A 60,948-nucleotide genomic window follows, 5' to 3' on the forward strand; every position below is an offset into this window, starting at 1 on the left:
CAGAAAAGGAGATAAACTACATTAATCAAGTACTGAGGGCAACCAGTTTGAAGTGATATCATTTCTAAACCATTTACACAGATTCTGGTATCGCTGTGAAATAAAGACAGACCTCAACTCAATCAGTACAACAAATGAACATCTGTATCTGTTAGAGTGGAGAGCGGGCAGGCTCTATTTGGCAAGGCATGCACAGATATTGATTTGTTTGCGTATGCAAGTGTATAGTATGTGTGGTGTGTGCATGTCTCCTGCCAGCTCACATCCCACACTAATCTGAGCTGATGGTTGCCATGGTTCTGGCTCCCACCTCCTTCACAGCAGTATTAATTCAATAGATTTAGATACAGGCTGTACAGCAGCCACAGACTCAGGAGGCAAGATAACAGACCCTAACAATATTTCAAATAATGGCACATTGGAGCCTAAATCATAGGGAATTTGGTGTGACTGCAAAATAAAAGCCCTAGCATGGAAAATCATTTAAGTGGGGTTTTTATTTGCCGAATAATCTTGATGCATAAAGCATTCAATTTCAGCTCATACAAATCCTACAATGTAGGAGAAAATTGTCTCCAGTCGGTAATTTCACACTGCTTTATGAATAAAAATGAATTGGAAACAACTGAAAGCATGCGTCTTTCAGGAGCTATTTTCTCTAATGACAAATCTGTCAATTGTTTTAAGCAGACGTAAAATGTTAAAACAAGGTTGTAAAGGTTCAAAGTCAAGCTGTGTTTCATATTAGTCTTACTCTTTCTGGCATCTACATGTAACGTGAGGGTTCACTAGATGGTTTGGAATCTCTTTACATACATATAGGAGGTATTCATATATCAAAGATGGACCCAATGGAGTAATAGGTCTGGATTTGCATGAATCAATAGTCTGTCTGCATACTAAATACATGGCCAGAGCCAGTTTACTTACCTTTTTAAAAAAAAAAAAAAAAAACATACATAAATAAAATGAACAGGAGAACGGTTCACCTGGCTGTTTCTTAAAAGTTTTCCAGTTCAATTAAACCGGTTGTTGCATACCAGGAGTCTTTACTTCCAAATTTCCACCATGAAAAAAGTGTGTCAAATGCTAGAACAGGCTCTTCAGGTAGTCTACAGCAATCAGCAGCAAATACAGTATATAAGGCAATAACAATTCCAATAAGCTTGAACATAAATATCTGGTCCTTAAACCTCAACGCAGTCTGAACTCCCTTAGACAATATTTTTTGTAATTTATTTAAGTAGTCTTTTTATTTGTTCCCTGTCATGAGAACGTGATCCCACACTGCTTCAATAATGCTGAAGTCTGTGCTCTGAGGAGGCCAATCCATGACTGAGACTCTTCCGCTGTGTATTTGTTTATCCACATAAGCTGTTATTGCATAGGAAATATGGGATCTTTGTCATGCTTAAAAAAACAAAACTGTTCCCACTAATGTGCTTTTCTTATGGTGGATTACAACCTGGAATTTATTTTCTGTAGTCATACTTCAATTAATATTGAGAGAATTTCCAGCACCATTGGCTGAAATGTAACCAAATAGCTTCTTTGAAGATTTTTTTGAAGATTCAAGGAAAAAAAAATTGTATTTTTGTGATAAAGTGCCTAAGGACACGATTTAAAATTGGTTCTTTGCCAAGTTGTCTGTTATGTGTAAACAACACTGGTCCATCCCTTGAGTTAGGTGCATTTTTGTGCATGAATGATTCATAGGTTAGGGTTAAACAGCTTAAGAAAAACAAAAGAACAACAACAAAATAACTCCTCTAAAAATGGTCAGCTACAAAAAAAAAAAAAAAAAAAAAACACCCAAAATCCCCCCTCCCCCCAAAAAAACAACAACTTTTTAACCCTTTCACTTATAGTGGTCACTACAGTGGATAGCTATTCAAAGGCTGTTTTCTTGTATTTGTGTCAGTGTTGATGGTATACTTGGAAATACCAAATTCATAGGTCAAAACATATGTTGTCCACCTAAATGGATGTAAAAGAAACTCTCTGAAAAGTACATGTTAAAAAATGAAGTTCAAAAATAGTTTTGTCATGCCTAAAGATGAATAAAAAAAAAACTTAAGAAAAAAAATCCTGCTTGAGGTTGTCATAATTCATGCATGAAAGGGTTAAAGACCTTCAAAAAGCTCAAGACTAGTTTGAAGAATGAAAATATACAATAAACTATCTCCTTGGAAGCAAAACATAAAGAAATGAGGGGTTGTTCAAGACTGTTGCACAGTGCAATATATATTGATGAGGGCAAACATCGCTCTTCTGGCTGCTGGTCCTGTGAAAGACTGACCAGTGACTTTAATCCTACTGAAGGCTTTGATCCACATGAGCAGCAACTGGATTAGTTGACCTTAAGTGGCAGCAAGTACATTTCACCAACTTTAAGTTTAAACACAAGAAAAGCAAATTTCTAATGCCTCACCACTACTGAAATACAGCTAAAACAATGTCAGAAATTAATGGATAAAGAAACTAACAATTGGATTTTTAAGAAGCATTTAAAAAAAAAAACAAAGTTGTGGTTTTAAAAATATATTTTGGTCGTTCTATATGATCCAAGTGAAACAATCCAGTGAAATGTCATGGTGAAATAAGTAGGTGGTAAAACTGGCACAGTACCGCATATGGGCATCATTTTAAAAACCCACAATCCAAGTGTGGGCTTCAGGGAGGCGATTACTGATAGCAGAAAGCATCAGTATTGCCTCAGAATCAATGCTGCAGCTTTCTTTCTAGTAGTGTGATGGAGGAAACACAGTTTGCTCTTACAGGCTACAGATGGAGAAACTCAATACGGCCACAGGATGACCCAAGACTTGTCACCTCTTTAAAATCAAGTAAATACGGCTCTTTCTTTTCAGCTGTTTGGAATTCTGGTGGCCTTGTGAAAGTAATGGGGCCTGGCACCATTACCAGCATACTATATTTACCCTAGGGTGACTTGACTATGACCAAATCACAGATGGCTTTTTAGTGAAATTTTCTGTTTGTTAGTAGGAAAAAGTTGCAATACAAGTTGAAACTCCTTCACTGAAGACTGGACAACTATTACGGATTTGTGCATATTTGAAATCAATAAAATCAGACAACCACAGTGTCTTCCAGAGCCAGCTTCACTTTGATAGTGTTGCTTTAGAACCAGAAGTGGTCAGAGTTGCACTGAGATCAGGAATCTGCATAAACTGGATGACAAACTGTCATCTGAGCAGTGTGAAGCAACAGGAGGAAGAGCAGAATGGACGATGGTTCTAAATAAAAACAACCACAGGGGACACTGTAAGGAGTGAATTTCTCCCATAAAAATCCCATCTCTATGATCAGTTTCCCAAAAGTAATGAAATGGCCATGTGTGGCCACAGCCAAGACACTTTAAGACACTTTCTGTCTGTCTCTGCACTCTTGACTTGATTCCAAGCCAGAGAATCTGGTGAATCTAAGGCAAAGTGATCCCTGTAGAAACAGCGTGACCATCTGCTAGACAGCTAAAGACCAGCATCATTACTATGTATAGGGCCCTGTCCTGTAGCAGGAGGAGGTAAATGAGGGTTGGGTGGCTGATTCCTCAGCTTTCAAGTGTAGAGCGGGAACTTGACCCTGCCCACACCGAAACCAACCCCACCCGTCCTCTGAATCCTGTGAGTTTGACACATCTCCAATCTAAAGAATACAAAATCGTTTCTTACACTGGTTAGAGATTTCCTTGTATGACCACTGGAACTGTGTTGACTCTCTATCAGACTTGCAGCATTTCCTACACTCTTTTTCTTCTTCTACTTCAATAACTGAACAGCCAGCCTGGCTCAACAGACAGCAACAGGTGGGCGTGTGTGCGCTGCCTGATGCATCCACCAACTGACACCCGAGAACTCCCCATGCTCCAGCATACCAAATAAACTCCCACAACTCGCCCGGCGCTGCCACCAATGTGAACTTGAGAAAAGGTGAATCTGTTCAATCCCTCAGTGTTTCTATTTTGATATGCAGGCTTTGCACACGTTCAGTGGAGATCAACACAGACAGGCTTTGGTGGTTAGAAATGTAAGGAAATCAAGGAAATCCCAGCACATTCGTCTCCTTGTTCACACTGCCTCAGTGGGTAGTCTGTCAAAATTGCCCTGTCTGCTCGGGAGTCATGTTTCTCATAAATGTCAGGCAGGGTGCTAAGTACAGATTGAGCTACGAGTTTTCAGTGAAGCTTAGCTAACAACATGGAGAGCAAAGCAGAAACAGTGTAGATGTGTGAGAACTACAACCTGATAAGCTTGATATACATTGATGTTGATGCCCATCTGATATGGATCTGATATCTAAGTTTCTGATATGGAAAAACAAGATTTTTTCATAAACAACTGCTTTTCAGATCTAAAAATTTCATTCATTCATGACTGATCAGTCAACTCCAAGAACTTCACTATAAGTGAGGATATTTTTCACAATCTCACAACCTTATGTTAATTTTTTTATAACCTTGAAGTGCCTTGGGTAAAAAGAAAATGATAAGAGAAAAGCCTGACAGACTGTAGTAGCAGTGAGAAATAGTACTTGAAGAAGACAGGAGTACTGAAAACCTGATAAATTAGTAATCTGACATTTTACTGTAGCTTTATGAGCATTTTTCAAAAGCCAAGATGCCCCTGAAGGTAGAAATAATCTTCTGCACTGAATGAGAGCTAATGACCCAAGTCAAAGACTCAGTGTTTCTGGTTAATGGGCGAGGTACGTCAGATTAGGCCACAGCCTGTTTTCTGCTCTGCCTCAATTTTTGTTTGAGACAAACTGAACTTTAGCAGAACAGTCAGCTGCAATGTTATATCTGTAGCTTCTCAGTCTTTAGTTGGTCTATCTTAAGGAATAAATGATGAATTGAAGCCCAATTCATTCTTGACTGTCTTGATACTTAAGGTAAAAAAAAAATCTTTAAAATTATATAAATGCTCAAATTACAGTACGCCCAACTCAAACAAAGCAAAAACAAACAAACAAAAAAACAAAACAAAAAAAAAAAAACATGATGGTATAACACCATTCACACCTGAAAAGCTATTTGGCTTTAAGATTCATGAAATCGCTCCATCCTTGAATCTCACACAAGTATAAAACCTGGAATCCAGTTATTGATTTGATCTTACATTTATTTAATCTTTATTCTTGTCATGCAAAACATACTCATTACAATTAAGGTGTTTTGTTAAAAAACAAAACAAAAGACAAATAAATGACAGCATTGTCCAAGAAGGAGAAAGATGTCATTTCATTCCAGATGTTTAATCTTCCACAGAAGTCCACAGCACTCCCTCCTGGAATAACAATTCATCATCTATACAAGTCTGTGTGTGAGCAGCAGTAGCTGTTACACTCCGTCAGTCAATGTTTTGAGTCATTAACAACAAAAGCTAGCCTCCCTTCTCCCTTTACTTATAAATCTCTTAACAAAACACACATTCAGCCTCAGAGCACAAACAAAAATCATTCAGCATAAAAAAAGTACAGAATAATTTATAGTCGCTGAGCAGTAAATTATTAGCTATGTAAATTATTAACATTTCATATTGACAGAAAGCATAATGTGTTTTTCCTAAATATAAGGGAGAAACATTGACCTTTGCAGTCATGCTTCCTGTGTAGTCACTTACTGCTCCAGCCCTCCTGTCAATTCTCAGTCATCTTGTTGTTTGACAGGCAAGTCTTGCTGTAACTCGTCTAATTTCACTTCTCTTGACAATGTGTAGCGGGGCCCTGAACTCAGTCGGTTTTGATTTAACTCTAAGTTTCACCTTTTTCTCCTCTACCATCTACTGGTCTATAAAAAAAAAAAAAAAAAACCCTGGAATTCTCACACTCGACAAATGTGTTGTTTTTCATTTATATTTAACCTTTGTTGCAGGTAGCAGCTATTTTTAAGAAAAGCTGGTCAAGATGGGGTTTCAGTTTTACAGCCCGACACAACATTAGGAAAGAGTTATACTGCACAATAACGAGTCCCAAAGTACAGAAACAAAAATCAGCAAAAACAACCAATCAGCATTCAACTTATTCAAGATAGTTTCCAATTCAATTATACCAGTTTTTAAATAAAATAAAATAAATTTAAATTCTCTTCATAGAAAGCCCAGGTCATTTTTTTAAATTCTTGAATGCATAAGTGCCATATTGGATGTAATTATATAGTTACTTTCAGCTGCTCCCTTATCACAAGGGGTCCACAGCAGGCAGCTCCGCATGTTTGACTCGACAGATGTTTTAGACCAGAGGCCCTTCCTGATGCAAACAAAAACAAAAAGATTTGTTCCCCCACCGCAGGAACCTTTTGTTTGCCAATCAAATGTGTAAACCACTATGAGTATGAGTCATATACAAGATATGAATCAATCTGTCTGTAATAATCTGCTTTAGATCCTCTACCTTTAACGCAACCCTCTCATTAAGCCAACTTTCTTCTGATTGGCTGTCTCTCACAAACCGAGGGTTTAAACAGCAGCTGGGTGGAGCAGCTGTTTACACAGCCAAAGCTGTGTGCCTGTTACTATATCACTAACATGATATAGTAACAGGAGTATAAAAAGCAAAGTCTGAAGCTTGAGTGCTCTATCCATTTTTGGTGTTTTTACATATAATGCTGAGCTTATTGTTTTAAATCTATAATAGTATTCATAGCCGTGAAAAAGAGAAGAAAAACATTATAGTTTATCTGTCAAACACTTCAAGTGGCTGAAGGTGAAAACTTTCCCCCATCTCTCTCTTTCTACTAGAGAAACAACGGATCTGTCTGGATTTAAGACATGACTGGAAGATTAATTTTAATCGCTTCTATAATATCGCTTTTACACTCCGTAAACTACAGAGGAAACTGAAGCACTTTTGTAAAATAATACTCAATTAAACTCATTTAAGCTTCTGTCATTTGTACAAAACAATGAAACGCTGATGTCATGTATAATCAATACATCATTTATTTTGTTCTTGTTGTCGTCATCTATAATTACTGCCATGGGGATTTTCATAAAAAACAAAACAAAAAAAAACTAACCCTTAAGAAAATATCACAAAATATAGTTTGAACTTATCTGACAGTCTTGGAGAATCCTTGAGGAAAGTCTTTTTTTTTTTTTTTTTTTTTTTTTAAATGAAACATGTCTTCAGCACATGTTTAAAAACAAAAAAAACAAAACAGGAATCTCGCAGGCCTCAGGAGCTACACACCGATTTGTCATTGAAGATGCATTTTATATTGTACAGTCACTGTCACGCTTAACTTGGATGTATATTAAAGTCTTTTATATGTGTAGGTGTTCATATGCAAGTTTGTGTGAATACCTGAGATAACATCATGGCTCAAAATGAATAATGCACCACACATCTAAGCTCTATATTTAAAAAGAAAAAGAAAAAGAAATAAAATTCTGCATTCAGGTAGGTTTTGCCCAGCGGTACACTGCCATGGATCACAGACCCCAAGATTTATATGGTGTCCTCATAACAAATTGGATTTTCTTGGCTTAGTTTGTATGCATATTGCTTTAGAGCAGCTTCAAATAATAGAGGCCACCATGCGTGCAAGGCCGAGACGTCCACCTCAGCAGAAGCGCTGAAAAATCGCGCGCGGGGGGGGGCTTGAGATGGAACTGGGGAGTCTCTCGGTCTATCATCCTGTCTGATGAGATAGAGTGGACACAGGCAAAGTGTAGTGGGTTGTGAGAAGATTGTGTATGTGTGTGATCGTGAACTGAGAACCAGACAGGAAGAGAATTGCAGATATCAGGTAAAGAGAAGACTTTCACCTGAGACTGACTTCAGCCTTCTTTTATCCCTCTAAGCACTCAGCTCCTAGCCTATAGCATCAGGTGTATTAGTCCACATGCTGTCAGCGCTGAGTGTGTCAAATTTGATGCAAATTTTAGCTCTGATGCTACTGTAGCCTCACACATGTTAGGGCAAATACAGCTTCTTCAGAACACATTTCACAAAGGTCAAATTTTAATTCCTCTGACAGACTGGACAGCTGTGGCTCAATAGAAGACGTGACAGGATAAAATCATTGAGCATTTAAGCGTTTTGCCATAGATCAGTAGCAGTCTGAGACAAGGTAAACCTCCCTCCGCACAAAGGCTAGACATGAATTCCAAATCCATCCTGCTGCAAGATGTCATTTCTACACTGCACCCGCCATGGCTGGATGCACACAACAAATAGAAGTTCACTGAAAAACCGATGACGAGAGAATTACTAGCGACATGACAAACATAATAATTATTTCTAAAACAGTGGAACATCTAAAAATGCTATTAAATGGTGGGATCAGTAATGTAAACAATACTTCTATTTCTGTTTATTTAAAATGACGTGGAAATGAGTCCTTGAACTTTATTATTACTGTAAAATGCACTTGGCACCCAACTGACTGTATGCCAAGGTGTCCCTGTAAAAATGCTTATATGCTCAGCACACTTAAAGCTCCTATAAAAAGAACTTGCGTCAAATGGCAAAGAGAAAATAATTAACTGCCATCTGAATCTGCAGCTCTGCTCATCTCAAAGGAGTTTTATAGTAAAGTACAGTTTATTGTTTGGTAGATTGGCTTGTTTTAGTTCACTCTTACTACCTTGAGTGCTGCTTCCACTCCAGGCCGAGGGGGGGGGGGGGGCATATAAATCTCTCATGCAAAACAACTAAAACAGTCACTGTATGAAGTGTTCTTGTAGGTTCTTGTAGTTTGGAGAAAAAAGAAAAGGAAAAAAAAATAGAGAAAATACCCTCCTGAAGCCTTAATTAATCCTCTTTTACCTAAAATGCTAACTGGCTCCTGTAGGAAACACCATTGTGGCCAAAGATGTAACAAAAAGCTAAACTGTGCTGCGCTTAACTGAAAATGAACTACGTGACCTAAGAGACACTTAAACTTTAAGAGGCTCGGTGCCTGCACCTTTTGCTGTCCTCTGTTGATTAATGAAGGCAATTATTTAGGTTGAGAGTCCGCTCACGCTGCTGCTGCGCCTACTGGGATTCGCATGCTGACTCTACCTGGACCCCCACAGCAACTTGCTGCACAACGTCTGAAGCTGAAACTGAACAGTCTATCCAAGACACAGACTACATTTGCTTGGATTCCTGGTTGGGATATGAAACTCAAGGCATGTAGGTTGAAATTATGTTGCTCTATAAAGTGACTTTAGAGATAATTATTGATTATGACTGCATAATGTTTGCTCATTTAACTGGTTACATCTTATGGGGACAGCATTTTTGTGGGATAGCAAAACAAGGCATAGCTGTTTTAAAAGCAAAAACAAAATATGAAACTTTTACATGCAGCTTTTTGGGAATGAACACTTACATAAGGTCTCCAGGTGAAGGCATACCCAAAAGCCTCACACTGGGTTAAGAGACAAGAGCCTTTCCCTCCCTCCTTCATGTTTTATGGGCATTACATAAGCTGTTCAACACTAGTTAAAATGGCTGGAAACTGAATAATGAGAAGATTAGGTATCACTAGCTTTAGCAAACAGAAGAACAATGAAAGACAGACATTTTCCTGCTAATGCAACTCCACATGAGCTTATATCTATATCATCTTGTGTGACCAATTCATTTATTGTTCAGTTAAACAGCCCTAGTTTTGCATGTAGAAATCTAAAGCATGGAGAAGAGTTAGTGCACGACCATTACATCAAGGTTGTGTAAATGGCGAGGATGGCAGCAGCCTCGCTGTCCTTCAGTTCTGATGACTGTAAAGAACTGGACCTGCCAGAGAACACGCAGTTGCTTTGCCATCACAGCGTGTTCAATCAATACAGAGGAAATCCTTCTTATTCAATTTAGATCAAGCTCAGGGAGGTTCACCTGAGGCTACAGGACAACACTCCATATCTTATTAGAGAGACAAACTTTGCAAGGGCGCCAACTAGTGCAACATGGAACATGCTCCATCCTTCAATCAGGCTGCAGTGCCACTTATTCTGTTGTGTATGAGTAGACAGACCTGTTATATTTCTTTGAAGCCCGCTTGAAGTGGATAGTTCATGCATTGTAGTGCTTTGTCTCTATGGACACATCCCGAGCGGTCACAAAAAATTGGCAGGCGCACAGATGTCTGCATGAAGTCTTGCTCTCACACGCTCAGTGGATCCTTGCAGAATCATGATATGGAAATTTTAACATGCCCATTACTTTTCAGTATTGCTGGCTATGCTAGATTTAGTCGTCTGCTATAAATGCAAAGCTGCCTCTGTGAAATTATTCATTATTAGTTATGGGGACAAGCAAGACAGAATATGTGGTCTCATTTTTCTCCAGTTTAGTTTGTGAGTAGCTCGAAATCAGCGTTGAACGGCATTACACTTCATTTACTGTCAGATATGGAAGCCATGCAGGACCATAATAAACAAAAAAAGAAAATGAAATGCCACACCTGTATTTCCACATTAACGTGTGTTATTTAAAAAAAAGAAAATGCAATAATCGCCATTATTCTGTATCCATATTACATGAAACAGGAGAAGCTGTTTACACTTTATTTTCAAATAGTTTTAGAAACGATATTCAAATATTAAAATGGAAAGTTAAATGGTATACATACACACAATGCAATTTATTAAACATTCAGCAAGCATTTCCATAGTGAAACAGTTAGAAACTGCATCTGCTTGCAAAAAAGGTGAATGAAATTGCACCATTGTATTTTAATTTCTTTTTAAATTGACAAAACATCTGAATATTTCCCAAAGTATGGCAGCTTATAACTTCAAAGATTATACCTTTTTAACTTTAAGATACATAAAATATTCATAAAGAGGTGTGAAAATTAAACACGCAAATTATATTGTTGCATTTTCATCTTTGCTGAGCACTAAAATGACATTTTCAAGAATACAGGATTTAATTTTAACGTTGCCTGAAACAGATTTTCATATTCAAATACCTAACCTTAAAGAGTCGATGCAAAACCACTCTAGAAAAAAAAAAAGAATAAATGTTATGTGCACTCTACCCCACTCATTAAGCACCACAAACAGTTACCCTTACTCTACATGAAGAGATCCTCCAAGATGTAATCTGGTAATTATTTACTCACTTTAAGTTGGATTAAACCTAGTTTTAGACTATTTTTCCCCTTTGAGGAATTTAGCTTTAAGTCTTGGACTAAGATCAGTGCATATTTTCTGCAAACCTACTCAAAATGTTTCAACCAGCACCTACCAACACGTTTGATTTGAAACCTGAAAGAACAGTGACACTGTCCATTACTTTGACACACTAAGCTTCAGAAATAGCTGTATATTACTATGTGGTTTAAGCATTTGATTTCTAAATGCTACTTTATCCCCATAAAAATGGTGTTAAAGTGCCATTGGTGTTGTGCGTCCCCGGCTGAAGCACTGACCCTGGTGTGGTTTAGTTTAGTGCCAGGCGAGCAAAGCTATATGTGCTGTGGAAGCATCATCTTTAAAAAGGCTAAATTTAAGCCCCTCAAGTCCTCGCCTTGGTATGCAGAAGGCTGCCAGAACAACATAAACTCCAAATAAGCCCAGAGGAGCTACTGGTGGACTGCAAGCCTTGAACACCTGGCTTAAAAAGTGCAACAGCAGCTCACCTGGACAACACAGGTTTTATTATTTATTTATTTTTAAAGTGTGTATAGTGCAAACATACCAATAATACTTCTACAAAGAAAGCCGCAGCTGAACAGGTTAAACCCAACCCAACTGATACTGTAGCTATTCCTGTCAAGCTTTCTCATGTGACACTGCTGCATTTTACAGAGATAATGTTGGAAATTTTAATCAGATTGGAAGCAAAACAAACCAGGCTTCTTGTTTTCAGCCACTGGCTGAACAAATAATGTTCTCTGGCAGATTTTGTTGTTTAATTATTCCAACTTATTTATTTTTCAGGCAAAAACTCCACTAAATGTTCTTACGGTAGTATGAATTTGAAGACTATAAACATGATTGTGGTAAAAGACCCAGGAAAAAAAGGAACCTACTTTTATTAGACCTGGGTCATTATTCTTTCATCCTAAAATACATCCTTAATTTATCAAGCTTGCATACTTACTATGTTTTTAAAACTATGGCTTTTAGGAGAATGATTAGCTTATAATGTGTCTGGTCATTTACTACAAACACTGCTTGTAACTCTCTCTGCTCTCAGGAGAAACGAAATGCATAAATCAGTGCCTAAATACTCCTTTTTTGTATTTCCAGTGGCCAGAGTTTAATAATGATTAACTGACATATGTTAACAGAGGAGTGTCAATGAATAAACCTTAATCCGATCCAAGTCATGAACTCAATGACTTTTATTCTAAATGAAACGCTCAAAGAAAGCCTGGTCTCAATCAATGAATACATCATTTCATTGTATCATAAGGTGGAGTATTAATCATCTCCCTGAATCAAAGCAGAGAGTAAGCTTCGGTGGTACAATATTAAGTTTCAGAAGCAACTGCTGTCTTCACCTTTGACAGAGAAACTCTCATGACTGCCAGCTTTCTCAAAGTTACACATCAGCAGCGTTGATGCTTAAAGCAAATCACAATGTCTGGGCCTCTGTTACCATCTGACAAGATGAATCCAAAGCTGGACACTTTGCACATTTGGCCATTTAATTACATTGTTTCTTATGTTTTGTTTTTCCTTAAAATAGCAGCTGCAATTACCAAATATTTGGTCGGGTAATTATTTTCCTTCCATATCCATAACAAAAGCCATACTACAATGTCACTTGTTGGCAACAATCATTTAAAAACTTTTGACCGCTACCTTCACAAAAGACACACCACTCGTGCAAAGGCTTATCCCTAAATGTTCAACAGTTTGTAATGGGGTGTATTTCAATTAGCGCTCTTATTTTAAGGCTTCCTGTGGGGGCACATTTCTCTCACCACAGAGGTTTGATAACAAGCCCCCCCCCCTCACAAATCGCTGTTGTCATCAAATAACTGGGATGCCATTGTGACAGTAGAATCTGAGAGGCATGTGTCAGCATATCACAGGCTTCACAAATAGTGGGAGCTGTTAAGAACAAGGTCCCGCCTACTGCTCACAATCAGACAGACCTCTGACATATAGATCAGAGGTCATTTATATATCACCATCTCTGGGGCATCGAACTTAAACACTTAAACTCAATGCGACTTAAAAGATCTTACTAGCTATGAAAGCTGCATAATCCAAATATTTGTGGCTCTGGATGAAGTCTCAAAACAAGCCCTCAGTTTCAGCACAATCCTTGACTGTCTAGATTCTAAAAGATCCAAAGAGGGTCTAATGAAAATGACTACAAGTTCCTTCTTTGAAAATAAGAGTCTAGAGGTGTGAGTGATTATTATAGCGGCTAAACTTCCTGGATAGATGCAGTTATAACCAATTTGTCTCCAACAACACATCTAACATTATGGAAGAATTACATTACAATGGCTGGAGGGGTATTTCTACAGAGGCTTCACTTTCTCTGACATCCTGTTGCTTTCCTTTAATTTGTGTATAAAATTAAAATCTATCAGCAGACGTCTGAAACTTGCCTGACTTATGAAATACGTCACAGCTAACAAGCATTAACTTGCTAAATATAGCAGCTCATTCTGCAATTCACTGCAACTTTGATGTCAATCTACGAATTATTAACAGTGACGAATTACAGAAGAATGGAAATCAGTGGCTGCTTGAGCAAAAACATGTACTGTAAATCATTTTGGTACCACTTCAAAAACAGTTAATTTTTATGTCAAGTAAGAGTATTTCTGATCTTTATAATCTCATTAAATTTCTCATTTAGACAACAGATTAACAATAACTAGAAAATTGGCCAATTACAATATATCCAACAACTGAAAAACTCTTTCCAATGTGCAAATCAGCAAAAAGTCATCTAAATGCCTCCTGAGATTCAAACATAAATAAAAAATAAAGCTTCATAAAGAAGTATAAAAAAAATTGTAGCCATCGCTTCTGTCCATGTTGTGGGAGTCATATTATTGCTCACGCAACACCAGGGTCACAAAGCTTCAACAGATAATAAGAATACGAGCGCGGTCAAACCGCTACGATAGCTTTTCCCACCACACCAACATACAAGCTGTCATATCATTTACAAGGATATCTGCTGTGCATAACCACGCAGAGCAGCTACACCGTAAGCAATCTGCGTCAAACAACTAAAATAGTAATCGCAGAGGGTGGATTGCGTGTGAGCACAACTTATTGAAACTCTTCTCCCCCAGGCAAAAGAATATAACCATACAAAGTCAAAACAGCAGCGACTGATTGTGTGCGTTGGCCGAGGGGGGGTGGGCAATGTTTCTCGAGAAATCCAAAAAGGGATGATGGGTGGATGAAAATGAGCAGGGAATGCGTTATTAAACGACATGATGGTGTTCACCTTTTTTTTTTTTTTTGCCCTTGCACCTGCAGACGGGTCTCATTGAGATTCGCCTCATAAAGAGTCACGTCGACAGGTGCGCCGTGGCCGCGGGGTGCAGCGTGCAACCTGCGGCAACTTCCACAATCATTAATCATGCATATGCGAAAGCAAAGTTAACCACCGGCAATGCGTTAACAAAAACTTCCCTGATAATTCCCCTCGGATAAGAGATTTCTTTAATTCACGAGCCGTCTGCTGCCTCTGAATGCGTTAATTGGCGACAGGAGACTGTGAAGTGTATGATGTGAATTGGTTCTATCTGTCCGCACCGAGGAAATTTTCTTTACTTACAGTTCTCAAGAACTGGATCTCATCTTCCCCTTCTCCGCCCTCAGCCATGGCTGTGAAGGAGCCTGCTTAGACTCTGGAAGCCACCACTGACTGCTGGCAGAAACGCGATGCTGTGCCTCTCAAGCCGATATTAGCAGAGAGCACATCCACAGCCATATAGGGCAGCCCGGCCGAGCCCCCCTCCACTCCTCTCCTTCCTACTCCTCATCCACTCTTCCTCCTCCTTTCCCTCCCCTCTCCGCGCCCCGACGCCTAGCAGCAGCAGTGCGGATCAGCGGACGGACGGGGCATCAGGGGACGAGCTCCCGGTGGTGCTAGTGGTGATGATGATGATGGCAGCTGATGCTCTGGTGCGTACGAGGATGGGTCCTTGTGCTAAAATAGTATTACTTTTAAAATGTTTGCGGTTTGGTCTCACTCCCTGTCTGATAATGACGCATGCTGGTCTTGACTGGCAGCAGTGGAGCTGAATGCAAAGTTCTGAACGTCCCCGTCTCTCTGTCTGCACCACCATCCTCCCCCCGTCTCCGACACTTAGCAGTTTTTTCAAAAATCTGGAGACTGGTGTAAATTTAGTTTCGAGAAATGCTCTGCAATGTATAACTTAAAAGTGTAAAAAAGTATAAAGAAAAATATAAAGTTATGTTTTCACAACGTGGAATCAGTGTAGAGACTTTTAAAAAAAACTTTTTTTACTTGTTTCATGTTGAACATACCTAAAGTGTATATATATATATATATATATATATATATATATATTGTGCTTAAATGTAGTCAGGTTTTCAGAAAGAAATATCAAATTCGATTATAACATATTTATTGCATAAAAGTTGTCTGGGTGTGAAATATTTCACTCACAGTATAACTTGATGCAGTGCAGATTAAATGCAAAAAAAAAAAATAAAATCAAATAACTTGATATAAAAATTAAGGATTACTGCTCGTGATTCAAAATATTGTGCATGACCAAACTGGTATCTAACTGGGATTTGACTTCGAAGCATTTAACATCCGTCTCTATGCTAAGTAAAGCATTTACAGCATTAGTCAGGTGTCAGTCATGTGGGTTTGAAAAAAAAAAAACTGATCATGAGAAAACGCACTCCACATCATGTCAAGACATGACTGACATCTAGTGGTCATCTTGTGAGGTCCCGGTACATTTTATCACGCATGATCTGTTTAGTTGTTTTCACATTATGGCCACAACAAAAGAATAAATGTCAGTATCATCCAGGAAATTCTGCTCTTTCTTCATACAGTTTAACTAAACTCTCAGTCACTTTTACTGACTCTTTGTACAAGTTGCAACACTATTTACACATTTTCCCATTTTTTCCAATTATGCAATCCTTCTAACGTCTGGTAATTTCGTGGCCTGTTTGACTGTCTTTGACTTGCTTATCTGCTCCAGTGTCTTTATAAAAGGGATATGGTACTCTAATGGTAAAGAATACTCTTTACCATTAGAGTATTCTTTTTTTTTTTCCTGTTTTGGGAAGTGTACAGTGGCCAGGTCTGAAGAGATAGCAGCACTGGCTTGCATGTGCATACATTAATATCACATAATAGGAGATTAAAATCACTTCACAACAACTGTTGTTCCGCATTAAATTTGACACCCTGTTATGCCATTTTTGCATAATCAGATTCATAAGCATCCATCTTCTTTGTCACAGGTATTATTTTTTGTAAAGTTAGTAGCAGTATGAATAGCAGTTTGCTTTCTGTAAATGTTTCTGTGACCCATCAAAGACAGCTGGCCAGTAGTCAGATTAGCCTGACCAGTGTCCAGCTTGGCATGGAAAACAGTTGGCCTAAATACAGTCTCTGATCACTGGACTTCTGCAAGGGCAGATGTGAGTTAAATAATGCAAGTTAAAACTGAGATAAATCAGAACATTTGACAGCAGAATTTCTCTGAGTTTATTCTGAGGTGATGAAACGTAAATAAATACTGAACAATGGGATGTTAGGACTGGAGTGAAAATGGTGTAAAACAGCATGAACCAATATTGAACAACTATGCAATTCATGGTTTGTTTGTTTAATTTATAATATCAAACACCTTTTTGTTTTTATACAACATTATTATTAATTTTACTTCAATTTAAATCATATCATATATTGTCCTGTGGAGCATAGCTGTCTGTTTCACAAGGTTTAGTCAATACACCAATTTTTAACCCTAAAGTGATAGCCTAGTACAGAGATAAAGCATAAATATACTCCTGCAAAACTCTGTGATAACTATTTTGTCTTTCTTTCAGTATAGTTTGAATTCAAGAAGATTACAATAAGTCTAAATCCCCACCGGGCCTGCCGTCTGTTAGTTTTTCTGCTTCTGTCAGTACCTGTCAGGCATCAGGGAATTAGTGGTAGTGATCTTTAGGTGATCAGCCAATAGAATTTGTCAGAATTTTCAGCTTGCACCAGTGATTGGCTGATCCTGTTGTATCAGTGGGCGTGGAGTTGTCAGTTACCTCAATGTCACAGTAAGTGCAGCTGAGTGCAACAGAGGGGTGACCTGGTGCTTCAAGGAGAGACACTACTGTTCGCTACGAGTAAGTGGACATTTATCCATTTATTTTCATCCTTTTATCCTTTTTTTTTAGGTTTGCAATCATTAATTAGTCATTTAAAAAATATATTTAAAAAATGAGCAAAACATAATTAACTTATTGTTAGAGTGTGTAACTGTAAGTCTACACAAGTTCAAGTACTTTTTTAAATGGTCTGAAATAAATGTTTCTCTGTTTCTTTTTGTAGCAGGCCCAGTGGTTGGTCACTGATCGTCTGTGATAATTAAATAAAACCATGCAGAGGACTTATAGCAACTTACACCTCTATAGACCCATCAAAGAGAGGAGCTGCGTGAGTCCATCCCTCTCCCCTTGCAGGAGTCTATCGTCCCCCTCCAAAACCCCCGCCAGCTTCCAACAAAAACTGTTTTCTAAGCGCTGGGAGGAGGGTCCAGCTGAAACAGCAATGCTTGGCCACGCAGACAAATCTGGCCTCACAGACTTTAAAGAAACCCTCAGAGCATTGGATGACTCATCTGAGAGCTGCTGGCTTACAGAATTGTTACCGTTGTGTTCAGATTGCCAGGCTTTCATGAGCATGGGCAACCAACTGGGAACCAAACCTAAGCCAAATTGTCACAGTTACACAGAAACTTGGGATGCTTTATCAAACTCCCCCAGAGTCCAGATATCTTGGAAGAGAAGAAGAAGAGCTGAAGGGCATGTTTACACCAGTGACCTTCAGGATAACCTCAAGATGGTGTCCGGGACTCCACGGGCACCTCTGAAGGCAAGGAGACTGAGGAAGCTCCAGAGGTTGAGGTCTTCTTCCTTTGAGGAGTGGGATTTTGAAGAAGAGAGACCTATCATTTGCACTCCCACAGTAAGAAGGAAGAAAATTATTAGGAGAGAAAGAGATGATATAAATACTTTAACGCACGAGTTAAAGCCACTCTGGAGAGTAAAGTTGCCTAATACTTCTTCTGCAAGCTTATCTAGATCAAAGAGCGAAACAGTCCATCTCTCTCCCAGACAGAATATGTCTGAAGAGGAAAAATATACTCCTACTGACTCGGACACTGACCTTTCTGAATATGACAATGAGATGTACTCAATGTTTTTCTCCAACACTAGTATGGAGGCAAAGAGTAACAAGACTGCAAGCCAAAAACAAGATGAAGAGAAGGCAGACATAAAGTCCTCTCAGCAGAGGCTTGAGGTGATGGGGCAGAGAGCTGCAGCTCGGCGAGTAATGGGCAAGATTGAGGAGGTGGAAGGAAGAATACGCCGGGTGAGTCTCACCAGTTTGGACTGGATCAAGGAATGTCATAAAGGAGAAGAAGAACCTTACTTTCTCTCAGATGGATGGAAGACACAGGTGTCACTGCAGAAAAGTCGCAGAGCTGAAATCAGTACTCAGTCCCCACTGGAGGACCAGAACAGGGAGTCCAGTGGGGACAAGCCTCTGTTTGTTGAGGAGCTTTGTGCTCTGGGTGACGCTCTGAGACGGAGTCTGCAGCAGGCCCTGAGGATGGAGGGATCAAAAGCAGAGAGTGAAGGCTTTAAAGAGCCCGAGGAGACTTTTTGTGAGCAGAGCCACACAACAGAAGGGTCTCTGAATCCACAATCACCTCCTTACCTCATCAACTCTGTTGTGCCAAACAATGCCTCATCACATCGTCTTTTAGCAGGTGGAAAAATCTCTCCTACGCCCTCTCTGTCTGAAAACCTGGAGGTTTCTCCAATTAAATCAAGCAGCTTAGAAAGACTGTCCCCCATGCTGCCGCCTATGCTCATATCCAGACTGAGCACAGATGATCAGCAAGCAGAAACATCACACAGAGTTTGGACTGAACCACTTGAAGACACCGCAATTATTTGTGGGGCTCGAGACGGTGAACGTGCCAGAGAAAGTGATCACAGGGACACTCAGGAGCAGTTTACAGAGAAGGATTATCTGCTCTCTTCAGGTAAAAATGTTAACAAAAAACAACAATTTAGATGGATGGAGGCTGTCAAGTGGTAGGTCATTGTAGTGATATGATAGTCTTACCCAAAACTCTAATTTCCAGAATAACTGGTGGAAGCACATTAGAATTAAAACAATGGTAGACGGTGGAATTATGACTATTTCGTGGTATTTATATCTTGACTCTGATAAAAAAACAAAAAAAACATAAACTCTGTGCCATAGAATACACTGTTTTATTGGTAGTACAACATATTTTATGTAGCATAAAAACTCCTTAAAAACAACTGAAATGTATTGAAAGAGCTATATGAAGCTATGCTGTTGGATGCCAACTTGCTGTGCACAAATCAGACTTTCATTTCTCATGTTACCCATTCCTTTGGAAGTGTTGTTATGAATTGAATGAGTAATGGGAACAGTTGTTATATGTAGCTGAGTGCTGGCTGGAGCTGATAGGTAAACAGGACCATAGCTGGGCTTTATCCAGGAAAATTAAATGGTGGAAAGCTGGGTGAGGAAACTGTTACGCTGACAAAGATGTTATGGAGATATTCGTGAGACATAAAAATAAAGAATTACTTAGATATCAAAAGATAAAGCAAGCAGCGTAGTCTATAACTTGAGGCTGTTAATAGATATTATCCATAGTGTTACTGCAGTGTATAATATGAAGAGACGAGCCAGGTTTTTAATACTTTGGCACAGTAATATTCAATCACAGTCCCAACTATTTTACTGCTAACTGCAGAGGTGGGTGTGGGGCAGAGGAGTTAAAGCTTTGATGTATCGCAGTTTATCCTCAAAAGCATATTTTCTGTAGTTTCCATGAATCCTGTCAAGTAGAAAGTGAAAGGTGTAATGAACTATTTTAAAAAGGTCATACCATAGATGTCACACTGGGCTCTCTCTCAGATAATCTTTCGTGGTCATTAAACATAAAGTGGACTAAGCTGAATAAAATACCTTCAGAAGGTTCTCAGCAGGAGTAAAGTGTGTGTGTGTGTGTGTGTGTGTAAGAGCTCAGTTTAACTATTAGTAGTTGATTAGTGAAGTGAACATTAGAGGAAGAGCAGATGGTGTTAGAAGTGGTACATGGTGAGGCCTGACTGTCAGATTTAAACATTGATTAAAACACTGATACAAATGCTCTAAACGAAGTCTTTGTGCAATCTCATCCACTGCTGTAGTCTTCTCTGGGTTGTTAAACACACACGCACATCAGATCTAACGGATGTGTGGCAGTCCGTGAATAATGACCCCTTGCTGCTCTGACATACCATCATAACTGAGTACGCGTGTGTTCATTCAGGCACAAAGTACCGGAGAGCACCTGATTTGGACACACTTGTAATCACAGATCTGTTCTGACTGAAATGTGCCATAAAACAGCTCGTGCACACCAGTTCAGAGTCAGTATCAAACCTTTGCCATCCTTCTAGTCCACCGGGTTTAAAATAAGTATTCAGTGATAAAAAATGTGAATTAAAAAAAATATGTAGCCTCGTTTAAAACAGAAAGAAAACAAGGAGGGGAAATATTAAAATCAAAACACAAGGTAGCCTAGTCAGGAAGGAAATATATAAAGTCAAGTGAATAAGAACGTGTAGTTTCTTGGAGCATGACTCTAATCTTAGGGTGATTTTGCTGTCCTCTCCTGGGAAGCTTGAAGCGGTCATTAAAATTTTTCAACTGTTAATAATCTTCTTCATCATGGAACGATTGATGTCAAACTGTTTGAAAATGTTCTTATAACTCTTCTGAGTATAGCAGCAATTGCTGGTATGTTTCCTGTGTGGCATTGTGTTAACACACCTAAATGCTCGAGAGGAACCTGCCAAATCTGCTGTGACACAGGTGGACACACTTGCTGATGATTAGTAAACCAAGTGCATGTTAATGCATCAGCAGTACCTGCAAAATAAAACAATTAATAAATAAACATCAGCTAACAATCCATCTATTCATCCATCTGTCCGTCTGTTCATTCATACATTTTTTTTTAATCTACTTAAGCAATTTATAAGCTAGAGCAGGGGTGAGGAACTCCAGGCCTCAAGGGCCGGTGTTCTTGTGTCCTTGATCCAGCAAAGCTGATTCAAATGGCCAGATTACCTCCTCAACATGTCTTGAAGTTCTCCAGAGGTCTGGTAATGAACTAATCATTCAGGTGTGTTGACTCAGGGTGACATCTAAAACCTGCAGGGCACCGGCTCTTGAGGCCTGAAGTTGGACACCCCTGAGCCAGAGCCTCTCCAAACCGACAATGAGTGAAATGTTGGCTACACACTCAACAGGTCTCTAGTCTCTCACAGATCATAATTCTGTATGACATTTTATAAGCTACAAATTATTTGGCCACAAAATCAAAATTTGAATGTTGTGAAAAAAAAACCCATTTTTAAATACCGAAACATTATCAACAATAGTTTTATAACTTTTAATCCGAGTGTGCACTCAAACCCATCAAACGTCTTTGATGTTTATAGGGAGAGAGATGAAGATGGTATGATGATGGAGTATTTTCAGAATTTGGGATCAGTTCAACTGATTCCAAATTCTTTAATCCTTTTTCAGTAAATGATTAATAGCAGGAAACTGCTGGTCTTTTCACTTTGAAGTCAAACTGTGCAGCCAAATGGGCTTCAAGCCTGTTTTTAAAAACTAACAACTCTTTTACTGTGCGGTGTCCATATACAGACAGTGTAGATTTAAATTATTTTATTTAAATATAAAATAATTTAAATTAACTCTTTAGGGAAATACAAAGGGAACGCTTGAACTCATTTGTACATGGAAATACTTGTTAATAAATGCATGTTTAGCAGAGTCGAGCATTCCCTCAGATCAGCACAGACTCTGTTGTCTCGCTTCATTTTTGTAGCAATAAAACTCTGTTCAGACCAGGCAGCAGGGCTGCTAGCTGAACAAATAGGATTAATTCTCTAAGCTTTGTGAAATACAACCAATGTGTGGAGGACGGCGATTAGTGAGAGGAGAAGAAAGATATTCAGAGCCTTCTGGGGGTTATCTTCATAAATCCAGTTTTCTGTTCAGTGTGGTCAAACTCGGGGCGATAGCACATTTCTATAAGCGGTTTAATGTTCTGGAACGGTTATGTGTCCTCTGAAAGTGACACAAGTGTTTCTGATAGCATTTTATCTGAAAGTATACTCACACATTTACTACAGTCAAGCTATCATTAATGCATTTACTTAGGATCTGTGTTTAAATACACTGTTGAGATATTTGCCCTGTGCATTACTGTTTTGCTTTGTTTTCTACCTAATGTTTTACTTTCATTTCCACTAAATTGTATGTTTTATCACTTTACAGGTTGAGATTTTTGCAAACAGAACATATAAAAAAATATAAAACTATAATAACAGCAATACATTTTATAATAATAATTAGAGTTATATATAATAATTGATATAAAAAATCAGCCCCACCTAAACTAAGTACAAACTGTAAAATTATATTTTCCATTAATACATCAGACAATGTATGTCTGTGTTTTTCGGCACTGAGCACTCCCACATTTTTTAACTTTAGGTACATTTGATTGATTATTTTCTAATAAAATTTTAAATCTTGGTTTTTATTTGTAATTTTTCACTGTCATGGCTCAGTATTTGAATACTTCCTTAATCACTGGCTTAATCGTCACCTTTGAGGGAGGAAATTAATGTAAACACACACACAGCTGCCTTTTACTGAATCTGGTATTTTTCCTTTCCTGACCTTTCCTGAAGTCTGTGAGAACCATTATTATATGGACCAATGTGGGATTAAAACAGTTCAGAGTGGCAGTCTTGGCTATATACTGATAAGCATTCATCATGTTGTGGAAACTCTGGAACATCTTTAAATTTAAATTCAAATTATGAAGCTGCATAAAACCTTCTCTTCCTCTCTAGACTACTTTTAATGGTTGTTGAATTTGCTCATTTGCATAAAGAATCAATCAGCGCTTAATTCCTCATAGAGCAGGAGTGAAATTTTGTCTTGTTTATGAAATGCTAAAGATTAATGTAAGATTTCTTAGCTGAAGTTCTTTGTTACATCCTCATGGTGACACTAAAGCTTAACATGCAGCATTTGCCAGTGGTGTGCAAAATTAGTTGGGCTTCAAAGTTTAAAATCAGCTCTCTACCTGTGATATTAAAAGACCTACAATAAACTAAGACAGCCTAATTTGCTTCCAAAACTAATACAAGGTATCTTTTCTCCAGATGAAGCTCTGCAGAGGCAGGAGGAGATCTGGCAGCAGGAGATCGAGGAGTCTCTCTCTATCTGCAGGTCACTTTCCGATCCATCCAGACCCAAACACATTGATTTCCTGCGCATCACTGCCCCCGATGATGACATCACTGACACACCCACACCTGTGCCCCAGGATTTGAGGGTGAGTAGAATGAAAAGTATGTGCTCTGAGCTCATCTCAACACAGCACAGAGTTTTAGAGTCTAAAGGTGGATGATGATGATGATGATGATGATGATGATGGAGCAGTTGAAAACAGCAGCCACTTTTGCAAAGTATTAATGGCACTGGTATGTCAGTTGTAGGATCAAGAGGCTGTGTTCTCTATATGGCATTAGGAGAGTGAGGCATGTAAGCATGGAGCTCTACTAGCTCAGAATCAGACTCAGAAAACTTTATTACTTGCAGTCTGTGCTCTATATTTAAGAGCAAAAATAAATCAGTGGGAAAATATTTTTAATTCAGTTGCATTGAGAGTGCAGTTAACTGCTGCGATTAACGGCTCACTGTGCAAGAATACGAAAGCTGTTTTTCCCAGAACGTAATTTAATTTCAACATACTGCACACACTCTTCATTCTGCATGTGTGAAAAGTTACAAAGAGTCTAAGTGCCGTTATTGTGATGCCTTAATCTAATTTCAGTGCCGTTGTTCTCTGTAAACCTTCCTGAAATAAATCCCCGTCTGCATCAGTCAGTGCTGCATCACTATGGCAATGAACTTGTCCTTGCTTTACAACTGTGTAAATCCCAGCCTCATGAGCCAGTCCAGGGCTACAAAGAGCTCTGTGTTCCCTGTAGTTGCATAATAGAAGGGATTTAACGCAACTCTGTAAGTGCATTGTAGGAGAGACGATAAGCACTAATAAATTCAATACTTCCTTCCTTCTGTGTGCGTGCATGACTAACTTTGCTGAAAATATTTGAAGTTTTGTTTAATTGTTTTGGCATTTTGAATCTTTATTTGACAGTATGAAGAGAAAAGAGTAAAGCAGAGAGAAACAGGCAGGAAATCATCTGGGACAGACAGGTGTTCTGTTTAAGATTAAAAGAAAAGATTACCGAACAGAATATGAAGAATTGAAAATATCACTGAAGTTAGCATGTGGTTACTTCTGTAATGGGGTATTGTACATATTACACATGTTGTTCCCACCACATGTGTCACAAAGAACTTTCCATCTATTCCCCCCAATGCCCCCAAACTGTTCACACTGAAGGTGCTATAATACTTTGAAGATGTAATTTACATGGGATGAAAAACAAATGCACATGTTCAGCAACAATATGCAGTAATATATAGCTGTCACTGCCACTTGCAAGCAGGCCAATAGTCTGTTTATTGATGTGCTCTTCTTATACCCTTTATCTGGGACTTATCCAACTGCAGAGTCACTAATGTCACTGTGTGTGTAACCCAAGTGGCTGATTTTAAGTGGCTCACCATTTTCAGTGAGATTTGTGCATCCATTTGAAAGCGGAAACTGAGTCTATTTTATACATTTAGAGGACTACAATGCAATCATTTAATTTAAGCTTTAAATATTTTGTTTAGTTGTGTGATTGAAGCTAATTTCCCCTTGTGGGACTAATAAAGGTATCTTATCTTATCTTATCTTATCTTATCTTATCTATTCCTTCTGTTGTGGACGCAGTGAACTGTAGCAGTCAGTACAGTCCTAATTTATATTACAGCCTGGAGATTTATAATCCAGCACACACTGTAGTTGTTCAGCATGAAGCTAGATGATTTTTAATCTCACAGGATTTTATGGATGCATTCCTGTTTCATAAACATACAAACTCACATAAAGGCCACAGTGTCCCTCACCAAATGAATGCAAAAAACCACCTTATTAGTATTCATAAGCTTTAGTATAGCCCTATTAAGAACTCATTGCAGGGTGTGTAGGCATGCATCAAACATATGGAGTACGATATCTATTAGAGAAATGTACACAGTGTAATTTGATACAGTAAAGATGTTATCACAGATGAGGTTTGTCACTAACCTGTTGCCTCTGATAACATTCAAAGTAAATAAGGGTGGATCCCAAGAGCTAAGAATAACTCAAACACAAAGGAGGAAGTTTGGACTCTTATTTTGATATTTTGTGTTAAGCAATCTACCCAGTACTAATAGTAGTGAAGATATTAGTATGAAGATAGTGGTCATTAACTCTACTACCTAATTTTTCATTTTATTTAGGATAATTAGTTGTTTTTGCTTTTTTTAAACATATATTTTAACAGCATATTTGTTTGCTGATTTAATTATGGCCATTTGGTGACTTTCCCTGCTTATTACCTTGTTTTGTTTGGATCTGTGTCACCAACTTGAATGTTATTTCAAACCTACTTACTATTCTCTGCTTATTTATTCAATTTATGCAACTATTTTATTTATAGATCAAGTTTCAGAATACTCTAACTAAAACATTCAAGTGAAAACTGTCACTATTTTCACTTTTCGTTTCCCGAAACTTTAAACAAACCTTCTCTGTCGATTGATCCTGTATGCAAGTTTCAATATGAGCTGATTAACAGTGCCGTGTAGGTGGGGTTAGACCCGCTGGGATGCCCAGATTAGCCAAGCATTGCTGTGTACCTGCAGGGGAATTGAGAGACCTCCCTGTAACTGTGGATTTACAGGCCAAGCATTTAGCAAGTGATCCCTGGCAGTCCTATTTACCCTCCTTCAGCTCTGGGTGTGGTGCTCCTCCATCTGTTCTGCGTGGCTTCCTTTGCCATACGGCTCACGGATGTCAGGGTGTTGTCGGAAACAACGGCTGGACACACCATCTGTTTCCAATTACTCTGTGACAATCCACAGGATGATGTCCAAGGTGCTGCTCTGTAAACTACTATAGCAGGTACAGAAGAGCCGGAGGGAAAAAGGAGCTGGAACTTAACTTCAAATGTGGCTGAGCTGAGTCACTCCACCACACAGAGCCATGGAGCTGAGCTTGGAAACCTTTTTTTTTCCATGACTGGATTTCTCTCTTGCCATTGGTCAGTCTGAGTGACTAACAACTACTTCCAGTTTTAGGTTTGGAAAATTTGCACTTTGGAAAGGCAAAAAGGCACTGTTAAAACACAGCGTGGATATGCTTGTTTCTTTTCGACAAACAGGGGCACAAAAACAGGTTGGATTTTCAGGAATAAGACTTTAATTAACTCAAACATTGCTTGCATTTGTTTATTGATTATAATCTGACGCTGCATGATACCGGAACCACGTAAAGAAGTGCTGCATGCTAAACGGAAGTCTAACTATGAGCAGTCGAGTTTCTCTAGCACTTCCTACTCACTATATTCTGGATAACTTCACCTGTGACTTGCAGTAAATGGAGCAGCCCGAAGCCACCCTGGAAATTTTTAGGAACCTCTCTGGGGGAGAAACTGAAGACATGATGCAGGAAGATATCAGTGGTGATCTGAAGAAAAATGGGGATGTGGACTTTACAGATGCTCTCGAGCATTCTAGTGATTTTTTGTCATATGTTATATTGCGTCATGCAGAGGAAAAGACCTCTAACTCACTGGGAAATTCAAGCTTGAGGGAAAAAGGAAATGACTCAGACATAACAGAGGAGGAGAGGAGTCATTATAAAGTAACCGAGCAGCAAAGCGTGGCTGTAAATACTGAAAAAGGCCTCGAGAAACAGAGCTTTGCAACAAATCATGACCAGAATAACCTGTCAGATGAACACAAAGTTAATGGCTGCAGCAAAGAGGGTTGTCACATATCACAGAATCCACTGGATGAAAGGGCCTTAAATGAATCTCTGCAGACAAGTTGTCAACACATTTCAATTGACTGCATGGATACGGATGGTGATTGTGTTGTATCCATCAGTGCCACGGAGGATACTGAAAACAGCAATGAAAATGCTCAAAGGGAACACTGCCAGGAAGATTCTGACACAATTACTTCCACTTCAGACATGAATTTTGATCCACAGATATGTGGAAACACTGGGCCATTGAAAAGTAAACATGTAGTGATAACTGTGACTCGAACAGGACCCGCGCTTGAAGAGCTGGAACAGATCTTGGATGAAGCTGAAGAGGAGGAGTCAAAAGATGCAAATTCAGAGACTCCCAACTCACCCCCCCATCTTCCCAGCCTAAAGGATAATTTGCCAGAGATGACAATAAAATCTGCAACTAATAATCCTCCACCTGACTCCACCTTCAGCAGAGCCACCTTCTCCCCGAGCTCCCCCGCAGACAAGCAGATCCAGGTCCCGGCTCTCTTCAGCGGCCTTAGGGTCCTAAGGAAGGGGGTCACTGGACCAGAGCATGACACCATGGCCCACATTAAGCCATCTCCTGTGGGAGGACAAGGGGCAGATTTCACAGAGAAGCAGAAGGACACCAAAGTTCCAGGGAGCATCTTAGACCAGATCTCTCATTTTCTGAGTCGGGAAAAGAGAGGAGATGAGAAGGAGGTGTTGGAGGCTGAGGGAGACCGGAATGAAACAAGGGTGAATGGAAGTGAAGATAGCCAAGAGGAGGAGAAGAAAGAACCAGAAACAAATAAAAATACAGAGGTTTCAGAATCATGTGAACTTACAAAACCTTCCATGTCCAGTGCAGAGGCAGCTTTTGATGCCTTCAAGGCCTTCTTCACACCAAAGCCTTTAAAAAAGGACCCAGGAGATAAAGTTGTCCTGGAGGCATTGAGGAAGAAGATAAGAAATGATAAAGATGTACTTAAAACACTTTTTGAGAGAACCTCAAGTAAGACTCCTGAGAAGGACCCACCTGATGACAAAGTAGGAATTAGTCCTCTCTGTGATTTTTGTTACTTTTTAAGATTAAATCAGGCTAAAAATAAAAAAACAAAGCAATTCTGAGCGTTGTGCGTGTTTTTAATCACAATTCATCAGTCATTTTTACAATGTAGCTGCAACTTCTGTTATTAATTCTGTCATTAATAATATCTGCTGTCAATTTTCTCACTCATAGTCAGAGACATCGAGCCCAGGTGAAGGAGAGGAACGAACTCCTGGTCGCCTACAAGCTGTGTGGCCACCTCTTAAGGAAGAAAAAGTTGGGCTGAAGTACACAGAAGCAGGTACAGACTAATGTATGCATGTCATAACTTGGCATGAAAACATTACTCCACATAAATCAACCCAGGACATTAACATTACACCTCTCCAAGTTCTACTTTCTAAGTTTATTCTTCAGTTTATCAGTGTCATACGGTTTGCTAATGCTGCTGAAGAAAGTAACTCCATCAATATGTACTATGAATAACTTCATATTAATCGTGCTGCCAATAAGTTATTCAGCAGTATGTGTCAAACAAAATTAAACAGAAGGAACAAAAATAAAACTCGATTCCTCACTTTTTTTTTTTTTTACAATTTGTGTATACAGGTCACATTTTGACAGCATTTAAAATTTGCTTGAATTCAAATATGTACAAAAACACATCTTAAGGGAATTTTGGAAATGTGGTAACAGTTTAAAGGCTTTTTAAAAAAATAGAAGTATGATTAATTCTTTTTTCATGTTGAATGATGTGAACTTTAGTGTCAAAAGAAGAAGCAGCAGTTAAAGGTAATGGTTCTGAAATGGATTTAATGAAGTGAATATTATGGATTGGTTTATAGTGCTACTCCTGTTCGGCTGGGGCCTTTCCATGTGCAGTTTGCATGTTCTCCTCTGCCTGTGTGGGTTTTCTTCAAGGACTCTACTTTCCTCCCACAGAAACAATGCATGTTGGAATAACTGGTGTTTTTCACTGGGCTTTGTAAAAGTTTGTGGTTGTCAGGGTGAGCGTACCCCCTCTTTGCTATGGAATAGACAGACTTTAGCCTCCTGTGACCGTACGCTGGTTAGACTGTTAAGGAAAGGTATTCACCTCACAGTAAAAAGAGAATAAAATCTAAATAGAAATACTATTATTATGTGAAATTCTACACATTGAATATGCATGACAGAGAAGCAGTGTCTAGCTACTTTACAGTGTGGTGGATGTAATATCAAGCTCGATTGCAAAGGTAAACTGAACTCCACCCGCAAATGTGTAAACATCTACAGTCTGACTCCATCTGTAAAAGCAGTTCTTTAATCACACACTGTACTCTCACCGTAGTCTTTTGGGGGGGGGCTAAAATTGCTGAATAGTTTGTGATTATAAATCACAGTTTACTTGCATTTTAAAGGCATAATCTACTCCTGCTTGCTTTTGTATTTTAATGGATGAGTTGATAAAATTTCTTTGTTAATTGTTATCCACTTCACAGTAATCAGTAAGATTATCGAACACTGTTTGAACAGGGACAAAACCATGTGTACACGCCCATATCCCTTGACATACACTCCCTGTAGACACAGTGAGGAAGCCTACAGTAAATATACTTTCTAACTGCCCTTTTACTATCTCAGTCATCTAACAGCAGATGCTGTAAATGTTTGCTTAGACAGATGCCAGCCTCTATAATCTGCGAGCCTGTACTAGTTTACAGTTGGGACTCTGCTGCCATCATGTGGTAACAGGTTGCATTGTTTTCATCTTTTGTGGGTTGTAAGCAGCCACTAGTCTGACTTATGTTCACAGGAATAAAAATACTCTTACAAACTAGGCTTGTGATGATTAACAACTTTTTTTTCTTTTACTAGAAAAAGCATTAAAATCATAAAGCTTTCTAAAAAAGACAGACTTTTTGATGATGTTTGGATCTGTTTTTCTCAGAGCACCAGGCTGCTCTCCTGCAGCTGAAGAGAGAATGCAAAGAGGAGCTGGAGAAGTTAAAGGTCAGTAAGGATGAGGGATTGTACGGTAATTTCCATGACTGCATGAAGAAAAACAGAAAAAGTCTTTCATTGCAGTATTACCACCACACTCATTGCCTGGTTCAGTCCCAGTTTGGGCTGAGTCATAGATACACACTTGTTTTTCAACATTTTAAAAGATACTTCAGTTTTTACATCTTGGAAAAATATGTATAAATAATGTTTTCTTTTATTCTGTTAAAAGTGAGAGAGTATATATATCATAGACTCAAATGCACATTTGTTTTTAATTAAATGATGGTAGCTACAAAATCCTTTCAATGTTTGTCAGCAACCCTGTAAATGTGTGAACCATCACAAAAACATATTGCGATCTGAGGCCATATGACTGATAAGATTTTTGTATTTTCAGTGAAATATGTAAACAAATTTTAGTTGGAGTCTCATAAATCTTGGTGATGATGGTAAATGACCTAAACAGGTTTCTCTGAATTTTGCTTCAGAGACTGATGATCCCTCATGTATGTTATGGAACGGCTGTGTGCAGGCAGGAAAAGGACCCAAAGTGCAGACTCCAGAGACAGACGTGAACTCAAAAAAACAAACTTCCAAAGTACAAACATTAACGCAGGCAGGAAACCCACACCGCATAAGTGAGCGTAGATAAGCATAGATCACAACACTGACAGACTGAAACACAGGGCTTAAATACACAGAGGGAGTAATCAGGGAATGGGCAACAGGAGGGAGACACAGCTGGGGCAAATCAGGCCTAACGAGACAAGGGGAAGCAAAACCAGACACATTAACATGAGACATGGACTTTCAAAGTAAAACAGGAAACATAACACAGACTCACAGGCAAGCACTATAACAAAGGGAACAGAGACGTGGGACCAGGGCAGACACAGACACTGACTGGACGTGGGGATTCTGCAGACAGGGGAGACAGCAACTATGGAACACAGACAGAAAACCAGAACACTAAAACTCTAACCAAACCCCAGAGAACCTAAACTAAGAATAATCCTAAAACCCATAAAGCAAAGCTAGAATATAATGAAATAACAAAATCAAAGAACCAAAAACACAAAACACTGGGTCGACGACCCAAGGACCCTAACAATGTATGCTGAAGTTCAGCCTTGCAGAGCTGGCTTTAGATTTAGCAATGTGAATGATATCATTATGATCATCACTAAGATTTATTAATTAATAATTGGACAACATTATTTATTTCAGGAGGACTATGATCAGGAACTCTTCAGACTGAGGTTGGACAAGGATGAAAATGTTGCACGTCTGGAGTTCAGTCTTGCTGAGCTGCAGAACAAACTCTCCCAGGTTGGGACCCACTGTAAAGGGGAACTTAAAGATATGGCTGTGTCTACAGCAGATGACTTTTTGCACAAATCATTTCGCACCGTCTGCATTCAAACCGACCGGGAGACATTTGTCAAAACTGCTCAGGATGAAGAAGGTTCCGGGAGAACCTGTACATGCTCTCAGCAGCAGAAGGTGGCCCCCAAAAAGTTGGACCTTGCTTCCATCAGCTTCGCCGGCAAGATCGAAGGCACACTGTCCTCCTCCTCTTCACTTGTAACTCCTTGTAGCTCAAAACAACCACCAGCTCCTTCTCAGACAGCATCACCAGCTAAATCAGATGTTTTTCCTTCTCCTCCTCCTCCTCCTCCACCTCCACTACCTCCACCATGTTCGTCTCCACCTATTAACTACATGCAGCCATCAAATGACCTGCCACTACCCCCACCTCCACCTCCTCCACCCACGCCAGGGTTATCGCTCCCTCCACCTCCTCCAGCATTGGGTCTTGGAGTTGATAAACCTCCCAGGAAACCGGCAGTGGAGCCTTCCCGACCCATGAAGCCTCTTTACTGGAACAGAATCCAGATCCAGGACAACGAGTAGGTCCACTCAAGAAGTGTGTAAGAGCATATTGAAAGTCTGTACTCCTTAAACATTTACGACAGGCTGCCTGCCACCTGAAATGTGTGGCACCAATTTCACCCACAATAGTTCTGGCACAAAAATCCCTCTATATACAGAATATGGCAGAACTGCAAATCTTATGGCAGCCCAAGTTCCCAGGACAACTCGCCCCACATCTAACTGGTCCACCCCGGCAACTTTACAAGCAGGTAGCTCAGTGAGCTTACGCAGTAAGCAAAACACTGTAGGAAGACTATTCAGGAGAAACCCCCATACACAAAACTCCGTGGCCAACTTTTATAGACAAGACCATCCAGGCAAAACAGCAGTTCTGAGAACAGGCCATGAGTTTTATGTCATAATCAGCCCACAGAGCTGATCTGCACAGTCCCTGAGCAGTCTGAAACTGATACGTTTTACTGCCGTTTCCTCCTCACGGCTGGAAATTATTGGCCGGCCACGTTATAAACGGAATTGTGGGTGAGGTACGATCAAGGGGACATCCAGCCTGTCTGTAGCTGCTGTAAAACACGATCAAATTACCTGGGTTGACTCCACAAGTTGCAAACAGCCAGAATCATTATGTTCTGGAGATTACATCATTTTATTGTCTAACTGCAGTTGTCGAGAGAAAGAGCCGTCCTGAAACTCATCACCCTTCGATAGCTCAGTTGGTAGAGCGGAGGACTGTAGGTGTATCTAGTGGAGATCCTTAGGTCGCTGGTTCGAATCCGGCTCGAAGGAGTGTTGTGTTTTCACCAAATAAAAGGAAGCGCGCTCGTGCGCAAACAGCTATTCCACTACACCTCTTAATAGGACCTCATAAATACTGACTGGATTTTTATATTGAATCATAATAAATTAATGAATCCTGCTTTATTGCTTAGATGGCCTCATATCAGCAACTTGATGTTTTTGTTGTTTTTTTCTTCGTTTTTTAAACAGACTGTTTTGCTCTCTCCCGCAGTAACAACACATTATGGAATATTCTGGAAGAGCCAAACTTAATTGATGCCAGTGAGTTTGAAGATCTCTTTGCTAAAACCACCACACAGACAAAGAGGAAACCGCTGTCAGAGACTTATGAGAAAAAAGCAAAGCCTAAGAAGGTAAGAAATTAACGTCTGTCATCATGTTATCATTTATTCATCTTGTGAATCCCTTAGCTATTGCTAAAGAAAATGTAGGCTGCAATACTTAATGGCATGTGTCCACTAGAGGGGGGTAATGCATCATGGTTTACAGACTCCTCCACATCATGGCTCTTAATACTATGATTTTAAAGCAAGAGGAAAGTACAAACCAAGTGACATTAGTAAAATATAAGAAGGAAGTGAAGCATTTAAACAAGAGAAAATGGAAACGCTGGTATGAAATGCTAGGCTCTCTATTCAGGACTCACTAATGGTTTCTACTGGTAAGGTGGTCATGGTAACCATGTTTGTGTGTGTTTTAGATCATTAAACTGTTGGATGGTAAACGCTCTCAGGCTGTGGGCATCCTCATATCAAGCCTCCACCTTGAGATGAAAGATATTCAGCAAGGTGAGGTCATTTCACTCCTTCATTGTACTGCAAGGAAACAACGTTTTGTTTCTACACTGATAACAGGCAAAACTGGACTCTATCATGATCCAATTAAAAAAAAAAAGGTGAATTGAATTTCATTGTTTTTAACAGAATCGTCATGCTCATGAACTTGCAATGCCAACTGCAAAGCATCTGATTGGTAATGGTTTCATGTTCAGCATGACAATGATCCCAAGCAAACTGCCAGTGCAGTAAAAGTATAACTGAATAGAAGCACACAATACAGCACTATCAGTCATGGATTGGCCTCCTCAGAGCCCGGACTGGCCATCCACGCATTGTCCCACCAGTGACATTGCCTGCCAGCTATCAATGGGAATTCTTGTCAGAGAATCGCTGCACCTATTTTTCACATTTTCTGAGCCAAATATAAAGAAATGAAGGGTGACTCAAGACTTTTACGCAGAACTGTAAAATAACAATAAAATCAAAACAGTTTTCTAGTAAAATATAAAAGATGGCAAAATGCAATAACCAGTCAAAATGTAAAACATGTAACAGGCATATTATTTAAAGTATATTTTGCTTATAAAGGATAGGTGCTTACACACATTGGTGCTGCTGCCTGTCTTGAACAATCTTGCATAAGGGATTTTAAATTTCACAAGTCCTTTCTCTGAGATAAATAAAGGTTAACAAAATAAATAAATATATCTTCAAATTTTTACCGTCTTGTGGTGGAAACCCTCTGGAACAGCGTTTAGATTCTCATCTCTGTTAAATCCTCAAAGTGCATGTAATCATCTTTTCCATCACATGAGAGATAGATTACAGTAGGTCACTAAACTAGCTGGGTTTCCCAGCCAGTCTGAGAATTTGAACCTGCAGTAAACATTCAGGTAACCACAGCTCCCTGAACATAAACCTTGGTTGGACTTTAATCGCGGCGTCACAGAGAATGTACCCTGTATTTCACTCTGAATATGAGCTGGGGGTGAATTTGAAGCAGGATTAGTGGCCCAAACGCTCACCACAATGTCAGCAAGACGGGCAATATGCATTTCTAATCCAAAACTGAAAAATCTTTGGAGCAAACAGTAGACTGTCTTTCAGGAAGAGGAGCATGAAAGCCAATTTTTGTCAATGCATTTTATTTATTTATTTTTTTGTATTTCCATGGATACGTTTATGATATCATATGTATTGATTATCCATCATTGATACAGAAGAGCAACTTTAGAAAAGCATTGTCACTTCCCTTCGCAATCTTTAGAATTTGTCTGGTTGAGTGTGTTAAAATGTGAGTACTATGATAAATTTCTCTACTCTTGCCCGCTGAACTTTGACATAAGTCAAAATGCGCGATCACTATTGTTTCAGCAATAAATGATCAATACTAGGAGGAATATTGTGAATGAAGCCTAGTAAGCATTTCTTCCTTTGCAGTATACTGTCTTCTGATCAGTTTCTAACCATATAGACATGTTATTTCTATTTTACTGCTAGTGGAAGGTGTGTGTATATATATATATATATATATATATATATATATATATATATATATATATATATATATATATATATATATATATATATATATATATATATATATATATATGTTCTGAGTTGGATCTGACAATATATGAATCACAGCTTTTTTTAAATCTCTCTCCCTTCTCTGTGTATTTTTACTTCTAGCTGTACTGACAGTGGATCACTCTGTGGTGGACCTGGAGACCATTGAAGCGCTGTATGAAAATGTACGCATTTAGGCACGTAATTGTGTGAGACAATTGTGTACAACGATGAACCTTTAATTTAGAAGTTGCTATCAATTTGGCAGAGAGCACTGCCGGAGGAGCTGGAGAGGATCAGGAAACACTACGAGACGTCAGAAGAAGAGGATGTTAAGCTGCTGGACAAACCTGAGCAGTGAGTGCCTCAGCAGATGTTTAGAGAGCACAGCAGTAATTGATTGTATTTGTGGACTAAATAGACAAATACCAGACCTTCTGATTTGACAGTTCTAACAGGGATGGGTAATGTCATTGCATTGTGGACTCTCAGTGTTTATGTGATTGTGCTCCAGGTTCCTGTATGAACTATCTCAGATTCCAGACTTCGCAGGCAGAGCTCGCTGTGTCATCTTCCAGTCAGCCTTCATCGATGGGATCACCTCAATTCAACGCAAGCTCAACACTGTCTTCCATGTCTGTAAGGTGAGCTAAGCACGTGACGTTCATTGAAGGTGGCCAGTAAATAATGTGACATGGAGTGGCGTGAACCCCAGTCTTGAAAAAAACTGTTGATTATCTAGGCTCTGCTGGAGAGCGACAGTGTCAGCAAGGTGATGGGACTGGTGTTGGCTCTTGGGAACCACATGAATGGAGGAAGCAGGATTAGAGGTCAGGCTGACGGCTTTGGCCTGGAAATCCTTCCAAAACTCAAAGATGTAAAGAGCAGGGTAAGGCCTTGATACCTACGGAGTCACTGTGGCTCTTTTGCCTGCCTTTCAGAACAGAGCACAGGAAGTGTGCCAAGTGTTTGGCCTGAGATTGTAATCTAACACGAGGATGAGGGAAAGTAGGTGTGAAATACATCATAATAAAGAACCTGCAGTGGTATAGGTGGAGGGGAAAGTAGAATAGTCAGACTTGATTCGATAAAGTGCCGTTATTATCGTCTATCACAGTGATAAGTGTGATAAGGATTTGGCTTCAAAAGCCAGTGAAATCAGGGTGTGTGAAAAACAATACTTATTACTGAAAGAAATTTAAATTAAGAGTAATAGAAATTTGTTTGTTGCATTTACTGAAACCCCAACTCCTGATACCTTTTAAAAAGGTGTGCTCTGTTGCCATATTTGTGTATGTGTTCAGATAAAGCATCTGTTCCTGGGAGAATATTTGGTATTGTACTTAAAAGAACAGAACAAAGAAGAAGATTTGAACTCATAAGCTTAACCTCAGCAGCATCTGCCAATGACAAAACTAGAATGTGTAGCTTGAGACCAAACTCTAGGTAAAAGAGTCCATTACATTCATCGTTCATCCAGCTTTCATGTTGTCCTTCCATTTCTTCTCAGGACAATCGCATCAGCCTGGTGGATTACGTGGTGTCATATTACTTGCACAATGTGGACAAGGTACTTTAAAAAAAATATGCAATTGAAAAAATAAATGTAGTAGCCTAAATGAGCACTCAAAGCACACCACACACACATTCATACAGTGCTAAGGGTTCAGTATCTTGCCCATGGGTGCTTCAGCATGCATGACCTTCCAGCTGGTGGATGACCTCCTCTATCTCCTGAGCCACAGCTGCCCTTATTGTAGATTAGCATGCTTAAAATGGAACTACCTTCATAGAAATTGATGTGTTTGTGTTGTATTCTTATGAAAATTGGCTATATTAGACAATAAAACACAGGTTTGGACTCGTCCTTCAGCTGGGAATCACCTAACTCAGCATCACACACACTGCATCCACAGATGTAATGCATTTCTAAAATGTTTTCACCTTCCAGAATGCAGGCACAGAGAAGAGTATGTTCCCTCTTCCTGAACCGCAGGACATCTTCCTGGCAGCGCAGGTCAAGTTTGTTGACCTCGACAGAGATCTGAGACATCTTGGACGAGATCTGACAAGTACGTGACGTTACCATACCATCTCCTGTTCTCTGAGTTTTTGAAAAGAAGAATAACAAACAGACTCAGTCCCCTTTTCTCGGTTAATATTATTAGATGGTTGCACACATTCCAGACAGATGGCAAGCTTCCATGTGACTGGGGTGACCAGGAGTATTCTCAACTTGTGGTCATTTTGTTGTGTGCTTTTGTTTGAAAAAATCAGCCAGTGTAACTCTGTCAGTGTGATTTTCTGATACTTTCCAGAGGTTCCCACAGACCAAACTTTGGCTCAGTCTGGCATCGTTTTTCCACAGACATCCCCCTCCCACCTTCACTACCCTGGTTTCCCATCACTGGCCCCAGCCATTGAGTAGCTGTTTATACTTAAGGCCAACGGCTTTCCTCTGTGAGCAAACTCATGTTAGTGAAAGCTCAAGAACAAAAGACTTCCTCTTGTCTTTCTAATCCTTTTTTGCGTGTTCTTTTCACTGCCTAAGTGTGCGCATATGACGCCATTCAGCCTGCCGCTCAGTTAAAAGTCATTCTGAGGACAATGCTTACTGTGCATGAGTATGATTATGAGTGAGTTCATTGTTGTGTCCCTACGTATGCATGTGATTTTGCATGCATTTTGTTGAATGCGTGTTTATGTGCATGTATTCTGAGACTAGCAGGAGTCTTGCTGCTGATACTGGCCTGGCGCCTTTCAGATCCAGCTTCTAATCCTTAGCCCATCAGATCTCCCATCGTTGTTGCTTTGTGCCCCTGTCGCCAGTGCAGGGAGACCGTAGCTTCCCACTTATGTAATCTCCAGACCCCTAGTATCTCTGGTATCTTTGCAGAAATGCACGGATCCTTAACCTGTATCACCTGGGCTCCAGTGTGGCCCCCAGATGTGTGCCACAGATAGCTTTCTTTACCTCTCAACACAGCTTTGTCTTATCGCACTGTCTACCCAAACCACCGTGCAATCTGGTTTGCCTGTCGCAGGTTCCTTTTGTTCTGCCTGTTTGAACTGCCCTCATGCCTGGTTTGAGGCTTTGCTTTTGTCATTCGTCACTCTCCCTCTGTTTTCTGTTTGGCTGGTATGAAATCTTTCTGTTTGTTGTGGTTAAACTTCTCTTAAGTCATCCATGTTGAGACTATATTGCATTTACATGGGTTATTCATTGGGAAGTTCATTCAAATTATTAATAAAGCTAACTAGCTATGCAGATTTGGATTTATATCTGTAGTTGGGTTTTTAAAACTACACATTGTGTACCCTTCTTGGGCCTTAAATTTTCTTGTGTCTGTTACAGTGGCAATAAAAGTAGTTTATTGAGCCACAGAGTTGCAAAAGGGTTTTTTTTTTTGTTTAGTTGTTTTTTATTGTATATCAGTCATGGTTTCAGCCATGCTAGCAGTCTGTGTCTGTGCTGGTCCATGCTATTTCACCTACAGGTAGATGCATATATTTTTGCACAAGCATTCATGGTCCTAAGTGATTTCTCGACTCTGGTGATTTCTTGGTTTTCCTTAATAACAACTCAACAACTGTCCGATTGGTTATTGCTGTATTTGGTACACCTTTTTATATTCTCCACACAGTTTATTATATCAAATTACAATTTTTTTATTTTTTTATTTTTGGCTTAGTGCTTATATACTTGTATATGCCATGCACACAGTGATCAAGAGCTATCCATGATGTTTCACATGATACAACCACTGCCTGCGAGGGGGAAAAGAATATTCCCGGACTGGTTGCTGTAGGTTGCTGGCAGTTGTTTTGTGAAATCTGTCATAAAGAGGCTGCTGCACCAACAAATGCATGTGCCACTTTTATTTTGAAAGTAAATGTTCTCGGTTTCCACTTTTCACAGTTTCACTGCTGCTTGGAGAGCTGGTGAGTGTTTGAAGGTAAATTGCAAACTCTGGGCAACCAATCACGGCAGATGTCTGCTCGGGTTTTCTTCCTGTGAAATAGGAGTTTTTCCTTCCCACTGTTGCCAATTGCCTGCTCCTAGAGGGTCATTTGATTGTAGGCATTTTTTTCTATATTACTGTAGGGTCTTTACTTTACAATATAAAAGCTGATGTTCTAATGTGGTGTGATACTTTTTAAAATCCCTATAAACCTTGAGCGGACAAACAATAGAAATTAAACTCTTTAAATAATAAATACATTTTTTTTTAAAAAGACGGAGACTCTACAGTACGCAGCGGTAGCATCTCTTCCACAATGTAGCCTGCAATAATGTTTTTAAGCTCACCTTCAGACGCTTTCTGTGCTGCTGAAGTAAAATCACCTTTTGCCTGCTTAGCAGGAGTTGCCGCGGTGTTATCCATGGATGATGAACAAGAATCACTCAGAAGTGTTCGTCTATGCTCTCGTGTCAGGCGCTTCAGTAGATTACTCCTGCTATTAACAGCGGCCGATAGTTTTTTCTCCCCAGCTTACATATTACTGTAATATTCTTGTCTGCTTGTTTCAGAAAAGTGAAGAGATGGGAATATTTCCATTTCATAAAGCAGCCACTCGCTTCAGCCGAGTCCGACATCTTCCGCTTTAGAATACAACTATGCAGCAAACTGGTGGGAAATGACGTACAGCTGCACTACAGCGATGTTAAAGCGGCAGAATTTACTTTTACGTTTAGAAGATAAATTATTGAAATTAAATAATGATATTCAGCGAGTTTAATTATTTTACAATGTAATGCAAGTACATTGTAAGTAACTGTAATTAAAATACCTAAAAATGAACAGTATTTAGTTACTCTACTTTTTCAGTGGAAAAGTAATTTAATTACAGTAACGTGTTACTTAGTAACGCATTACACCCAACACTGCTAGCAACCAAAACTATCTAAAGAAGGTTTTTGCCTCGGACAGGAAATACACACTCAGTGAAACGTGTTGCCAGAAGGTCACTGACTGGTCTGTGGGTCTTTTTTACTGGGTCTTTAGCAAACAATTTCCAGGCTAGTGCCATCAGCCTCCAGCAACCACTTGCCAACCGGTCAAGGATTTTCCGCTCATTACCAGTAGCCTGTGTGACTGTGGCTATATTCACCAGTGACTTGTCCAGAATTGTGGAGAAAAGATAAAATCATGTGGTTAGTAGTCATGTGTTTGCAAAACTTCAATACATCTAGCACTAAGTATTCACAAAGCTGTAGGTGTAGCTACTAGTGTTGTCTTGTTTTGTGAGCAATGGCAGTGGAGCCATCACTTTAAGACCTTAGCTCAAATAAATAAGAAAAAAGGAAGGATAAAACAAGGACAATGTTCAAATTTCATATTTGCTTGTCTTGTTCCAAAGTAAAGAACACTGTTAAAAATGTCACTTGAACCAGTCCTATATAAACTACCCCCCTACAGAAGTAATGGTGTAATTTGAGAGATGAATAATTCTAGCATATCATCACAAAATACTGTCAACCTCCTTAAGAAAGCATTTATCCCTCACTATGAATCAAAATCATTGTTTCAGTGCAGTTTGTGTAATTGCAGTCTCACATTTGAAGTCAGCTATATTTACATGAAGGTCCATAACTCTCTTCAGTCTGAAATAAGCAAACGTCTGTCAGGCCCAAAAGGCAGACAGAAGAAAGAAAGGCTCCCCACACAATGCAAAGAGAGGGAGATACGTGCCTCTACAGTTTACACAAACCCGAATGAAAACAGTATTCTTTTGTAATCTTATCTGAAAGATGTTGATCGAGCATCGGGGTGGGGGTGGGGTTGGTTCAGCCTATATTATGACTGGCTCCACAGACTGGCTCCTGTGATCCACTGATTGGACACAGCAACGTGGAGCCGCAGACTGGAAGGGGAAAAGGGAGAGAGAGAGGAGCAGTCGCCATCTCTGGACGAATCTCAACTAGTGATATCTGAAGAGGAAGCGGCGTAGATAACCTCACGCTGGGGTACAGGTGGACCTAGTTCAACCCAGAGCTCGTCCTTCTCTATGTGAATCTGCACGTCTGACAGAGACCTTATAAAGAAAAGACATGACACTTGAAGAATCCTTCATTTAAATCTGTGGGAGAATTGAGCAATAGCCGAGGTTGTTGTAGATGTTGGGGTAAAAAAGGCATTTTATCAGATTTAACTGCTGGTTCTATAAATCCATTTTATGTCTTTGTAAAGTATTCTGTTATTGATTATTGACCATGTCAAATAATTGTAGCACTGAGAATTTTCTTACATACAGCTAAAACAGTAATGACACAAAATGAGGTGGAAAAGTCAATGAAGTCATATAATTATACATAAATGAAGAACCCCGGAGAACCCTATTGAAAGGTCTTAATTACTTATTTTGTAGTATTAAAAACATCATTAAAACTGACAAAACCCAATACTAGCTTTACAATACTGCCAATTCAGACGAGTGTGTCCAATATTTAAACTTGGAAACAAATAAACAAATATAGGATAGTTTTTTAAGGCAGAAATTACAAATCTGGAATGCATCTGAGCATCTTCTGGTTTCAGACAAAAGATGGTGGCATAAAGGTCACCTTTAAACGTGTTTGTTGTCTTATTCTCTTCTTATGGTTATTTTAAACAAGCCGTAAATTGTTACAAAGAGAAGAAGAAAGAAATGTTCTTCATAGCTTCAATCTTCTCCAGGCTCTTATCTGAAATTTTGTCTAAATATTGAAAGTGTAATGCTTCCTGAATTTTGTCATCATTGTGTTCTTTTCAGGGTGCGAGAAAGACGTACAGAAGGTTTGCTCTGACTCTCCTGAAGAATACCTGCAGCCATTTAAAGACAAGATGGAGGCTTTTGTGCTCAGTGGTGAGGAGTTACCATTCATTTAATGTGTTATGTAAAAACATCAATGAGATACAGTCATATTAAAAAAAGAGTGCGCCCACAGTGCTTCCACAGGAACTAAGAGGGTATTTAGCAGCCAGATACAGCGAATAAAATATGGTTGATTAATTGATCCCTATAAAAGTCGAGGTTCTGGTAGTTTCCTCGACTGGGTCATTCAGGCGTGTTGACACAATGCTATAATCTTCCCAGGTTTGGGCAAAACCCAAGACCTCTGGAACAATGTCCTTTAGACAGATGAGACCAAAGTGGAGATGTTTGGTCACAATGCACAGTGCAGCATGTGGCAGAAAGCAAAGACAGCACAAACAGCAGTCACATCAGCTGCAAGAGAAAACGAGACACATTCATATAAACAAATGCCCACAAGGCTCAATCAACAGAAACAGTGTTGTAAAGAAGTGTGGGCCAGAATTCCTCTATATGACTTTATCATTAAGAGAATGAGACCTGTAGTTACTGTTGCTAAAGGTGGTGCTACAAGCTATTGAATTATGGAGTCTACTTAGTTTTTGTTTCCCATGACATTTTTTGTAATGATTATTCCAGCAAGGAAATTAAATGTTGCGCACATCTTTTGAAATATGATTGAGAAGTACGGTCACATACACGCTGAATATTTGACATTATGAGCTCAGTTTTAAAAGCGTTAAAATCTTTTGAAAGACAGATTTTTGTTGTTTTGAATATCCTCCAAGCTCCGTGCAGCTTCTACTGCAATTAACATGTAATTGCCTGCTTGCACTTAAAAAACTGACTGCTCTTCTTCACATTCTTAATTATCCTCAATTATTTCCCCATAACCCCTACTCATGAGCAGATTATTAGATAGCCATACTGTCGACAGACATGTAAAAGTCCCCCCAGCCCTCATAGAAAAGCAAGAGTCATTGCTTCAAAGAGATATCTTTGTACCTGTTTTCTGTTTGCTGTTGATTCTTTTCTTTTTTTTAAAGTAATTTGTCATTCAATCAAGACATGTCTTTCCTTGCCTCTTATAAATGTAGTCTTTGTGTCTTTAGTAGCCTGAAAATTACCAATGGAGTGTCTTTGGTATTTGTATGTGAGGGAGACAGAATGAATTCAGAGTACAGCCTAGACACTCAGATAGGGATCAGACAGATTTGGCAATGGCTGAGACACACAGGCACTGGGCCTTCTATGGAGCTCTTTCACTGCAAAAAAAGTTAACTCTTATGAGCTGAGGAATTCCATGTTGTGTAAAATGTTTATAGTGACCCATTTCACATTTGAGTATTCAGTGAATACTTAATAATTCTTCTTGTGAGCGTCATCTTTTTTCCTCTCCACCCAGTAACAAAGGTATCACAATCAAGCTTCAAAATCAGTGTCTTTAAGAGAGCCGCCTATTCAGATCATCATCTTTTGTCTATTGTCTCCCATTTGTTTTATTTGTTCTAAAACTACACCAGACAATTGGACTGCATGCAGGATCTTTTTCCAAGACTTTATCTTTTGTTCTAAGATTTGAAGTTTATCCTCCTGCATTCTCTTCCTCTTAGATAAATATAGATGTGAATTAAACCACAAGAGTTTAAAAAAAGTCTTCAAACAAGAACTGGAATTTGGGTTTTATGAGAGGGTGTGTCTTTATTTACAAATTTCATTAGTGGGTAATTTCTGTAGCTTTTTAAAATTGATTTTTTTTTATTGTTCTGGGTCTGAAGGAGACTTCCAAAACATTACAGAGAGACAGACACAGATAACAAGTAGCCTACCTGTTATTTGACATAATGGCATAATAGCAAGAATGGCTCCATTGACTGCATAATTGGTGTTTTAAGACCAAATGGTTGTCTGGCTCCATTAGACAAGGTCATCATCATACAAGAGGATCTTATTGTGTAACTATGAATAATTAGATTCACAGACTTTCCATAAAGTTTAAAATTAATCTGGTTTTTTTTTTTTTTGGAAAGTCTTGCAAAAACTAAACTTTTTACCGGCACACTTTTTTAACAGCACGAAAAGAGCACGCTGAAGCTTCTTATCAGATGATGACTGTACGAAAAAGGTAGGAAAATTAAGTTGTTCATTCATGTGCAGCATGCAGGTCTCTATCTGAATTTGGCTCCTAGAGCTATTTGCAGTTCATCCATTCATAATATTGTGTCTATTTTTATCACTTTCCCATTTTCCCTCCCTTTTTTTCTTTTTATTATCTTGCAACTCTTTTTTTTTTGCCATTTTAGTTATTCCCGTTGTTTTCCATTTCTTTTAGCTACGTTGTGACTCTTTGTTATCATATCTCTTTTTGTCTTTTTTTCATGTCTATAAATATTTTCGTAGTAACAGGCCAAACATCATACCAACTAAATGGTAAAAGTCTGTTAAAGTTATAGAAGTGTAATAACAGGTATTACTGAAACAAAGTGCTGAGGAGGACAAAGCAGAGGACCTGGGTTATGTTTTTAGATGAGAGGAGACACAAACACTAAGATAAAATAAAATTTTGATCTTGATTTTTTTAAATACTTGTTTTCAGTTTCGAGGACTTGATCCTGTACTTTGGGGTAATGCCTAAGACGGGGGAGACGGAGGTGACAGCTGGCTATTTCTTCATGCTCTGGTTTGAGTTTTCTGCCGACTTCAAGACCAGGTGGAAAAGGGAGAACAAGAATATCTCTAAAGAGAGGTAAGTAATAGCTGTGTGTGTGTATGTGTGTGTGTCACCCTTTGTAAACAGGTTCACAAAAACCACCTCAAGGGGAATCACTAAATTAAAAACTAAAGAAATATAATCCTCTAATAAAGACCTTACCGATACCCTGTGTGGGAAAACAATGTGTTTGTCTTCACTTAATTATTGCAACATAAGAATGAAACATAACAATTATATCTAATATTAGAAAACTGTTATGAATCCTTTTAGCTCTTTATTAGTCTTTTTTAACATTTAACCAATCCAACATTAATCTGACACAAAAGGCAAATATCTCTCAGTGACATCAGTAAAGGTGATATTGTTTATATATTAGCTGGCATCAGTGTTTATCCAACGTATAGGTGCATCTGTAACTGCTGGCTTAAAGAGTATTTTGCACATTTCTATTTCTCTACTTTACGTTTTGCTGCATATTTATAGAATAGCTTGGCCTCATTGTGGTTCTCTGGAGTGTTTTCATTTACTAAATGCTTCACTTTGCAGGTTAAAAGAGGCTCAGCAGTCAGTGAAGAGGATTACCGGAGAGAAGAAGGTGGAGACGAGAAAGACCAACCCCAGCAGCCTGGTAAGACTGGAATCAGTTGATTTACTGAGGAAGCAAAAAGATTTGCCTTAGATGACATTTGTGGAATTAGGCCTTAAATGTGAAAAACAGATCAACTCATACCAACTCAGGAATTCTCTTGCAAAGTTACTTTTTTAGCATTGCTGCTTTTATCGACTTAATAGAAAATCTTTTTGGAAATTTCTTCTTTTCTCAGTCCAGTCTAAATTTGCTCCCAACAGAAAGAGCGACTGCGTCAGAAAGAAGCCAGCATATCTTCAACTTAAAGAAACCAAAAAAAATTGTTTATATCCAAATCATTCTAACCACCGGATTATGTCCTCACAAAGCTGGATCCAACAGGATGTGAGCAAGGGTACCAAACATGCATGGTCCTTGAAAAATGTAGTTTATTTATTTACTTGTATTTACTTGTATTTGTTAAGTGGAAGATTTATATTATAACCATATTATAACTTGTCATCTAACATATATTTAAGTTTTAAATATTAAAAAAAATCTTCTGTGCAATATTTAGACATAAGTAACAGCTTCAACTGTGTATAGACAGATACATTTTTGCATCAAATCTAAACTGTAAAATCAAATCTTTTACAATATTTTTCCACAAATAAAATCATTGCTCATAGAAAACTGTGATGCAATAGCTTGAATGCAGTTTTATTTACAAGTGCCATTACAATGAATGATACACAAATTATGCACAGCCATGAAATCAAGTGGCTTTTAGCAGTGCATGTATAAAAGTGTATGTCTCTAAAACCTTCAGCTCCATGTCCCACACAGTGGAAACAATGCAACCTCTGAAGTCATCTTATATTTTTGCACATCCATTAACTTGTTGGGTTTTTTTTGTTTGTTTGTTTGTTTGGACAAATTTTGTCACTGGACTGCCGCAAACCAGCCTGCACCTCAACGGTTCGCATTGGCCTAAAACTTCCTGTCTGCAAGTGCATGTGCCAACACATCCAAGTCTGTTTACACTCACAAAACTGCAAGCGGCGACTGATAATTGGCAGATGTTTGGTCATTGTGTGGTAAAGTTGTATTTGCAGGTCAAATTATCACCTTATACAGAACGTGACACATGAATCTCCCACTTAGCAGTGTGTACTGTCTTTTAGCAGATTTAGTGGTCAACTGTCTCTCCCCCCCAAGCATGTTCCTCACTTTTCTATTCCAACTTATGCGCCTTTTAAGCAAAATAGACTCTCCCTTCTATATTTTTCACAGAAGACAATATTACTGGCCAGCATGTTTTAGTTTGTGGCTAATCCATATCGATAGTAGTGCAGCGGCACAGCTTTACGCGCTGGACTCGTTTCCTCTTAGTGCTGGGCGTCTGTCCCGGACAGAGGAGGGTGTATGTGACGGTGCTGAAGGCTTTGGGTTTGCAGGCCGAACAGGAGCGAAAGGCGTTTCCGTCCTGGTACTTGTTCCGCGGGATGTAAAAGGAGTTGCACTGTCCGTAGCAAAACCTGTTAATGATGGTGCGGCGAAGGCAGCCCTCCTCCTCTATGGTCTGCTTGAGCGGCTGTGTCTTACACCAGTCCAGCCGCAGGTATCTACGCTCAGTGACGTGCAGCGCTTCCTGGCTGGACTCCGGCACTTCGTATGTTGAGGTTACTGGCCCCGTTGCGCGAGAAATTAATCCAATAAGAGGGGGCTGTACACACGTCGACGATTCATTCGGGCTGTGTTTGTTTGGCTGTGGAAACGCGCTTTGAAAGCTCTGAGCTTTCGTATTATTCAGCGGGGTGAGTAGCAGTGCCAAAACGACTGCAAAGCTCTGCACTGAATGTGTCTGCATCGTTGAACCTGAAAGGAAAACGGAACAAAAGTTAAGTCCTCGATGGAAAGGAATTTACGCACAACTTTTACGCACACATAAAGCACCATAGAAGCAAGCAGTGGATAATTTTATACACAAGTTATATATATATTATACACATTTCAGAACCAATATCTGTTAAGTGGAGTTACCTGTTTTTTTTGGTTTGTTTTTTTTTTTAAACTCCTAGCGTGAAAACAATTATCCAGTCAGCATGCGTGTCTTCTAGAGGTCCGCCGTCCTCAGTTGTGGTTTTATGGATTACACAGTGAGGAGATATCCAATTTTGAGTTTCTCCAGAACACGCCCCCAAACCCATATCCACTCCATCCTGCCTGTCTGTGAATGCAAATCAAAATCCTCTTCCAAACTTTGTTGATGCAGATAAACAGTTTATTTGATTTAACAGAACACAACCATTTAGACAAGATGAAGCAACCCAGTGAATAAATACTGAACATGCTATAGTGAAGTATTGCACCATCATCCTTTGAATGGCAAAGTAAGACTTTTACCAGAATTACTGGCAAGTATTTGATTGGAAATAGAAATACACTTCTTACACAAGACACCAAAGTAATTCGTCACATACAAAATGAATTTGTATTAATAAACCAATCTCTGTACATCCAAGAAAAACTTTGATATAACATTCGTTCAGATCAATATATATTTATACAAAGTATTGTTATGATAGAGGGATAGATATACTGTACACTGTCAGATCAGTATTTACCAGCATATATTCTATTATTTTGGGGTTGATTTAGGGTTAATTCTCTGGCAATGTGGTAGTGTGTTACATCTCTTAAAAATAAGAAAAGAAGCAAACAGTTGGTATAAATGAACTGAGATCTCCTTTTCCCCCTATAAAGAGCCCAGATCTTCAGTGTTTTAATAAATACAGTATGACAGATATCATGGCAGGCTGATCTTTTTTCATTCCTATATCTCACTTGTGAGTATTTCTGCTAAGAGACAGAGTTGTTTCAGGGAAAACCTATTTTATTGCCAAGGCAAGATTTCAAACTACCAACCAAAAATAGCTTTTCAATCTTTAAAAAAAGAAAAGAACAAGGTCCATTGTAATTGCTGTTTGCAAAGCTCTGAGATCAAGAAATAAACATTTTTTTTAAAACCAAAAGACAACTTGACAGATCCCATGTTTTTGCAATACAATCAAACAAAGCATTTACAAAACACACACAAAGACCCACTGACTGTTAACCAAAATGCTTAAATTATTAAAACCTTTTATCTGACAGTATGTTGTAATATTGCAGTGGGTATTGCAGGAGTTTAGGTTGTGGATTTGCTGGCAGCGGGGACAGAAGGTCCGTCTTCCTCCTCTTCCTCTGAGAAGTGAGGAACTGATTTTTTGGCAACGACATTGTCCAACCTCTGGCCCAATAAATATGGGTTGACACTCTGTGGACACAAGCATAAAACTGTTTGTACACAAACTTATAAACATGTCTATAAGTTGCATGCATCTGATTAAATTCAACAGAAATTCAAAGTGTGACTCTTGGCTTAACTCCCACCAGGGGTTAAACTCAGTGCAGAGTGCTCAGTTTTGTGATTTCTCAGACACAATCCCACACAGGAAAAGCAAAAAGACAACCAAGAAATAGTATACCCGTTTTCTTCTCTTTGGTCCACCCTTCAGTTTTTGGTACAAAAGTTCCTTGTTCTGAAAACAAAAGAATAAAAAAGCAGATTTCAGATCTAAAATCATGTATTCATTTGTTACGCTCAACAAATTGTTTGAATGCTCCTTTTAGGGAATAAAAACAGTGTTCTTAGTGGGTAACTTCCTCAGACCAGACATATCAGAGGACAAACTGGGAAATGGATCCATGCTAATTACAAGAAACTTTTATCTGATCTTTCAAATAACAGAAGTCTTGACTTTTTGTTTCTGCGGTTAGAAATGCAGCAGAACCCCAGAATCCACAAGTATGAGTACTGTTGCAATGTTGCCATCTCCGATGGCAAAAAATGGCTTATATAAGCCTCTTTTGGCAAACAGCTGACACTGATGGCCTTTTTCTGACCTTGGAAAATTGACATGAACCTCAAATGGTAAAAAAGCAAATATGGTCCAAATACCTCAAATTAATTAGAAGCCATGTTTGGCAGGTAAGATGATGCAGTTGGCAATCTGTAGTCTGTACTTTACCTTAAAGTGGCCCATGTGGTTAATAGTGAATAACACCCAAATATGTGAAGCAATATGGAAAAAGCTGACTGAGAATTCCAGCTGCGCACAAAGAAATGCCAAGTGATGATTCAATCAAGAGGGCTTTCCATTATTTCCAATCTTTGTTATTTTAACGTAACTGTCTGCAGTATCTACCAAAACTAAAACTGGGAAAATATTTGATTTTGCAAGTTTGCACCTTACAAAGAAATGAATAGCTTCTCGTTTTTATGGTAGTTTGATTTTAATGCATCCAACCTGGCCCGTGGAGATGTGGATTGCGATCGATTAATGATTGCTTGAAAACCTCGAGGGGTTTCTCTGTATTGTTGTACCGTCTTGACCTTACAATATAAAGCACCTTGAGGCAACTGTTGTTGTGATTTGCTCCTGATCATGATGACTCTGGTGTTCCAAATGCACATTTATTTGATCTCCTGCTGAAAAATATTTATGCAGTATTACTACTTTGTTGCTTTACTCTCTTTCATTTCATTATGAGGTAAATCTTTCTGTGTTCTGGACTTCTTCTGGCTATCAAATAATCTGAGACTCTGGGCAGTAGAATAAATTAAAATCAATAAATCAAAATAAACCAAGTAATTAGTCCATAATTAAATTAATCGATTCCTGAGGTCCTGTTTTGTACTCACCCACTTTGCCAGGGCAGGGTAATCATGTTCTGGGTCAAACAGGTGCTGGTGTTTTTGAAACTCTCTGCTGAACTCAGCTGTGTCAGGAGCATTTTCCAAACATCCATCTGCTGCTGTGTATGCAATAAATAGGTAGCAGAGAGGGAGTCACTTTTTTCTGTTCATTAGGCAAGCCATGTGTGTTCTGGAAAAGGCTAGCAGTGAATCAGAAAGCGATTAATGCACTTATTTATGTCATTACTTCCTTAAAGGCCAAAAAGAAGATGGAAAAACTATGCATATTCTTAAAAACAGCATTAATAGCAACATTTTCCATTAGCCCCATAAAAGGCCTGTGTTGATTCTGCAGAAATGAGTGTTTTTTTAAAAATACTCTGCACAGGGGAAGAATTCCTACCTGTCTTTCCCAGGGGACAGGGGTTTGGTGGGTCTGGGTAGCTGTGGTCATCACTGAAATCTTTGGGAACATTGTCCCCTGTGAGCTCTGCCACAATGTTGGGGATGTTTCCATAGGGGCCTAGATGCTGCAGTCCCTCATGGGCACCACCTGGTGGGGAAATCAGACACTACAGTCTCCACAAAATCATAAATGCAGCGTTACATGTCTTCCAAGTCCAAATAGCTTTGTTTACCAGGGGGGCAGCACAGAACTGTGGTCCCCCTTCCTTTCATGATCCAAATCTTTCGTACATTTTTGATTGCTTTTGAATGAATAACTGAGCTGTCATCACGATAGCAGGCAAGGAACTGTTCATATAATGTTGTATTATCAACTCTTGTATTATTCTAGGGTCTATACCTTACACAATAAAGTGCCTTGAGGGAACAGTTGTTGTGATTTGGCACCATATAAATAAAATTGAATTGAACTGAATAAGATTGTTAATAAAAATCTATGATGTGCCTGTAAGTCTGCACAGTTTGAAATCTCCACACATTTTAAACATTTATTTCTCAACATACGGTAGTCTTTATCGCATCATCTTGCTCAGTGTCTGCTACACAGAATGAAGCATACAGGATCAAGATTAGCCTCTTAACTTGCTTGCAGCCTAATACTGTTCTTAGTCTTTTTAGTACTCAACTATATCAGAGGTCAGAGGTCAAGGCAAACCATAATAACTGTAAATGTGATTATACTGATAACTGTGAGAAATTATAAACATAAAGCAAGTTTACAATTAACCTTATATGATATTATGGCCATTTTTTGTTAGTGTTCTTTTAATGTCATCAGAAAGAAAAGACTGATGGTTTTGCAGATTGTTTTTTTAATTGTGCTAAGTTGTGGTGGGTTATTTCATAGACACAGAGTCACATCTGACACCACTTTACTGCCTTAAACAACTACTGATAGCTAAACCATTCATAGACTCGTCTCTCTTTTTGTTAACAGCTCACTGAGTGCGTGTCCTCTCCCTCTCCACTTCTTCCTTCTTGTCCATTAGCTACCACTTTGATAGAATAAATTAGCTGTAGAGTATGGTGTGGACTAAACCACTTGGCTTCATTTGTAAAGGGTGAAAAACTGCAAATAAAAACAAACTTTTAATTTTAGGCTTTGCAAGGATCCCTCCTGCCACTTTTCCAGCTATGATGGCCCTAATGTTTATATCCGTTGGGTTTAAGCATTCAGTATTTTTCTGGTCTCAAGGGGATATGAAAATCTGTTACCCATTTTACCCATCCATAAGTCAATATTTCAGGTTATCTGAAAATTTCAAGATTTCCTCAAGTTTAGATTTTATTAGATTTTATCCACAAGATGAAAATTTGAAGAAAAAAATAAAAAATACAAAGTTAAGACAGATGAAGTGGTGGGGAATATTGCCTCCAATATTCTTAAACTAGAAGATCCTTCATAAATCTCTATAACATACCCTGTATGCTCTGAGGCCCAACAATGTTGGTAGCCTGGTGTGCAGGATACTCCACCCTGGGCCGAGCAATTCCGAGCTGCTCCATGACACCGTGCAGGAGGCGCTGGATGTCGGCCTCAGACACCTGGTCAGCCGTACGGGGACTGCGGGCTGGAGCTCTGCCGAGCTGTAGGCACAGCAGGAGGCTGAGTAACGATAACCGCACCGCCGAGCCCATTTTCGTTATCTACAGGGAGAAACACACACACACACACACACACACACACAGTAGCTCACAGATGTTTATTCGTGTGCAAACACGGATGAATTTCCTGTTATAAACATATACGCAATTATTTGTGGATAAAGATCCATAATACGACAAAATCGCCTGAATTGAATGTCATTGTGGGCAAAACAAACAAAAACAAGGCATCATGTGGTCCGTAAAATGAATAAATCTTTGATGCGCCACTTACTCTGTAAACAGAGTCATTAAGGCCGTTGTGAAAAGCCTATAAATAGCTCCCCATCAACCAAAAACGGCTTCACTTATAATGAAACTCAATATAAACATGTAATTACATAGATTTTTATTTATTGTTGTTACAAAGGAATCGCGAAGGATCAAAAATCAGATTTCTGCATTTTCCCCTTACCTTGTTTGCGTTTAAGGAGGGAGACCTGCTGAGGGAGACCTCCGTCAAGTCGTCCACAAAGAAAACGCACATTTCCGGATCTTCAAAATAAAGCTTTACAAACGCGGAGGAACAAAAAGCCAAACACAGATTTTCGTCTAAATTCACTCTGTCCCAAGTTGATTCACCAGCATTCTGCGCATTATTCGTTTATGGGCCGCGTTTGGTGAAAATTTTTTATTTTCCGTCTCGTTTTGTTTTGAAGAGTTGATTTCTGATGTCTTCATACGTGTACATTTTACAACCTTGCATCCGTCTCGTTTCACGGTTCAGATGCAGTTGCCAGGAAACAGCAAATCCACTTTTCCCATTGGCTATGACAAAGTGCCATTTACTCTTCGGGAGCGCTACACTGACGCTACAAATCCGAGCCCAAATGCATTTTTCCCCATTTAGTAGTGGCTACTCCGTTTTCCATGTTCTTATATTTCAGAATAATTTCTTTTTTAACAATAAAGAAAGGAAATGGGACTCCTCAAAACTGGGTTTGGCTATAATACACAGAAAATTTAATAAAATTGACTTTAGGAAAGGAGAGAGACTAAAAATATATCTTTATTTAATGAAAAATGTATGGGAAAGCCGTACATACATTGTTCAGTCTCTTGTTACATAAATACAGTTAAAAAAAACTAAAACAAATCATAAAACATAGCTCCCCCCCCCCCCCAAACCACTCTTGTCAACCTCCTGGTTGATCAGAGGTCTTGACTTTAGGGAAACAAGCATGAATTATAGTGACGAGCGTCTTCTCCAAAGCATGAGCTTTAGTTTTCCTGCAGGAGAGCCATCGACACCTCTGGTGAACCTGATGATGATCCATATGTAAAGCACAGAGGCACATTGAACAAATACACAGCAGACAGTGCGCATTTGGCCAAAGCTGATAAGCACCATGGTTTATTCTACAGTTAACATTTGCTTTACTTGAAGCGGCTCCTTGAAACCAAATGCTGAAACCAAGTAGCATCAACTCTAAGCCTTAGCTCTCTAATTTGTCACTGATGTTAGAGTGAACACTGAAGTTAAATTTATAAACCTTTACCGTTTACCTTTTTAGACCATCTTGTGGCATCTTGTTTAACTTTTTTTCAGCTGCAATGACATCATCCAACAAAGCTGCTGCAGGCCTGAAGCTTTGATCTAGAAACGGTTTTTAGATTAGACTGCACAAATAAAATATTCTCACACATTCCAGTCTGATTCTTTCGCCATATAATTACCTGCTGAAGGCATGTAGGTCCTGAACAAAAGGATGTTGGGGAAAGAATCCAGGCCAAGGGTTCTCCTCAGCGTTGGTCTGTCTCCTGATGTGGACCCGTGGCTCTGCTCTGGTGGCCTGAGCTTCGACCCTCCCTGAATCAAGGGCACCGTCTTTACAGAGCGCATTCCTGCATGTGTTTGAGAAATTTAAGCTCGAGAATTCAAATAGTAAAAACTGGTTAAACATAATTTGAACGGAGTGATTTGCTCAGTAACTTCTGTGGTCTTTTTACCTTTGAAACTGTGCCGCTTTTTACTTCTACTTTTGGAGCCAACATCTTTCACAAAATGGAAGTTCATCAGATATTCCATACTATCGATTACAGTTTTGGGAATCACACCTATTGTCATACAGATTAAAACATTGCATATAAAGCATTGCATATAAAGCCACTTGAAATTTTTTTTATCAACACCAAATAACTGGTCTTTTACCAAATAAATGAGGATTTTCAATGAAGGTGCGCAGAACAAGAACTCTGAGCTCAAGCCGTCCTTCAGACATCTCTGTCGTGTTTGGTGGGGGTAATAGACATGGAGCGAAGACTATAGCCAGGTTGGAGCTGGTCATCAAGTTCTCGCTGCATCTGACAGCAGTACATACAGTGAAAAAAAACAATATCAGGTCTCCTGAACTATCATGTTGTTTCCATCTGAAGCACACAACCTGGGGCAGAACCAGCTTTGACAGAAACACTTGTTTCCTAGACAAAAATTACTTTAAATCGGCACTTTGTGTATGCGACTAATTTCTGCTAACGTTTAATTAAAAAAAAAAAAATCCTTTCATACCGCTGGGAAACTTTTGCCAAGTAGTCGAACATGTAATGCAGACAGGAGGCGTTTCTTGCAGGAAGGAGACAGGACAGCAGCTGGAGGGCTGCCATCCTGTCCTGTAGGTTGGGCAGAGACTGAGCTTTGAGCATAGCTGCATGAAGCTCCGAGGGAAACAGCGGCTCTGGCAGCTCCCTGCAAAACTGTTTGATCAGAGTGGCCACATCATAGGGGAGGGCAGTGGACAGACAACTCTCTCCTCGATTCAGTTTGGCCTAAACCAGACACAACAAGAGCAAAAAAAAAAAAAAGAGCATATCTGCATGTAGTGTTGTTGTAGTAGTTTGTCTAGCTATAACCAGATTAAACTGTTTAATAGATATAATTAACATTAGAAACACCCATTCAGTTTCAACAAACATCCTTTTTGAAGGATTCGTAAAACTATTTTATTTGCCTGCATTTGTACCCTACAAACATGTGGCAACTACTGCAAATGTAGAAGTGTAGGTGACAGGTCAGTAAAGTGACTTAAACCACTAGATGGCACTATTGCTCCAGAAAATATTGTGGAACTAAGACTTAAAACAAACAAACATTGAGACTCTTACCCTGAGAGTCTTAATACGAGCAAGACAGCCTGGTTTTCTGAAAAGGCCCACAGTCCCACCACGCTCCAGAAGGAAAGAACAAGCGTCCACCAAAAAGCTGGGACACAAATTATTAAGCAAAGTTTTAGAAGTGTTCCTCCCAAGTTACATTTAATGATTTCCCTTTCCCACTCACCAAGGTACAAGCCCAAATTCAGGAATGTAACACCTGGGCAAATTTTCCAGAGGAACACCAAAGATCTTTGAACCGCTGATCATCAGTCTCTCCCTTTTCTTCTCAAGACTCTTGATAGAGATCCCATAAAGGACTTGAAGGTGGAACCGAATGACATTGCTGTCTGTAAGCTTCATGATTTGACCGGAAGCAAAGAAAAACCTAAGCACATTAACGGCCTTTCACCGTGGTACCACAATCTCTGCAAACTCAGTAATGAGTAAAGGAGGTGGGCTTTATTATTCTAATCCGTATCACCTGCCACACAGGAAGTGAGCGCTGAAGGGAAAGTGATGCATTCAGGAGTGGTGTAAAACGTGAGTCACTTTAGATTGCTATTGAAACACTTTTACAGTAATTCTTTTTTTCCGGAAGTGGGTGTTTCAGTTTCACAACATCTTTATATCAGCAGTGTTTCAGCAGTATTTCCCCACATGTACGACAAACATTTGTAGAAGTGCAGAAGACTGTAAAGTTGTAGCCAAATACTGTTTGAGATCTTTCAGTATTGATCGCAGTGATACTAATAAATGCTAGTGTGAATGCACTTGTTTGAACATACTTGAGTGCCAGCTCCCAAATCTAGAACTGATTAGATGCATTTTTACTGAAAACATACCAGCACTGGGGCCGATTAAGTCATCACCACAAAATTACTGCCTAAATGTTGGAACCGCTGACATCAGTGGCTGTGCAAGACATTTATGATTATTCACAGATGTAGCCTACAAATTCCTCATTCCCAGAATTTTCTTTTGCTGGAAATTATACCACCTTATACTACATAATGTGGGTTTGGCTCTTAAAAGGCCAGTAGCTTAACAGAAGCAGCATACTGATGGCGTTGTAGCCAAGATGTTATTTAGTTGGTGGGTTGTGGGAGTGCAACTAACAAAAAAAGTGATTCGAAAGCATTAATGTTTGTCGTTAAAGGGTTCAAACTCCCACTATCATCTTTCTGAAGTATGCTGCAATTAGACTGAAGCTTTTTAGGGCCCGAGCACTGAGAGTGCGAAGGCCCTATTGTATCTGCTCCGTTTCTTCTTCTTCTTCTTCTTCTTCTTCTTCTTCTTCTTCTTCTTATTATTATTATTATTATTATTATTATTATTATTTTTTTTTTTTTTTTTTTTTTTTGTCTTATTCTTATTCTTATTCTTATTATTATTATTCTTATTCTTATTCTTATTCTTATTCTTATTCTTATTCTTAATATTATTATTATTATTATTCAGGCAAAACAAGGGCCTTGTTGAGGGCCTAAACATGCTCAAAAACTCATGAAATTTTGCACACATGCCAGGTCTGGTGAAAAATTTTGTATTTTAATGGTTTTACATATGGGCATGTGAAAATGGCTCTGTATTCGCCACCTATGCCTTGTAAAATACAGCCCTATGACCACATCGTTTGAGCTACATGTATGAAATCTGGCACACATGTGTACCATGCCAAGACAAACAAAAAAGTCTGTGGGCCCATTGAGGCAAACCCAACAGGAAGTCCGCAATTTAGAAGTGAAGGTGACATTTTGACTCTAATTTTGCCATTTCCATGCCTCAAACTTTTTCAAATTCCTCCTTGGGATTTGGTCGTATAAGCTTCATCTTTGGTCAGTGTCAACTACACACCTGGGCCATGTTAAATTGCAGAGCCACGGCGAATTTCGATGACTCGCCATGAAAATCGTATTGCCTCTCATTCTGTCATACATTGTCCAATCTGGGCCAAAGAGCACACATATGATAAGGCTCCAGCCCTGAACATATTTCAACTGCCATATTTGACATCAAGGACAGCGCCACCTAGTGGGAACAGGAAATGTCATGTTTTACACTTTGGGGTACAGTATAGTGATGGGTGACATCTGCAGCCTCAAATTTCTCCAGGAAAGCCTTAAGGAGTTGGTCTTGGGTTACAGTGAAAACTGTGAGTTTTCGCAGAAGGGTGTGACCCCGAAAGCATGGCGAACTTTGATGTCTCGCCATGAAGAAACAAATTAGTATAACTCAATGAAATCCAGTCTGATCAGTACCAGACTTTACAGGCGTGATGTCAGGGCCGACCTGAACAGCTTGATGTGCCTATTGTCAGGAATACGCAGAACGCCACCGAGTGGCAACAGGAAATGTCATGTCTTTCACTTTGTTGTACTGATTTCCACTGGTTCATCGTGGCCACCTCAAAAGCGGTGAATATCACCATCAGTCCCTCATGATGCTTCAGTGCGAAAATTGTGACTTTAAACTAAACGGCGCACCCTGGTGGCAACGCGGTTCACCATGAAAGATGAAGTGGCTTTTGAGGGGCTTGGAAAGTTTAAAAAGTCTTGAAATTTCAAAGCATCAGCCCCTGCTCTGTGTTTTATCTATGAGTCTGAAACCTGTTAAGCTTATGGAAGATATTAAGATGTACAAAAAAGTCTCTTGGAGCAATATGCCAAATCCAACAGGAAGTCAGCCATTTTAAAATTAATGTGTAATTTTAGCGACATTTTCCCCTCTTTTCAGGCACTGTACTTTGATGAACTCCTCCAAGGGATTTCATCAGATTGGACCGATCTGCAGTGCGTGGCATCTAAAGACCTTTGTGATGTTAAATTGCAAAGCTTTTTACATTCAGGGAAACGGGGTCGTCATGGCGGCATGTGGAGTCTTCAGTCACCAATTCTGAATCATAACTAACATTAAAAACATGTTTAAGAAGGAAAGAGAGCAAATAAATCTGATTAACATCTGATCTTTGTGTTTTTTGTTCAATATCAGCATGACCTGTGTATACATACACAAACTTTATTAAAAGAGATAACATGACGTGTTTCCATCATGTAGTAATTGTTAGGTTTAAATGTACCAGAACAGTTAGACACTGTGAAACACATACAGTCTTCAAAATGTTTGATTAATATTTTTATTGTGAATATTAATCAAGATTAAAGTAACAGTGTGCAAAATCTCAACACTAGATGTCAGTACATAGCAGACTGCATTCAACCGATTTCTGTTTTCGTACCCCTCCTAGTTCAAATACACAATCCCAACTAAGGTGGCTTCCATTTATCTGTAGTGAGTGTGTGCTGTCAGTCCGCTGTTTAGCCATTAACTTTGTCATGAGTTCAGGTTCCAGTGCTTTCACCCATTCAGTCAGCCACTCATCTTCTTTTTTTTAATTTTTTTTTTATTTTTATTTTTTTCTGCCTGTCCCGTTTGGTTCTTTTGCCATCAGAATTATTGTCTAAAGGCGAAGAAAGATGCCCAACGGATTTACTTTACCAAATTGACCATCCCAGCCTTGCCATAATGGTCTATTTTTTATTCACCTTTTATTGTTTATTTTATTTATTTTTTATTTTCACTTGCTAGATACGGAACAGACTTGAATGAGGAAAATAAAAGGGAGAAAGGAAGAGGGGGGAGAAAAACAGCGGAGAAGAGGGATGGGGATAAAGGGCAAAAAAACAAAAACCAACTAAATAAGCAGACAAAAAAAAAAAATACATATATCAATCACCTGGATCACCTGTTGAGAAAGAAAAAAGAAAACAAGCAGAAGAAAACGAGAGCAACATAATAAACAACATCACGATGATATATGGGAATATAACTGTAAATACTAAATGTTAAACATTATTGTGCACGTAATATCGACAGCGCACAGTGCGCTTTGAGGTAGGAGCCAAAAATGGTAAATGGCCTGCATTTGTATAGCGCTTTTCTAGTCCCTAAGGACCCCAAAGCGCTTCACACTACATTCAGTCATTCACCCATTCACACACACATTCACACACTGGCGATGGCAAGCTACATTGTAGCCACAGCTGCCCTGGGGCGCACTGACAGAGGGTGTAGTTTGTGTGTGTGAGCACCCGTGTGTCCACCTGTGAGCATGGACCCGCTTGTTTTTAAAAGGTTCCTTCATGTAATGATCTGCTAGAGGGTGTGGGGAGCCACAGCCCCGTCCACCAGGGCATGAAGCAGGCGTGGAGGAGATCAAAAATCCAAACATCCAGAGGCCCCCAGAACACAAGAGACCAAGGAAGACCAACAGAGGGGCAGCCACGCCACTATCCCAGAAAGAGCTGAGGAGAGCCCCAGATGAGGGGTCACTCAGCAGCCGCGGAGCAGAAGCCAGGGGGGGTTGCAGTGACGTGCCCGTGCGCTCCGCCGGGGCGGCCTGCTGCGCCAGAGGGACCGATCCAAGGGCTGAGAGGCAGAGGGCACCCCACCCTCAATTCAATTCAATTCAATTCAATTCAATTTTATTTATATAGCGCCAAATCACAACAAAAGTCGCCTCAAGGCGCGAAGTGGCCCGAGCGAGCCCCAGGCTCCAGGCCCCGATAAGCAGCCACCAAGGAGTGAGCTGGTGTGTACCTGGACGCCCATCCCCGGACACAAAGAACCAATGCACCGATGTCTGAGGGTGTCTGCCACTTGCAGGGGAAGTGGTGGGGGGAGATACAGTGGGGCAAAAAAGTATTTAGTCAGCCACCGATTGTGCAAGTTCCCCCACTTAAAATGATGACAGAGGTCAGTAATTTGCACCAGAGGTACACTTCAACCGTGAGAGACAGAATGTGAAAAAAAAATCCATGAATCCACATGGTAGGATTTGTAAAGAATTTATTCGTAAATCAGGGTGGAAAATAAGTATTTGGTCAATAACAAAAATACAACTCAATACTTTGTAACATAACCTTTGTTGGCAATAACAGAGGTCAAACGTTTACTATAGGTCTTTACCAGGTTTGCACACACAGTAGCTGGTATTTTGGCCCATTCCTCCATGCAGATCTTCTCGAGAGCAGTGATGTTTTGGGGCTGTCGCCGAGCAACACGGACTTTCAACTCCCACCACAGATTTTCTATGGGGTTGATGTCTGGAGACTGGCTAGGCCACTCCAGGACTTTCAAATGCTTCTTACGGAGCCACTCCTTTGTTGCCCGGGCGGTGTGTTTTGGATCATTGTCATGTTGGAAGACCCAGCCTCGTTTCATCTTCAAAGTTCTCACTGATGGAAGGAGGTTTTGGCTCAAAATCTCACGATACATGGCCCCATTCATTCTGTCCTTAACACGGATCAGTCGTCCTGTCCCCTTGGCAGAAAAACAGCCCCATAGCATGATGTTTCCACCCCCATGCTTCACAGTAGGTATGGTGTTCTTGGGATGCAACTCAGTATTCGTCTTCCTCCAAACACGACGAGTTGAGTTTATACCAAAAAGTTCTACTTTGGTTTCATCTGACCACATGACATTCTCCCAGTCCTCTGCTGTATCATCCATGTGCTCTCTGGCAAACTTCAGACGGGCCTGGACATGCACTGGCTTCAGCAGCGGAACACGTCTGGCACTGCGGGATTTGATTCCCTGCCGTTGTAGTGTGTTACTGATGGTGACCTTTGTTACTTTGGTCCCAGCTCTCT

At 39.4% G+C, this 60,948-nt stretch overlaps 4 protein-coding genes and 1 non-coding gene across 11 annotated transcripts in view; 2 read left to right on the forward strand and 3 right to left on the reverse strand.

The window, feature by feature from the left end:
- Positions 1 to 15,367, reverse strand: part of ryr3 (ryanodine receptor 3) — a 112,173-nt gene extending 96,806 nt beyond the window's left edge. The window contains exon 1 of the mRNA XM_026143503.2: positions 14,719 to 15,367. Coding sequence (XP_025999288.2) covers positions 14,719 to 14,766 — 48 coding nt within the window. The 5' untranslated portion in view covers positions 14,767 to 15,367. The remainder of the gene's footprint in view (positions 1 to 14,718) is intronic.
- A 1,817-nt stretch (positions 15,368 to 17,184) lies between these two features.
- fmn1 (formin 1) lies at positions 17,185 to 46,056 on the forward strand. 7 transcript variants are annotated; one of them, XM_026142994.2, is made up of 20 exons: positions 17,185 to 17,282; positions 17,488 to 19,210; positions 23,445 to 23,617; positions 28,449 to 28,557; positions 29,022 to 29,048; positions 30,187 to 30,248; positions 31,470 to 32,152; positions 33,145 to 33,286; positions 33,634 to 33,721; positions 35,405 to 35,466; positions 35,550 to 35,638; positions 35,796 to 35,925; positions 36,024 to 36,170; positions 36,792 to 36,851; positions 37,233 to 37,353; positions 42,035 to 42,127; positions 44,150 to 44,201; positions 44,673 to 44,822; positions 45,336 to 45,417; positions 45,639 to 46,056. In XM_026142994.2, the coding sequence occupies exons 2-20, from the start codon at positions 17,536 to 17,538 to the stop codon at positions 45,681 to 45,683; spliced, it is 3,990 nt and encodes a 1,329-aa protein (XP_025998779.2). In that variant the 5' UTR covers positions 17,185 to 17,282; positions 17,488 to 17,535; the 3' UTR covers positions 45,684 to 46,056. The 7 variants fall into 7 exon arrangements, with proteins under 7 accessions (XP_025998779.2, XP_025998780.2, XP_080145487.1 ...); XM_026142995.2 differs by lacking the exon at positions 29,022 to 29,048 and having other exon boundaries at positions 45,639 to 46,050; XM_080289361.1 differs by lacking the exon at positions 45,639 to 46,056 and having other exon boundaries at positions 45,336 to 45,598.
- On the forward strand, positions 32,834 to 32,921 carry trnay-gua (transfer RNA tyrosine (anticodon GUA)). The gene is given in 2 exon segments: positions 32,834 to 32,870; positions 32,886 to 32,921. It is a non-coding gene; the product is annotated as a tRNA-Tyr (tRNA).
- grem1a (gremlin 1a, DAN family BMP antagonist) lies at positions 46,052 to 47,504 on the reverse strand. The gene is made up of 2 exons (XM_080289365.1): positions 47,401 to 47,504; positions 46,052 to 47,235 (listed from the first exon to the last, which is right to left on the reverse strand). Exon 2 carries the CDS (start codon positions 47,225 to 47,227, stop codon positions 46,688 to 46,690), a length of 540 nt encoding a protein of 179 aa, XP_080145491.1. The 5' UTR covers positions 47,228 to 47,235; positions 47,401 to 47,504; the 3' UTR covers positions 46,052 to 46,687.
- A 123-nt stretch (positions 47,505 to 47,627) lies between these two features.
- scg5 (secretogranin V) lies at positions 47,628 to 55,735 on the reverse strand. Its single transcript, XM_080290045.1, has 14 exons — positions 55,485 to 55,735; positions 55,310 to 55,406; positions 54,717 to 54,973; positions 54,360 to 54,511; positions 54,158 to 54,265; positions 53,885 to 54,052; positions 53,714 to 53,804; positions 53,404 to 53,469; positions 52,623 to 52,812; positions 51,985 to 52,210; positions 50,502 to 50,651; positions 50,105 to 50,214; positions 48,888 to 48,941; positions 47,628 to 48,676 (listed from the first exon to the last, which is right to left on the reverse strand). Exons 1-14 carry the CDS (start codon positions 55,658 to 55,660, stop codon positions 48,548 to 48,550), a joined length of 1,974 nt encoding a protein of 657 aa, XP_080146171.1. The 5' UTR covers positions 55,661 to 55,735; the 3' UTR covers positions 47,628 to 48,547.
- Positions 55,736 to 60,948: the final 5,213 nt, after the last annotated feature.

Source organism: Astatotilapia calliptera, chromosome 15 (genome assembly GCF_964374335.1).
Source record: "Astatotilapia calliptera chromosome 15, fAstCal68.1, whole genome shotgun sequence".
NCBI lineage: Eukaryota > Metazoa > Chordata > Actinopteri > Cichliformes > Cichlidae > Astatotilapia > Astatotilapia calliptera.

Coding starts and splice junctions, on each gene's coding strand:
- grem1a (XM_080289365.1), bottom strand. CDS start 47,227: ATGCAGACACATTCAGTGCAGAGCTTTGCAGTCGTTTTGGCACTGCTA.
- fmn1 (XM_080289361.1), top strand. CDS start 17,536: ATGCAGAGGACTTATAGCAACTTACACCTCTATAGACCCATCAAAGAG. Junction 19,211..23,444: donor GGATTATCTGCTCTCTTCAG/GTAAAAATGTTA, acceptor TCTTTTCTCCAG/ATGAAGCTCTGCAGAGGCAG. Junction 44,823..45,335: donor AAGAATATCTCTAAAGAGAG/GTAAGTAATAGC, acceptor TTCACTTTGCAG/GTTAAAAGAGGCTCAGCAGT.
- scg5 (XM_080290045.1), bottom strand. CDS start 55,660: ATGAAGCTTACAGACAGCAATGTCATTCGGTTCCACCTTCAAGTCCTT. Junction 54,974..55,309: donor CTCGTATTAAGACTCTCAGG/GTAAGAGTCTCA, acceptor TGTCTGGTTTAG/GCCAAACTGAATCGAGGAGA. Junction 50,652..51,984: donor TGGGCCTCAGAGCATACAGG/GTATGTTATAGA, acceptor TTTCCCCACCAG/GTGGTGCCCATGAGGGACTG.